The sequence below is a fragment of the Aegilops tauschii genome, chromosome 6 (assembly GCF_002575655.3).
Source record: "Aegilops tauschii subsp. strangulata cultivar AL8/78 chromosome 6, Aet v6.0, whole genome shotgun sequence".
Lineage (NCBI taxonomy): Eukaryota > Viridiplantae > Streptophyta > Magnoliopsida > Poales > Poaceae > Aegilops > Aegilops tauschii.
In genome coordinates this window covers 484598058-484662229 of record NC_053040.3, presented here as the reverse complement: position 1 = coordinate 484662229, position 64172 = coordinate 484598058, and the positions used below count along the sequence as shown (strand labels likewise).

The 64172-nt window shown below is 45.0% G+C and overlaps 2 protein-coding genes across 2 annotated transcripts; both read right to left on the bottom strand.

Annotated features, from left to right (window-relative positions):
* Nucleotides 1–5784: 5784 nt before the first annotated feature.
* Nucleotides 5785–10411, bottom strand: LOC109762414 (uncharacterized). Its single transcript, XM_020321267.4, has 5 exons — nt 9681–10411; nt 7296–7367; nt 7041–7207; nt 6833–6944; nt 5785–6343 (listed from the first exon to the last, which is right to left on the bottom strand). The coding sequence occupies exons 1-5, from the start codon at nt 9921–9923 to the stop codon at nt 6128–6130; spliced, it is 810 nt and encodes a 269-aa protein (XP_020176856.1). The 5' UTR covers nt 9924–10411; the 3' UTR covers nt 5785–6127.
* Nucleotides 10412–20896: 10485 nt separating this feature from the next.
* On the bottom strand, nt 20897–24418 carry LOC109779883 (3-ketoacyl-CoA thiolase 2, peroxisomal). Its single transcript, XM_020338494.4, has 14 exons — nt 24171–24418; nt 23978–24054; nt 23328–23412; nt 23099–23225; nt 22888–22986; nt 22725–22792; nt 22536–22643; nt 22371–22448; nt 22150–22282; nt 21969–22065; nt 21704–21827; nt 21514–21622; nt 21304–21387; nt 20897–21203 (listed from the first exon to the last, which is right to left on the bottom strand). The coding sequence occupies exons 1-14, from the start codon at nt 24246–24248 to the stop codon at nt 21091–21093; spliced, it is 1380 nt and encodes a 459-aa protein (XP_020194083.1). The 5' UTR covers nt 24249–24418; the 3' UTR covers nt 20897–21090.
* Nucleotides 24419–64172: the final 39754 nt, after the last annotated feature.

The following is a 64172-nucleotide window of genomic DNA, read 5'->3' as shown; positions in this document are numbered from 1 at the left end:
GCCATTTTGTCGGATGATATACTTGATGCAGTAGAAGAACAAGAAATTGCTTTGCAGGAAATGCACTTGTCTGTCAATGCCTTGTCTGGAGCTGATCACCCTAGAACCATTCGCTTGCGAGCTCTTATTGGCAATCAAGCAGTACTTATTCTCCTGGACTCAGGTAGTACTCACAGTTTCATGGATTCAGCGTTGCTGCCCAGAATTCAAGTGACACCACAACAACTGTCCAAAGAAATCTCTGTAACAATGGCAAATGGAGAGAAACTGTTGTGTAATTCTGAAGTGCCCCAGCTCAACTGGTGGATTCAGGGACACACATTTGAGTATGATTTTAAAGTTCTTGATTTGGGAGGTTATGATCTCATTTTGGGCATGGACTGGTTGGAAGCTCAAGGGGAAATGACATGTCACTGGAGAAACAAATGGATCCAGTTCAGTCACAAGGATAGTCTGGTTAAGCTGCAAGGAATTCTTCCACAGTCTACAGAGGACATCAAGGAGGTCACTCTAGAACAAACTATGAAATGGCACAAAGGCAATGATATTTGGGCAGTGGCACTGATACAACCAGTATGGGACAAAAAGCCTGACCCTGTTCCTGATCCAGTACAACCCTTGTTACAGGAGTTCGCAGATGTCTTCAAAGAACCTACGGAGCTACCACCCTCTCGAACTTTGAACCATGCAATACACTTGTTACCAGGGGCCGCTCCTGTCAACTCCAAACCTTACAGATACTCACCACTGCAAAAAGATGAGATTGAAAGGCAAGTTGCAGAAATGCTTAAAGCTGGTACTATCACTCCCAGTCTCAGCTCTTTTGCTTCTCCTGTCCTATTGGTAAAAAACAAAGATGGATCTTGGAGATTTTGTGTAGATTATAGGAAGCTAAATTCCATCACTGTGAAGAGCAAGTTCCCAATGCCAGTGGTAGATGAGCTTTTGGATGAGCTTAGTGGCACTAAGTGGTTCTCCAAGTTAGATCTCAGGTCAGGGTATCATCAAATCAGAATGTTACCGGAGGATGAACACAAAACAGCTTTCAAAACTCACAGTGGACAGTATCAATTTAGGGTGATGCCCTTTGGTCTTACTAATGCCCCCTCCACTTTTCAATGCATCATGAATTGGATTTTTGCTGCTTACAACAGAAAATTTGTTCTTGTCTTCATGGATGATATCTTAATCTTTAGTGAGACCCTGGAAGAACATTTGGAACATCTCAGAATAGTGTTTCAAACCTTAAGAGAGCATCAGTTCTTTGCTAAGAGTACCAAATGCACTTTTGCACAGCAACAATTGGAATATCTAGGACACATCATTTCTAACAAAGGGGTTCAGACAGATCCTGAGAAAACTTTGGCTATGGCCAGGTGGCCTACTCCTCAGAACGTGACTGAATTAAGAGGGGTTTTGGGGCTCACGGGATATTACAGGAAGTTTGTGCAAGGATATGGTATAATTGCTAAACCACTCACTCAACTACTGAAGAAACAAGCATTTGCTTGGTCCTCAGAGGCCCAGGAAGCCTTTGAGAAACTCAAGGCAGCGATGATGACTACTCCTGTATTAGTGTTGCCTGACTTTGACCAGCCGTTCTGCATTGAAACAAATGCATGTGCTACAGGAATTGGTGCTGTGCTCACTCAAGAAGGACACCCTGTTGCCTTTTATAGCAAAGCTTTGGGCATCAAAAATCAATCTCTGTCCATCTACGAAAAGGAGTTTTTGGCAATTATGATGGCTGTAGAAAAATGGAGAGCATATCTACAGCGAGGGCCTTTTATTATCAAAACGGATCATCAAAGTCTATGTCAGTTGGAAGACCAAGTCTTACAACTGATGTTCAGAAAAAAGCCATGACCAAGTTAGTGGGGCTGCAATTTCAGTTTCAATACAAAAAAGGCAGTGAGAACTTAGCAGCTGATGCCTTATCCAGAGTAGGGCACTTACTGGCAGTGACCACTACTTCCACCAGTAGACCTGTGTGGTTACAGGAAGTACTTAATTCATATGAGGTGGACCCAGATGCTCAAACACTGCTTCAGAAACTAGCTATTTCTGCTGCTGATACATCAGAGTACTCTCTGGAGAAAGGTGTGATCAAGCATCAAGGCAGAATATGGATTGGAGCAAATCAAGCATTGAGAACAAAACTCATTTCTGCCTTTCATGCAAGTGCTGTGGGGGGACACTCTGGCATCCAGGCTACATATCAAAGAGTTAGGAAACTGTTTGTGTGGACTGGGCTGAAACAAGATATCATTGATTTTGTTCATCAATGTGCTGTGTGTCAACAAGCAAAGCATGAACATGTGAAATCTCCCGGATTACTTCAACCACTTCCTGTACCTGACGGACCTTGGCAGGAGATCACCATGGACTTCATCGAAGCTCTACCAAAATCTGAGGGCTATACAGTGATCTTAGTGGTGGTTGATAGACTGACCAAGTATGCTCACTTTATCCCCTTGAAACATCCTTTCTCTGCTCTAGTGGTAGCGAAAGCATTCCTACATACTGTGGTCAAATTGCATGGACCACCCCATACTATAGTTTCAGATAGGGACAAGATCTTTACCAGTCACTTTTGGAAGGATTTGTTCAAGCTTTGGGATACTAAATTGCTCATGAGTACTGCCTATCATCCTCAAACAGATGGGCAGAGTGAAAGAGTGAATCAGTGTTTGGAGATGTTTCTCAGATGTGCAGTACATGATACTCCAACAAAATGGCATTCCTGGTTACCCTTAGCAGAATTCTGGTACAATACTATTTTTCATTCTGCTTTGGAGTGCTCCCCTTTCAAAGCTCTCTATGGATATGAACCTACTTATGGGGTGTTTCCCTCTTTGCTTACCTCTGATAATGTTGAAGTGGAACAGTGGCTTAAGGAACACCAGGCACATACACCTCTGCTGAAGGCGCACTTACTTAAAGCCCAGACGAAGATGAAACACTATGCAGATCAGAACAGATCACCCAGGATGTTTTCGGTGGGAGACTCGGTGTATTTGAAGCTCCAGCCATATGCTCAACACACTGTAGTCAACCGACCATGTGCAAAATTAGCATATAAGTTCTATGGGCCTTTTGAAGTTTTGGAACAGATCGGACCGGCTGCTTACAAACTTCAGCTACCTGCAGCAGCCCAAATCCACCCCGTGTTTCACGTCTCTCAACTCAAAGAATTTGTGCCAGATCATACACCAGTCTTCTCCACTGTGCCTGCCCCAGTTGATTTTTCCAGTATGGACGTGCAGCCAGGTATGATCTCGGACAGGAAATTAGTCAAAAAAGGTGACAGTGCATTGTTGCAGGTTTTGATACAGTGGACAGGACTTCCAGCCGAGGCAGCCACCTGGGAGGATTACGATACAATCAAGCTTCGCTACCCTACTGCTCCAGCCTGGGGTCAGGCTGAATCTCAAGAGGGCGGCACTGTCAGCACTAGAGCTCTGTTGCTGACGAACGGCGCATCAGGGAGCAGACAGGAGAAGAAGGGGACAAATACTGAGTGGCAGGCCGAAAGTTGACTCAAATGTATGGGCCGTTGGCCCATCTCGTAGGGCAAGAGGACCCATGTAATAGAGTGCGTAAATACCCAGTAGCTGAGCCGGAGAAGGCAAGGAATTGTAATTGGATCTCAATCCCCTCTCAGACTCTCCCTTCTTCCTTCTTCCCCAAGCTGTACCTTTCTTCTCCCAATCCCCATTCCAATCTCTACGAAAGTACTGTGTATCCTTGAATCCGTTCAATAGATCGTGAGCAGAGGGTTCTGTACATCACAATAAATAGATGGGAAGTTTTCTCGAGACAAAAGAAATCCTCATCCTCGCGCTGCCTGTGTAGGGAGCGTGTGTACGCGTAGGATGTGAGCGGGAGTGGTGGCGGTACGTGTGTACGCGTAGGATGATTGCTTAGCATTAGCAAGGACAAGTGCGAAATGTGTGGCGCGTTGTGTTGGTTGCGTGGGGGCGACAAGCCGACAAGGCCCGCAACCGCTCGTTTTCAGCCGTCCCCGTGCCATCCCCCCGCCGACACCACTCCCCATCGCCGGCCCCACCACCACCACCACCGCTAATCTTTTTGTTTTCTCTTTTTTTGCGAGGGAGGGCGCCACCACTAATCAATGCACACGGTCTCAGGCTTCTGTCACACGCACGCACACCTCTCTCACTCTCGATCCCTCTCTCTTGACTGTCTTTGAGCTCTGCGTGCGCCGTGTGGTGTGTACTTAGTACTACAGGAGTGAGTCAGGTTTGTGCACGTGCCGCGACGCGAGCAGCGGACGAAAACGGGGGTGCGAGGCGGGCCCAGCTGCGGGCGGGCGGGCTGGATGATGATGATTCGCCAGCCATCGTGACGGGGGCCCAATCAATATGCACACCTACGGTACGGCACGATGCTGCTGGCTAGGGCTGCAAACGAGTCGAGCTCGAGCGAGTTGGAGTTGGCTCAGCTCAACTCATATGGAAATTCGAGCGAGCTTAAACTGAGTGAAGCTCATGATCGAGCTGTGGAACATGACTCGTGCTCCGATTGTAACGATCTCGAGTCGATCTCGAGCTAGTTTCGAGCTAAATGAGATGGTAAAAAATATGAATCTATGAATGAAAAACTAAAAAATTTAGGTGAATATGCTGGGAACCTTTGCCAAAAATATAGGTTATTTAACACATAGTCGACCACGTGCCATAATTAGGCTTAAATCTTCTCTTCACTTAGTTAAGTTTCCGTGTTCGTTGGTAAATAAAATGGAGAGAAATTATGGACAACATAGATGGTAATAAATTATCGTATTCCCATTTAATATAAGGCATGATCATTTAACATAATGATATTCTATCGAGCTATCGAGCTAAAATCGAGCGAGCCAACATTGGCTCAAGATCGGCTTGTTTCTTGGTCGAGCTACATAAAGTGTTCAAACTCAGCTCGTTTATTTTCGAGTCGATCTCGAGTCGAGTCAAAAAACAAGTCGATCTCGAGCGGCTCACGAGCCTCGAGCTTTTCTTGCAGCCCTACTGCTGGCCAGCTAGTCGTCATTGCTGGCCGCGGATTTGAAGGCCTCTTGCTTCTCGGAATAGGCAACACATGTATCCTCCTTTGGCATGTCCTAAAAGAATGGATCATAAAAAATACATGGAAATTCTCTTGGTTCTACTTTTTTTTTGGAAGCTCTTGGTTCTACTACCAAGATCAAATATGCATCACCGCCGGTCCAGCGTTTGTATAATATAATAAATGCGATATTATTTTACCATCTAACAGCACACAGACAAGTATACAAAAGTGTCCTTCTCCCGAGCTCAAATGAGCTCGTTCAAACGATAAAATCGAAAACAATTCAAAAAATACCGATTTTTTTGTGACAAAACTTTTAAGTGTTTGGATAAATTAGTCATGGAATCACATTCCTGTAAGGCGTGGCATAAAACAAATCCAGTGCTCCAAAATGCTTTTGAAAATAGCATTTTCATAGTATTGTTTTTTCTTTTTTTTTCTGCCACACCTTCTAGGAATGTGACCTCATGACGAATTTTTGCAAGCACTTGAAACTTTTGTCAATGTTTGTCACAAAAATAATTCAGATTTTTTTTTGATTTTACTGTTCACCCGGGCTTAGAAACTGTGCGTCCCACAAGATGGTGTTTTTCATAACCTCACCAGAGAGCAAAAGAGGGCTTCGTAGGTGTAGCATTTTTTTAATTTTTTTTATCCTATGCATAGTACTTGTAACATATTTTGACAAAAAAAAGTTGAGTAAATAGCTCGACCTGATAAATCATCCGCTTCATTCAAGATATGAATGTGAACCTACATCGTTCTGCATAATGCATTGAGTTTTATTTGCAGTACAAAATTCCAGTTACAGGTTTAGGATCGAAAACGAAATTCGGAATGAGGAGTTGAGCGTTTCCAGGTTTAGTTCCTCTACTCAACTCAACTCAACAGGCTTCTCAGAAGATTCTAGTGCACCCTGTCTATGAAATTCAACACCAAAGACTACATGTCAAAGAGAAAAGAGACACAGGTCATCATTCAGAAAGTGCATTGGGTAGATCCGTAGTGGCACGAATCATCCATCGGTCTCCATGGTCCACACGCATCTGAAGGTGACTTATGCGGCGACCGCAGCTTTGCCATTCTTAGCTGCTTCTCCCTCGGCTTTCTTGGCTTCCCTGTCCTGGTCTTTCTTCTGTGCCCTTATCATCGCACGTCTTGCCCGGGGGCGCATCTCACGCACTTGGCGTGGCGGCATGATGAAAGGCTCGAGAGGCCGGTCGTGAAACGGATGCTCGCCTTCAGCAAATATCCTCAGCTTACGATCCCTGTCCTGGAGAATCAAGCAGGAGGTGTTAACTGAGTATACCATCATAAAACTAGTGCATGTTAAATGGTAATTTCAAAACTAACTTCAGAAATAATAATAAAAAATCTGATCATGCACCATGAACAGATTGGTTAACTTCATACATTGACCACGCAAACTTAAACAAGACGCGAGTAACATAGTGCACATGGACGAACTTCTCTCATGACTTTTGCTTTTATTATACAGACTGACATGTCATGGCTCAGCGTATAATAAGAACAATAGCATTATCACCAGTTCATGGCGCATGATAAAAGTGCACAGTCTATAACAGGGTAACTGTTATTCTAGTTAATAAATATGCAGAAGATTCAACACGAATATGCATACAGAAATCCAACTTCCAGAGTATTCTGGTAGCAATTAAAGCTAGCATATAATCTTGAACCAGAAAAAAAGATGAACCTATGACCAATCCTTATAAACAAATAGAAATGAAATTTCACTTACATCACGCAATTTATTGCGGGGAAGCATGCGCATGACAGCTTTACGGATCACTTCAGTTGGGTCTTTTGCCATCTGGTCCTTGAGCTTTCTTTCCTTCAGATGGCCAATATACCTATTGGGGAAATGGCAAAATGCACATGACAGAAGAAACTTAATAATGATACCAAATAAGGTATAAAAAAGTACTGTATTTGCTAGAATTACTAACCCTGTATGCCAGTAGTAAATTTTGTCAGTCATTTTTCTTCCTGTAACACAGATATCTTTTGCATTAAGAACAATACACATGTCTCCAGCTTCCACATGAGGTGCATAGGTTGGCTTGTCCTTGCCTTGAAGCACAACAGCTATTTGGGATGCCAACCGTCCAAGTACCTATCACATAGACAAAGCAACTTACTGCATAACCAAATATTTTGACCTGGGCAAATCCTCACACTGAAACAAACAGAAGAATTCTGACCTGGCCCTTTGCATCAAAAACACGCCACCGCAACCCTTCTAAATCAATTCTCCTCAACCCTGCGAGTGCTTTCTGTGCAGTTCAAAAAAGAAACATGTGTTAGTACCACTGTGCTAGTAATTCACATACTGCACCCTGGTTTGAATACTGCATTCATGATGTTCAAACTATAGGCTGGATGCAGGAAAGATTCTTACTGGGTAGTTATTTGAGGATTTCAATTGCAATGTTAGTTTCATATTTCAGTGAGAGCCAAGGAGTTGCAGCTTCTTTCACTCAAACTATAAGCTGGATGCAAGAAAGATTCATACTAATATGAAAATAACATTGCAATTTTTCAGGGAGGATCAAAGGGTTGCAGCTTCTTTCTCTCAGTCCAATATAATCTTTGACCAACGATAACATACTGTTCCAAAACAATATATGGAAGTTCATTGTCAGGGTAACATATTTTGCACGTTTCCATGAACAAGTTACTAAATATGTACAGCGAATTCAGTGGTGAAATGAGTGCACTAACAAACAATCAAAGAATGCACCTTTCCATGAACAAGTTACTAAATATGCATTGCGAATTCAGTGGTGAAATGAGTGCACTAACAAACTCATATCTCATTTTAACTTCAGAGTACTATGTATGAAATATCATTTCACAGAAGTCGGCAGAGGAGGAGGACAAGAATCTGGTGGTGGACGAGGGCAAGAAGTTGGAGGATGAGGAGGACAAGAATCCGGCAAGGGAGGAGGACAAGAAGCCGATCTTCAAGGTACAGGTCTGATCCTTGCTGAATCTTGATGATAACTTCTCAGCTAGAACCTATGAATGTTCTTACCAGTTTGAGGAACCCTTGTGTTTCCTGTAATAAGTGTTTTTAACGGATTTTTGAATTGGAGAGATTGCTGTGGTTGCTTCCAGTGCTTGCAATGAGCTTTAGGTAAATGTTAGAGCTGTTGAATTTGGTTTGCCACAAGCTAGCATAGACTGCAACTATAATACTAGTCTTTCGTCAGTGTAAAACTGTCATCTCCAAGAATTCAGTTACCATCTGTTCTGTTTCTTCTCAGAACAAAACACAAAGTACCAGCACTGCAAGACAATCACCAACAGATCACTTGGGAAAAATATTTACAACTCCTCGCTGTTCCTGATTCTCTTCTTGTGTGCGTATTATTATCATTTCCCTTTCTTTAACCAGAAGCATTTATAAGCTTAGCTCCGGAAAGGTAACCAGAAGCTTAGTATCCCAATGAAGCTGGTAGTATTTGTTGATATACTAATTGTGCGGAACGGAAGCTCTCATCAGAAGAACCACATTGGTTTCCTGTTGTGTTCACGGGAAGCCAAGTTGCTGTGTTAATGTTAGTGACTGTTTTTTATTGGTCATGTAGCAGGCATGAGAGAGAACTCTGTTAATGTTTCTACAGATTTTACCCCCTCCGCAGGAACATTTGATTTGGGGGGGGGGGGGGGGGGGGGGGGGTGATGCAGCAGCAGCTGGATGGTGTCGAGAGTACCCACCTCCCGGTTGAAGCAGAGGCGACGGTACATGAGGACTACGACGCCAACATCAACAAGGGACAGGTCTGGTTGTCTCGCGATTTTGCAGCTTAGTATTTGTTCTCTCATAGATTTAAGTTGTGAATTTGGCCAGTGTTTGTGTAAAGAAATTTCCTTTGTACAACTCAAGTTGAGCTGAAGAACAATATGATCTAAGTTGTGAATTTGGTCAGATCTGTCTAAAGAAAATTGCTTTGTACAGGTCAAGTCGAGCTGAAGAAAAATATGATATATAATTAAACATCGAGAGGGTTATTAATCTTACCACTAATTAGTGGTTAAAAGACTCGTGTTCAAATCCAGAATTACTGAGAGATGAGAATTGACCTAGTAAGTAGTAACACAATTAATTAGCATGATGCTATACGGCCAGTATCATGCTTAACCTTGTTCGCTGAGCTTTGATAGTTAGAGACAGACAGCCTGATTGTTCTGCCGCTCATGATAAAGATGCCGCTAGTGATAAGAAATGCACTGGCTGTTGTTGCATCCCATTTCCCCTGTACCTCCTTATCTTGTTGAGCCATTTTGTAATACGTACGTAATTATCTATCTAATCGTGACTTTGCTTGCAAAATGTAAACAACAACAGGATGGGATAAAAACAATCAAGAAAATTAAGTACTGTATCAGATTAGTCATGGATAGCAGTTGGCATGATTCGCCCTGGATTAATGCTAGCAACTGACAATAATGAGCAAGTCTTCTAATCGTTCACAGCAGCCAACAATGAATGTTTGATTTGATTTGCACGTACCCAGCAGGTCCCAATCAAGCTAATGATTAATTAGGAAGATCGGTGCCTCGAAAGAGAAGTAGTGACTCACCTTCAGGTTTCCGGTGTAGGCCGGCGGTGCAGCGGATCCGGGCGCGGCGGCGGGTGCGGAGGACGAGGGAGGGGAGGCAGCCGGCGGGGCCTTCTGGGAGGAGGAGGAGAGGAAGCGGGAGAGAAGGCCTGGTGGCGGGGGCGGGGCTCGGGCCAAGCTCCGAAGTGGATTTTGCTGCGGCGGTGCCGAACTGGGGGCGGACGAGCGGAGCAGGAGGAGAGCGCGAGCTCGCGAACGCCACATCGTCGTCGTCGTCCTCGGCGGCGGCGGCGAGGTGCTGTGGTGGTTCTCTTGTGTGGTGGGGACGCGGAGCACGGGAGAGAGGCAGTGAAAGGTTTCGCATTAGGGTTTAAGGCCTTAATGGGCTATTGTTGGGCCACCGGTACTATTTGTGCTAGTGTCTAAAAAAAAGTTGAATCTCAAATGTCTTCTCTACAAAAAAAAAGTTGAAAAGGGGCAACCGACCGGGGTCGCACCCAGGCCTGTCCCATAATGTAAGAGCATCTACAACGGATACCGCCGCCACATAGGACCGACCCGCTATATATGGCCCGTGCCGCCCCGCCAATTCCCAAAAAAAAAAAACCACCCGGTCCGACAAACCTTAGTCAAACCATCGGTCCTCTCGCCCTATCCCCTCCCCTCCCGTCTCCTCTCCTTCCTCTCCCAATCCCAATCACTCCCGTCCCCTCCTCCATGGCCAGGTCCGGCCACGAGACCGATCCCATGGACTGGGTGTTGGAAATATGCCCTAGAGGCAATAATAAATGGTTATTATTATATTTCTTTGTTCATGGTAATTGTCTATTATTCATGCTATAATTGTATTGTCCGGAAATCGTGATACATGTGTGAATACATAGACCTCAACCTGTCCCTAGTAAGCCTCTAGTTGACTAACTCGTTGATCAACAGATAGTCATGGTTTCCTGACTATGGACATTGGATGTCATTGATAACGGGATCACATCATTAGGAGAATGATGTGATGGACAAGACCCAATCCTAAGCATAGCATAAAAGATCGTGTAGTTTCGTTTGCTAGAGCTTTTCCAATGTCACGTATCTTTTCCTTGGACCATGAGATCGTGCAACTCCCGGATACCGTAGGAGTGCTTTGGGTGTGCCAAACGTCACAACGTAACTGGGTGACTATAAAGGTGCATTACGGGTATCTCCGAAAGTGTCTGTTGGGTTGGCACGGATCGAGACTGGGATTTGTCACTCCGTGTGACGGAGAGGTATCTCTGGGCCCACTCGGTAATGCATCATCATAATGAGCTCAATATGACTAAGGCGTTAGTCACGGGATCATGCATTGCGGTACGAGTAAAGAGACTTGCCGGTAACGAGATTGAACAAGGTATTGGGATACCGACGATCGAATCTCGGGCAAGTAACATACCGATTGACAAAGGGAATTGCATACGGATTGATTGAATCCTCGACACCGTGGTTCATCCGATGATATCATCGTGGAACATGTGGGAGCCAACATGGGTATCCAGATCCCGCTGTTGGTTATTGACCGGAGAGGCGTCTCGGTCATGTCTGCATGTCTCCCGAACCCGTAGGGTCTACACACTTAAGGTCCGGTGACGCTAGGGTTGTAGAGATATATGTATGCGGAAACCCGAAAGTTGTTCGGAGTCCCGGATGAGATCCCGGACGTCACGAGAGGTTCCGGAATGGTCCGGAGGTAAAGATTTATATATGGGAAGTCTTATTTTGGTCGCCGGAAAAGTTTCGCGCTTTATCGGTATTGTACCGGGAGTGCCGAAAGGGGTCCGGGGGTCCACCAAGGGGGTCCACCAGCCCCGGGGGGCCACATGGGCTGTAAGGGGTGCGCCTTGGCCTATATGGGCCAAGGGCACCAGCCCCAAGAGGCCCATGCGCAAGAGATAAGAAAGAAGGGAGAGTCCTAAAGGGGGAAGGCACCTCCGAGGTGCCTTGGGGGGGAAGGACTCCCCCCTGGCCGCACCCTTCCTTGAAGGAAGGGGCAAGGCTGCGCCCCCCCCCCTCTCCCTTGGCCCTATATATAGTGGGGGGAAGGGAGGGCAGCAACATCTAAGCCTTGGGCGCCTCCCTCCTCCCCTGCAACACCTCTCTCTCTCGCAGAAGCTCGGCGAAGCCCTGCCGGAGACCCGCTACATCCACCACCACGCCGTCGTGCTGTTGGATCTCCATCAACCTCTCCTTCCCCCTTGCTGGATCAAGAAGGAGGAGACGTCGCTGCACCGTACGTGTGTTGAACGCGGAGGTGCCGTCCGTTCGGCACTCGGTCATCGGTGATTTGGATCACGGCGAGTACGACTCCGTCATCCACGTTCATTGGAACGCTTCCGCTCGCGATCTACAAGGGTATGTAGATCCACTCCTTTCCCCTCGTTGCTAGTAGACTCCATAGATGCATCTTGGTGAGCGTAGGAAAATTTTAAATTATGCTACGATTCCCAACAGTGGCATCATGAGCCAGGCCTATGCGTAGTTACTATGCACGAGTAGAACACAAAGAAGTTGTGGGCGTTGATGTTGCCAATTCTTCTTGCCGCTACTAGTCGTTTCTTGTTTCGGCGGCATTGTAGGATGAAGCGGCCCGGACCGACCTTACACGTACGCTTACGTGAGACAGGTTCCACCGACTGACATGCACTAGTTGCATAAGGTGGCTAGCGGGTGTCTGTCTCTCCTACTTTAGTCGGAACGGATTCGATGAAAAGGGTCCTTATGAAGGGTAAATAGAAATTGGCAAATCACGTTGTGGTCATACGTAGGGAAGAAATCGTTCTTGCTAGAAACCTACAAACCACGTAAAAACTTGCAACAACAATTAGAGGACGTCTAACTTGTTTTTGCAGCAAGTGATATATGTGATATGATATGGCCAGAAGATGTGATGAATGATATATGTGATGTATGAGATTGATCATATTCTTGTAATAGGAATCACGACTTGCATGTCGATGAGTATCACAACCGGCAGGAGCCATAGGAGTTGTCTTTATTATTTTGCATGACCTGCGTGTCATTGAATAAACGCCATGTAATTTACTTTACTTTGTTGCTGAACGGTTAGCCATAGAAGTAGAAGTAATCGTTGGCGTGACAACTTCATGAAGACACAATGATGGAGATCATGATGATGGAGATCATGGTGTCATGCCGGTGACGAAGATGATCATGGTGCCCCGAAGATGGAGATCAAAGGAGCATGATGATATTGGCCATATCATGTCACTATTTGATTGCATGTGATGTTTATCATGTTTTTGCATCTTATTTGCTTAGAACGACGGTAGCAAGTAGGATGATCCCTTATAATAATTTCAAGAAAGTGTTCACCCTAACTGTGCACCGTTGCGAAGGTTCGTCGTTTCGAAGCACCACGTGATGATCGGGTGTGATAGATTCTTACGTTCGCATACAACGGGTGTTGACGAGCCTAGCATGTACAGACATGGCCTCGGAACACACGCAATACACTTAGGTTGACTTGACGAGCCTAGCATGTACAGACATGGCCTCGGAACACGGAGGACCGAAAGGTCGAGCATGAGTCGTATAGAAGATACGATCAACATGGAGATGTTCACCGATCTTGACTAGTCCGTCTCACGTGATGATCGGACACGGCCTAGTTGAACTCGGATCATGTTTCACTTAGATGACGAGAGGGATGTCTATCTGAGTGGGAGTTCATTAAATAATTTGATTATATGAACTTAATTATCATGAACTTAGTCTAAAATCTTTACACTATGTATTGTAGATCAAATGGCCCACATTGTCCTCAATTTCAACGCGTTCCTAGAGAAAACCAAGCTGAAAGATGATGGCAGCAACTATACGGACTGGGTCCGGAACCTGAGGCTCATCCTCATAGTTGCCAAGAAAGATTATGTCTTAGAAGCACCGCTAGGTGAAGCACCAATCCCTGAGAACCAAGACGTTATGAACGCTTGGCAGCAGCGTACTGATGATTACTCCCTCGTTCAGTGCGGCATGCTTTACAGCTTAGAACCGGGTCTCCAAAAGCGTTTTGAGAAACATGGAGCATACGAGATGTTCGAGGAGCTGAAACTGGTTTTTCAAGCTCATGCCCGGGTCGAGAGATATGATGTCTCCGACAAGTTCTTCAGCTGTAAAATGGAGGAGAACAGTTCTGTTAGTGAGCACATACTCAGAATGTCTGGGTTGCACAACCGCTTGTCTCAGCTGGGAGTTAATCTCCCGGATGACGCGGTCATTGACAGAATCCTCCAGTCGCTTCCACCAAGCTACAAGAGCTTTGTGATGAACTACAATATGCAGGGGATGGAAAAGACCATTCCCGAGGTATATTCAATGCTAAAATCAGCGGAAGGGGAGATCAGAAAAGAACATCAAGTGTTGATGGTGAATAAAACCACTAAGTTCAAGAAGGGCAAGGGTAAGAAGAACTTCAAGAAGGACGGCAAGGGAGTTGCCGCGCCCGGTAAGCCAGTTACCGGGAAGAAGTCAAAGAATGGACCCAAGCCCGAGACTGAGTGCTTTTACTGCAAGGGAAGTGGTCACTGGAAGCGGAACTGCCCCAAATATTTAGCGGACAAGAAGAAGGCCGGCAACACCCAAGGAACTACGGAATAAACGGAGACTGGCAAAGGACGAGGTGACGATGCGCGTCGGGAATGGTTCCAAGGTCGATGTGATCGCCGTCGGCACGCTACCTCTGCATCTACCCACGGGATTAGTTTTAAACCTCAATAATTGTTATTTAGTGCCAGCTTTGAGCATGAACATTGTATCTGGATCTCGTTTAATTCGAGATGGCTACTCATTTAAATCTGAGAATAATGGTTGTTCTATTTATTTGAGAGATATGTTTTATGGTCATGCCCCGCTGGTCAATGGTTTATTTTTGATAAATCTCGAACGTGATGTTACACATGTTCATAGTGTGAATACCAAAAGATGTAAAGTTGATAACGATAGTCCCACATACTTGTGGCACTGCCGCCTTGGTCACATTGGTGTCAAGCGCATGAAGAAGCTCCATGGAGATGGACTTTTGGAGTCTCTTGATTACGAATCATTTGACACGTGCGAACCATGCCTCATGGGTAAGATGACCAAGACTCCGTTCTCCGGAACAATGGAGCGAGCAACCAACTTATTGGAAATCATACATACCGATGTGTGTGGTCCAATGAGTGTTGAGGCTCGCGGAGGATATCGTTATGTTCTCACTCTCACTGATGATTTAAGTAGATATGGGTATGTCTACCTAATAAAACACAAGTCTGAAACCTTTGAAAAGTTCAAGGAATTTCAGAGTGAGGTTGAGAATCAACGTGACAGGAAAATAAAATTCTTACGATCAGATCGTGGTGGAGAATATTTAAGTCACGAATTTGGTACACACTTAAGGAAATGTGGAATAGTTTCACAACTCACGCCGCCTGGAACACCTCAGAGAAATGGTGTGTCCGAACGTCGTAATCGCACTCTATTGGATATGGTGCGATCTATGATGTCTCTTACCGATTTACCGCTCTCATTTTGGGGTTATGCTTTAGAGACTGCCGCATTCACTTTAAATAGGGCACCGTCTAAATCCGTTGAGACGACACCGTATGAATTATGGTTTGGGAAGAAACCTAAGCTGTCGTTTCTAAAAGTTTGGGGATGCGATGCTTATGTCAAGAAACTTCAACCTGAAAAGCTCGAACCCAAATCGGAAAAATGCGTCTTCATAGGATACCCTAAGGAAACTATTGGGTACACCTTCTACCTCAGATCCGAAGGCAAGATCTTCGTTGCCAAGAACGGGTCCTTTCTAGAGAAGGAGTTTCTCTCGAAAGAATTGAGTGGGAGGAAAGTGGAACTTGATGAGGTGATAGTCACCCCTTCCGAGTCGGAAAATAGCGCAGCGCGGGAAAATGTTCCTGTGGTGCCTACACCGACGGGGGAGGAAGTTAATGATGATGATCATGAAGCTTCGGATCAAGTTGCCACTGAACTTCGTAGGTCCACAAGGACACGTTCCGCACCAGAGTGGTACGGCAACCCTGTCCTTGAAATCATGTTGTTAGACAACGGTGAACCTTCGAACTATGAAGAAGCGATGGCGGGCCCGAATTCCGACAAATGGCTAGAAGCCATGAAATCCGAGAAAGAATCCATGTATGAAAACAAAGTATGGACTTTGACTGACTTGCCCGATGAGCGGCGAGCCATAGAAAACAAATGGATCTTTAAGAAGAAGACGGACGCAGATGGTAATGTGACCATCTACAAAGCTCGACTTGTCGCTAAGGGTTATCGACAAGTTCAAGGGGTTGACTACGATGAGACTTTCTCACCCGTAGCGAAGCTGAAGTCCGTCCGAATCATGTTAGCAATTGCCGCATACTATGATTATGAGATATGGCAGATGGACGTCAAAACGGCATTCCTTAACGGCTTCCTTAAGGAAGAGTTGTATATGATGCAGCCGGAAGGTTTTGTCGATCCTAAGAATGCTAACAAAGTATGCAAGCTCCAACGCTCAATCTATGGGCTGGTGCAAGCATCTCGGAGTTGGAACATTCGCTTTGATGAGATGATCAAAGCGTTTGGGTTTACACAGACTTATGGAGAAGCCTGTGTTTACAAGAAAGTGAGTGGGAGCTCTGTAGCATTTCTCATATTATATGTGGATGACATATTATTGATGGGAAATGATGTAGAATTATTGGAAAGTATAAAGGCCTATTTGAATAAGTGTTTTTTCAATGAAGGACCTTGGAGAAGCTGCTTATATATTAGGCATCAAAATCTATAGAGATAGATCAAGACGCCTCATTGGTCTTTCACAGAGTACATACCTTGACAAGATATTGAAGAAGTTCAGTATGGATCAGTCCAAGAAGGGGTTCTTGCCTGTATTGCAAGGTGTGCAATTGAGCACGGCTCAATGCCCGACCACGGCAGAAGATATAGAACAGATGAGTGTCATCCCCTATGCCTCGGCCATAGGGTCTATTATGTATGCCATGCTGTGTACCAGACCTGATGTAAACCTTGCCGTAAGTTTGGTAGGAAGGTACCAAAGTAATCCCGGCAAGGAACACTGGACAGCGGTCAAGAATATCCTGAAGTACCTGAAGAGGACTAAGGATATGTTTCTCGTTTATGGAGGTGACGAAGAGCTCGTCGTAAAGGGTTACATCGACGCTAGCTTCGACACAGATCTGGATGACTCGAAGTCACAGACCGGATACGTGTATATATTGAATAGAGGAGCAGTAAGCTGGTGCAGTTGCAAGCGAAGCGTCGTGGCGGGATCTACATGTGAAGCGGAGTACATGGCAGCCTCGGAGGCAGCACAGGAAGCAGTCTGGATGAAGGAGTTCATTACCGACCTAGGGGTGATTCCCAATGCGTCGGGCCCAATGACTCTCTTTTGTGACAACACTGGAGCTATTGCCCTTGCGAAGGAGCCCAGGTTTCACAGGAAGACCAGACATATCAAGCGTCGCTTCAACTCCATTCGTGAAAGTGTTCAAAATGGAGACATAGATATTTGTAAAGTGCACACGGACCTGAATGTAGCAGATCCGTTGACTAAACCTCTCCCTAGGGCAAAACATGATCAACACCAGGACGCAATGGGTGTTCGATTCATCACAATGTAACTAGATTATTGACTCTAGTGCAAGTGGGAGACTGTTGGAAATATGCCCTAGAGGCAATAATAAATGGTTATTATTATATTTCTTTGTTCATGGTAATTGTCTATTATTCATGCTATAATTGTATTGTCCGGAAATCGTGATACATGTGTGAATACATAGACCTCAACCTGTCCCTAGTAAGCCTCTAGTTGACTAGCTCGTTGATCAACAGATAGTCATGGTTTCCTGACTATGGACATTGGATGTCATTGATAACGGGATCACATCATTAGGAGAATGATGTGATGGACAAGACCCAATCCTAAGCATAGCATAAAAGATCGTGTAGTTTCGTTTGCTAGAGCTTTTCCAATGTCAAGTATCTTTTCCTTGGACCATGAGATCGTGCAACTCCCGGATACCGTAGGAGTGCTTTGGGTGTGCCAAACGTCACAACGTAACTGGGTGACTATAAAGGTGCATTACGGGTATCTCCGAAAGTGTCTGTTGGGTTGGCACGGATCGAGACTGGGATTTGTCACTCCGTGTGACGGAGAGGTATCTCTGGGCCCACTCGGTAATGCATCATCATAATGAGCTCAATATGACTAAGGCGTTAGTCACGGGATCATGCATTGCGGTACGAGTAAAGAGACTTGCCGGTAACGAGATTGAACAAGGTATTGGGATACCGACGATCGAATCTCGGGCAAGTAACATACCGATTGACAAAGGGAATTGCATACGGATTGATTGAATCCTCGACACCGTGGTTCATCCGATGATATCATCGTGGAACATGTGGGAGCCAACATGGGTATCCAGATCCCGCTGTTGGTTATTGACCGGAGAGGCGTCTCGGTCATGTCTGCATGTCTCCCGAACCCGTAGGGTCTACACACTTAAGGTCCGGTGACGCTAGGGTTGTAGAGATATATGTATGCGGAAACCCGAAAGTTGTTCGGAGTCCCGGATGAGATCCCGGACGTCACGAGAGGTTCCGGAATGGTCCGGAGGTAAAGATTTATATATGGGAAGTCTTATTTTGGTCGCCGGAAAAGTTTCGCGCTTTATCGGTATTGTACCGGGAGTGCCGAAAGGGGTCCGGGGGTCCACCAGCCCCGGGGGGCCACATGGGCTGTAAGGGGTGCGCCTTGGCCTATATGGGCCAAGGGCATCAGCCCCAAGAGGCCCATGCGCAAGAGATAAGAAAGAAGGGAGAGTCCTAAAGGGGGAAGGCACCTCCGAGGTGCCTTGGGGGGGAAGGACTCCCCCCTGGCCGCACCCTTCCTTGAAGGAAGGGGCAAGGCTGCCCCCCCCCTCTCCCTTGGCCCTATATATAGTGGGGGGAAGGGAGGGCAGCAACATCTAAGCCTTGGGCGCCTCCCTCCTCCCCTGCAACACCTCTCTCTCTCTCGCAGAAGCTCGGCGAAGCCCTGCCGGAGACCCGCTACATCCACCACCACGCCGTCGTGCTGTTGGATCTCCATCAACCTCTCCTTCCCCCTTGCTGGATCAAGAAGGAGGAGACGTCGCTGCACCGTACGTGTGTTGAACGCGGAGGTGCCGTCCGTTCGGCACTCGGTCATCGGTGATTTGGATCACGGCGAGTACGACTCCGTCATCCACGTTCATTGGAACGCTTCCGCTCGCGATCTACAAGGGTATGTAGATCCACTCCTTTCCCCTCGTTGCTAGTAGACTCCATAGATGCATCTTGGTGAGCGTAGGAAAATTTTAAATTATGCTACGATTCCCAACACTGGGATGGCCTCGTGGCGGAGGAGGTCTTCGGCTTTGGCAGCAACGCACTGTATGACTAGGAGCTTACGGGCATCGCCATCCAGTGGTCGTGACTGGACATCGGTGAAGGAAATACGCCCTAGAGGCAATAATAAAGTTGTTATTTTATATTTCCTTATATCATGATAAATGATTATTATTCATGCTAGAATTGTATTAACCGGAAACTTGATACATGTGTGGATATATAGACAAAACACCGTGTCCCTAGTAAGCCTCTACTAGACTAACTCGTTAATCAAAGATGGTTAAGTTTCCTAACCATAGACATGTGTTGTCATTTAATGAACGGGATCACATCATTAGAAGAATGATGTGATGGACAAGACCCATCCGTTAGCATAGCATATTGATCGTTCAGTTTTATTTCTATTGCTTTCTTCATGTCAAATACATATTCCTTCGACTATGAGATTATGCAACTCCCGGATACCGGAGGAATACCTTGTGTGCTATCAAACGTCACAACGTGACTGGGTGATTATAAAGATGCTCTACAGGTATCTCCAAAGGTGTTTGTTGGGTTGGCATAGATCGAGATTAGGATTTGTCACTCCGAGTATCGGAGAGGTATCTCTGGGCCCTCTCGGTAATACACATCATAAGAAGCCTTGCAAGCAAAGTGACTAATGAGTTAGTTGCAGGATGATGTATTACGGAACGAGTAAAGAGACTTGCCGGTAACGAGATTGAACTAGGTATGAAGATACCAACGATCGAGTCTCGGGCAAGTAACATACCGATAGACAAAGGGAATAACGTATGTTGTCATAATGGTTCGACCGATAAAGATCTTCGTAGAATATGTAGGAACCAATATGAGCATCCAGGTTCCGCTATTGGTTATTGGCCGGAGAAGTGTCTCGGTCATGTCTACATAGTTCTCGAACCCGTAGGGTCCGCACGCTTAACGTTGTATGACGATTTAGTGTTGCATGAGTTATATGATTTGGTGACCGAATGTTGTTCGGAGTCCCGGATGAGATCACGGACATGACGAGGAGTCTCGAAATGGTCGAGAGGTAAAGATTGATATATAGGATGATAGTATTTGGACACCGGAAGTGTTCCGGAATGTATCGGATATTTATCGGAGTACCGGGGGGTTACCGGAACCCCCGGGGGGAAGATATGGGCCATATGGGCCATAGGAGGGGGGTCCAGACTAGCCACAATGGGGAGTAACTTAGACTAGTAACATGCCCGCATCCATGGCGGAGCTGCCGCGACCTGAGGCGAGGAAGGGCGGGGACGTCGGGCGGCCGAGGGGGGGGGGGGGGGGGAGATGGCTGGAATCAGGAGTTGGGATGACGGCGGTGGACGTGAAACTTCATTCCCGTCATCCCTCACGGGAGAAAAATGCTAAAAAAAAGGAAAAAAATGGAGGTTTCATTTCCTCTAGTATTACGGTTCAGTCTTTCGGAGATGCTCATAGGGGTAGGGTGTGCGTGTGTATGTTCATAGGGGTGAGTGTATGAGCGCTTGCGTCTCTACTGATGTTCAAAAAAAAGTATTACGTTTTTTTTTTTTGCGTGTGTGTGGAAAATGAAGTACCATATGGTGTAGAAATCAACACTTTCCAGAAAGGCTCAGATTCGTGCCCTCCGTATACACAGCTTATTTCGATTTAATTTTGTGCTACTACTACATACGAGTAGTGTGGTCCGGTTTCTATCTACCCCCATATGACATCGGCCAGTACCGATAGAGGTGTACACTTACTAGTGGCGCGGTGGTACTACTGTAGAAAACAGAGCATTTCCACCTTCAGAGCAAGGCTTGTTACTGTAGAAAAATAATCATCTTTTATTCAGAGCAAGCGTACATGAAAGATTTATGTTACTGATAATACATCCTTTTTTATCCCCCACGAAATTACATTTCTTCAAACTTCTTCTTGCCTGTAAAAATTATTCTTCTGCTGTGGGTCTCTGCTGCTTGTGAGGATGATCGACTTCGTTTCACGCCCGCCTCTACTTTGCAGCATCCTTGGACAGGAAGTTGTGCGACTGGATATGGCGCACGTTGGAGAGCTCGTCCACCGAGTCCCCCCGCTCGAACACGGCCGCCGCGCCCATGCCGGACCCTGCGATCCACGGCAACACAGCGTGTTCAGTTACGAGCACAAGTGCGTTATTCTTAACTGCGTGTGTGAGCAGCGGGGTTCAGAGGGAGAGAGAACGAACCGATGCACATGGTCACCACGCCGAATCTGCAGTCCCTGCCCCGGCGCTTCATTTCGTTCAGAAGGGTCGAGATGCACCGGGCGCCTGAGGAAAACAAACAGGCTCAACAGTTTATAATTTGCAACAGCAGTGCTTCTGTTGGGACCGTCGCATTCCAAGGACTAGCTTATGAAATCTCGCATACAGGCGAGCAGATGCTCTGTTAATTACCTGTTGCTCCAAGAGGATGCCCCATAGCGATGGCTCCTCCATTCACGTTCACCTTTGACCGGTCGAGTCCCAGCTTGTTGCAGCAGTAGACAAATTGGGAGGCAAAGGCCTGAAAATGGATGAACAGGGTGTCAAACAATTGTTACATACTAGGTAAGAAAAAAGCTGGGGTTGTGACAACTGAAGTTACCTCGTTCAATTCAAAGAGATCAATGTCGTCAATCTCAAGGCCAGCAGACTTCACTGCAGCAGGTATGGCGACCGCAGGGCCGACACCCATAACAGCTGGATCCACTCCAACAGCAGCAAAACTCCTGAAATGATGATTGGAGGAAACACCAATAAAATCAGTAAAGCAGCAGATGTAGGTAAGGTATTTCTCAAATACCATTCATCAAACTTGTTAACAAATGTTATTTCTTCTATACATAAGGAGGGAGAGGCAGATACCGCACCTGAAAACGCCAAGTACAGGAAGCCCCTTGCTCACCGCTACAGATCTCTTCATGAGAAGAACAGCTCCAGCACCATCACTCACTTGGCTAGAATTACCTACATATGTTTAACAGAATCTTTCAGATACAGACAAACAGGCTTCTGTTTGGAACAGTAGTGCCAGCAAAGAGTTCTGAATACCTGCAGTTGTAGTCCCATCCTTCTTGAAAACTGTCTTAAGCTTGGCCAATCCAGATAGCGTGGTCCCTGGCCTAATCCCATCATCAACTGATATCACAACTTTCTTTTCCTCTCCAGTTTTGGGGTCAATAAGCTGCAGAATGAGATGATATTAGTGCTCATATCAAATACTTCTGATAGATAAAAATATATAGTGCAAAAAAAGGAGCAGTGCCATTTACCTTTGTATGCACTGGAATAATCTCATCCTTGAACTTTCCAGAAGCCGTGGCTGCAGCAGCTCTCGCATGAGACTCAACCTGTTAAAAGACAAACTTTAATCACATTTCCATGTATAGGGCGAAGCAATGGAATTAAAACATAGCGCATATGCATGAGGAACTCACAGCAGCCTTATCTTGCTCTTCTCTGGTTACACCGTATCGCTGAGCAACATTTTCAGATGTTATTCCCATGGGTAGAAGACAATCCTGTGCCTTCTGTAGTTCAATGACCTGCAAAGAAAAATGTGTTACCAAGGCACAAGCAGAGTAAGTTACATGGAGCAAAGTACATGGTGCTTATAGAATCCTTACTCTTGGGTTTACTTGGCCTTCCCAACCAACAGAGTTCACCGACATGGATTCAAGACCTGCACCAATCCCTGTTTCGGACCAAAAACTGTAGTTCAGCACCTCTAATCTAACTTAAAATAAAGCATCTATGCAGCAAAACTAGCATAAAGCACATAGTAATTACCTATTTCATAGAAACCAGCTTTTATAGCAGCAGCAACATCTGCTACTGCCTGTAGCCCCGATGAGCATTGGCGGTTCACAGTTCTCACAGGGACAGTCTCTGCATCAACGAAGAGGGAATATTTAAGGAAATAGAAATCGCTGTCCATAAGAAAGAAACCCCTTCCTTCATACGAGGGTGGCATATATGATTTTGATAGCACAGTATTTACCAGGAATTCCAGCTAACAGAGATGCAGTCCTGCACTCGATCGCACGCTGAGAACCTGGGCCTAGCACCGTCCCGACCACGACGTCACCGATTTCAGCTGGGTTGATTCCAGTTTTGTCCAGAACAGCCTATACATGGAGATGTGCAGTGAGCAAAAATCTGAGAATGCCGTCCTCGGTTTGAACGAGCCAGAGAACTGAACCACAAATAGGAACATGCCAAGTGCAAACCTTGAGAACAGGGGTAAGGAGGTCCTCTGGGTACGTGTCCTTGAAGCCTCCTCGCTTGGCCTTGCATATCGGTGTACGGTAGGCACTGAGGGTGACACAGCAAAGAAGAAGAAAGTAATAATCAGAACAAAGTCTACAAACATCATTCTGTTTGTATTGGCATGGTGCAGCCATAAAGAAGAGCGCATTTCCAGAACCTAGCTTTTAGTTATACACAACTTGGACAGCAACTGTGATAATGAGCTAGCCGCTGGCAGAGTACAAGATCTGAACTCTGAACTGTGTAGTGTCTGTGGATCAAGCGTTTGTTCTTGTAAAAATAATTTGCAAGATCATCTAGCATGCTTGGTGTGCTTGTAAAACAGTACTAGTATACAAGAAGGTTAATTACTAATTAGGCTGTGGGAAAAAAAATCAGATCCCTCCCCTGCATATTTGACCACCTGAACTGAACTCAACTACAGGTTGGGGAGTCGGCTGGCTGTCTACCAGCTGACAAACCAACTAGTAATTCCGTCCCTTGAACTAGAGGAGTAGAGGATACAAATCGGAACTAGCATCAATTCGCCTGGGGTAAGAAGAGAATGATCCATGATTGGATGGGCGGGTAGGTAGTGGGTAGGGAAGGAGGGGAGGGCAGGGATGCTTACGCGACGATGACGACATCGTCCCCGAAGCAGGAGCTCCGCTGGTAGGCGGCGCTGTCCCCGGCCGCGCACGGCGACGCCTGCACGCACAAATCAACCATTCAGCTCGTCAAGCACCCGCCTAAGTAAAAGAAAAAAAAAAGAGGATCGCGGGAGAACGAAGAGGGGATAAAATCACGGGAGGACGAGATCTCACGGATAGCTGGGTCTGGCTCGATGCGGAGGGGAGGAGGTGCGCGAGGAGCACGCGCTGCCGGTCGATCGCCTTCTCCATGGAAGAAGCAGGGAGAGATCTCTCGCGCTGACTGCGAGGAGTTCGGGGTCGGGGGAGGGAGGCGTGTTCTTGCTGGGCAGTGGGGATGGGGGGAGGTCCCTGGCTGGTTCGTTCTTATCGAAAAGGGAGAGAGTCGGAAGCGAAAGCGGCTGTTGCACGTAACGTCACGCAACCTTAATTACCGTAGACCGTAGAGGTTTTTTTTTTTGAGGGTGTAGCCCGTAGAGGTTGTGCAGCCTACCTACGTCGCCATGGACGTTCAGACCGGACCAGACGTGCGAGTGATAACAGATTTTGGCTGCATTCCACCCTCCGCGGAATTTTTTATATTTATTTAAAAACCAGATATATTATGTTCAAACCATAACACGTGAACATGGTGTCCGGAGCATATGCTCGGCCCACGCGTAGAAACAACGCGGCCAAACTCGCCGCCCTGGGAAAGCAGCCCAAACCAGACCGAGACGACCAGCGTTTTCGAGTCCACCGCTGAGGGGACACTGCGGGCAAACAAGGCAACACCTTCACCAAGGAGAACGACGTCGTCGCTGCCGCCGTCCGGTCGGATAATCAGACCTAGGGTTTCCCTTGGTGCTCGAAGAGGGTGCGGATGACGGCGCTTCCAAGAAGGGGACGACGCCCGCGGGTGTCACCGCTGACAGCGTCGAAAGGTCGGGCGAGGATTTCGCCCCGGCCAGAGTTTGAGCAATCCCAAGCCGTCGGAGCAAGATTTGGGGGAAGAGGAAGTCAAGTCGTCGGCCGGAAACCGCCACAACATAAAAGAACAAAATGAAACACTTCGGTTATATCATGGACTTCCAAATAGTATGCCTTTTGGCGTATATAACTTTCCGTGCTTCGCCGGTGAGCCCCTAGATCCACCTCACCTATGCATGCTGCTCAGGTCACCGATGGGAGGGAGGGGAGTCCCGGTGCCTCGGCTTTGGCCAGTAGTTATGTTGTTTTCTTGCAGGGCAAAGTTCGGCGGATGGCGGAGCTTCATCATCGAGTTGGTCTTCCAGGCATCAATACTTCTCAAGTTCGTTCACTCGGATGGAGTAGGCGGAGCTCTGGCGTAGATTTATGTCGTCCCTTGGGGTGGTGATGTTAGGGTTTTTCGTTGGACGTGTGTGATAATGAAATCCGATGTCAAGCGGTTTAGATTGATTCGAGGGTTCAACGACGTTGACTGCAACACTTGAGTGCTAGACCTTAGTGCACGTGTGGGAAGACTTCCTGTTGTCATTTACAAGGTCAAGCCGGCTCCATTTGGGCAACAATGACAGCGACGCATTGGCGGCTAGTTCTCACGAGAGGCAGTGGTGCAAGGTCCTCAATGTAATTTTTATCTATTTAAGGTGCTTTGTACTTTCTAGAGCATCTAGAGCGGACCCCCATACACACTTCTTCCCTAAACGTCTGGGCGGACTGCCCGGACAAAAAAATGTCCCCCAACCAGACACGCCACTCCCTCTCTAAACGTCCGGGCGGACAGCCCGGACCAAAAATGACACCCAACCAGACCCCCCCCTCCCACACCCACACACACTTCCTCCCTAAACGTCCGGGCGGACAACCACAGGGCCTGACAAAAAAATGCAACCCAACCGTATCCTCCCCCAACTTCCTCCCTAAACATTCAGGCGAACAACCAGGATAGGGCCCGGAAGAAAAATGCCACCCAACCGGACCCCCCCCCCCCACACACACTTCCTCCCTAAACGCTCGGGCGGACAGCCCACATGGCGTAACAAAAAGATGCAACCCAACCGTATCATCCCCCACTTCCTCCCTAAACATTCAGGCGGACAACCAGGATAGGGCCCGGACAAAAAATGCCACCCAACCGGACCCCCTCCCCCCCAGACACACTTCCTCCCTAAACGTTCGGACGGACAGCCCACATGGCGTAACAAAAAGATGCAACCCACCGTATCATCCCCCACTTCCTCCCTAAACATTCAGGCGGACAACCAGGACAGGGCCTGGACAAAAAATGCCACCCGACCGGACCCCCCCCCCCACACACACTTCCTCCCTAAACGTCCGGGTGGACATCCCACGGGGCCTGACAAAAAAATGCAACCCAACCGTATCCTCCCCCCCAACTTCCTCCCTAAACATTCAGGCGGACAACCAGGACAGGGTCCGGACAAAAAATGCCACCGGACCCCCCCCCACACACTTCATCCCTAAACGTCCGAGCGGACAACCCACATGGCCTATCAAAAAGATGCAAACCCAACCGTATCATCCCCCCACTTCCTCCCTAAACATTCACGCGGACAACCAGGACAGGTCCGGACAAAAAATGCCACCCGACCGGACCCCCCACCCACACACACTTCCTCCCTAAACGTCCAGGCGGACAGCCCACAGGGCAAAAAAATGCAACCCAACCGTATCCTCCCCCAACTCCCCCCCTTAACATTCAAAAGGACAACCAGGACAGGGCCCGGATAAAAAATGCTACCCAACCGGAGCCCCCCCCCCACACACTTCATCCCTAAACGTCCGGGCGGACAAGCCACATGGCCTAACAAAAAGATGCAACCCAACCATATCATCCCACTTCCGCCATAAACATTCAGGCGGACAACCAGGACAGGGCCCGGACAAAAAATGCCACCCAACCGGACCCCCCCCCAACCCACACACACTTCCTCCCTAAACGTCCGGACGGATAGCCCACAGGGCCTGACAAAAAATGCGACCCAACCGTATCCTCCCCCCCCCCACTTCCTCCCTAAACATTCAGGCGGACAACCAGGGAAGGGCACGGACAAAAAAGTGTAAGTGCATCTAGTGCCACCCCTAGTTGGTTTTGGAGTATTGACGACAAACTTGGTTGAGGGACTAATGTGTTTGTGAGAATTGCAGGATAACACAGGTAGTAGTCCCATATTGATTCGGTTTACCTACCAGAGATGACCCCTAAAAATGTGTGAAGACATTGAAGACAATGGTGGTATGTGAATATATTCACAACAAAGATTATGACTCGAGAAGACATTCACGTGAAGACTATGGAGTGCGAAGACATAGTTGTTTCGTAGTTTCCTTTTCTTCTTTGTTCAGTCATAGGAACCACCGCACTGTTAAGTGGGGTCCAAGTGAACAAAGTCAGAGTGACTGATGTGATGCTCAACCAAATCCTATGTCTTCGAGCGAAGACAATGAGAGCAAATGTTATCCAGAGCTAGATGAGTCAGCTTTACTTGTAGCCCAAGTCAAGCTGCCGCGTGTGTTTGAAATCTGACCGTTGGACACGTGTCAGTTCCTTAGTGACCCAGGGTCATTTCGGACAAATCAGGTCGGGTTGCCTCCTGGCTATAAACAGCCCACCCCCTACACCATAAATTGGTGGCTGCTCAGAGTTAGTGCACGGCTTTTGTCGTTTGAGAGCAACCCACCTCCGAAGCATTTGAGAGAGAGAGATCCTTGCGAGGACAAAGCCCAAAATACCCAGAGCCAAAGAGTGTTAGGCATCACTGAAGTCTCTGTCCGCGTGATCTGAAGACGTGTTACACTTGAGGACTGTGAATCCTCCAGCCGGTTAGGCGTCGCGTTCTGAGCATCCAAGAGTCATTGTGGATTGCCAGTGAACGAAGACTGTGAAGGTTTGGAAGTCTACCTTGAAGACTTACCAGAGTGATTGGGCGAGGACTAAGTGTCCTTAGCTCAAGGGGAATAAGGTGAAGACGCGGTCTTCCGAGTTAAATCTCAGCCTTCCTAACCAGACGTACAGTTGTCACAGCAACTGGAACTAGTCCAACAAATCCATGTCCTTCCCAAGCAACTGGTTCTATCTCTTCCCTCTTTTACTTACAGTTTGTCTTCGTGAAGTCTTTGCCTGCTTGCTTGATCTGTTTGACTTCACTGTGTGACGACTATTGTTGTCTGGCTTCATACTATCTTCCATCCTGATCTATACTACCTAGCTGCCAATAGTCTTCGTGCTTTCACTTCATTACTTACTTGACTATGGCTTGTCTAGTGTAGTCTACCTTCCGCTGCATATCAATAGGTTCATTTCTATTGTTTGTCTTCAAAGCCCCCGTGTTTTGAAGACTTTCATAAAAATCGCCTATTCACTCCCCCTCTAGTCGATAACTAGCACTTTCAATTGGTATCAGAGCCAGGTGCTCCCTTGTTCTGTGTGATTCAGTTTAACCACCTGGAGTTTTAGCTATGTCGACTGCAGGGATAATCAAAGTCTCTGCTGCGTGCCCTATCTTCGATGGCACTGATTACCCCTACTGGAAGAATAAGATGCGCATGCATCTTGAAGCCATTGATGTCGACCTCTGGTATGTCGTCAAGAACGGCGTTCCCAAGGTCGGTGAAGGTGTCACTGCTGCTGATGTCAAGAGGTTCATTCAACTGGACTCAACTGCCAAGAACATCATCTGTGGTCATCTGACCAAAGGACAGTATGGTTGCGTGAGTGCTCTGGAAACTGCGAAGCTAGTCTGGGACTGGCTCTCCAAGGTCAACGAAGGCGTCTCAACCCAGAGATACTCAAGGATCAGTGTTCTTCGCAACCTCTTCAACCGCTTCAAGAGAAATGACAATGAGAATGTCCAGCTCACATTTGATCGCCTCACTGATACCACAAATGAGCTTCATGCACTCGGCGCCACTGAGATCACCAAGCATGAAATCGTCAAGACACTCTTGAGATCACTTAACAGTTCATTCGACACCCTGGCCCTGATGATTCAAGAACGCCCTGACTTCAAGACTCTCGATCCGTCTGACATACTTGAGAGGCTCAACACACATGAGTTCCAGCTATCTGAGAAAAGCGATATCTATGGTCCCAACTATGACCGAACTCGCGCTTTGAAGGCAAAGGTTGTTTCCTCATCTGAAGAAGAATCTGACTGCAGTTCTGGGGATCTTGAAGACATTGGAAAGGAGCTTGATATGCTTGTGAAGAAGTTCCAAAAGTTCTCTAAGAAGAAAGGCTTCAGAAAGTCTTCAAGATCCAGCTCAAGAAATGATGAAGCTTCTGCTCATGACCACAAGAAGAGAACATGCCACAAGTGCAAGAAACTTGGTCACTAGATCTCTGAGTGTCCGCAGTGGGACAATGAGAACAACAAGAAGAAAAAGAGCAAGGAATATGATTCTGATGACAAGAAGAAGAAGAAGAAATCCTCAAAGTCTTCTTCCAAGTCTTCATCACACAAGAAGAGCTCATCGAGCAAGGCTCGTGCATTTGTTGGCAAGGAGATGGATTCAGAGGAGGAGTCTGCTTCTGAGGAGGCGGAGGTGGAGTCTGAGGAGGAGTCCGATTCAGGTGTGGCAAGCCTGGCTCTAGCCTCAGCATATGTCGCCAAGTCCATCTTCAACACCGAAGATAATGGCCTCGTCACCAACACTGATGCTAAGGATGAGGATGACTCTACACCCACCTACTGCTTCATGGCACGCGGTGCCAAGGTAAACTCACGCGATGCTTACTTTCAAACATCAAGTGAAGATGACTCTGATTGTGAATCCAAACCAAGCTACAAAACACTTGCTAAAATTGCAACTGAACAACAGAAAGCTATGGAACATATTCAAAAATTGCTAGACAAAAGCGATGATCTGTTGGACGCGAAAATGACCCGATCTCAGTCCTTAATTGAAGACATCAAAAATCTTCATGTTAAGTACGAGGAACTTGAAAGTCGTCATGAAACGCTCTCAACAACTCATGAAAAGCTTTCCTATGATTATCTTCAAAGGAAGCAAGAACTTCAGAAATTGAGAGCGGCTCATGAAGATCTTCAAAAGGAGAACGAGTCACTTTGCGCTCAACAGATCAGTCCCGCTTAGGAAGGATTTGAACCACCATGTCTAAAATGCCTTGAGCGTGATAACGCTACCTCTGTTGTTGAATGTTCTACTGCTGCTACTGTTGCAATATCTTCAACTGCTGATGTGGTAACTAACCCCTCTGCTGAGGATACCACTACTATTGCTGATGAGAATGCGAGGTTGAAGACATTGCTTGAGACAGGAATGTACAAAAGTCTCAAAGGGCATCAAACACTGTGCGATGTTCTCAAAAAGCAGATTCTGAACCGAAACCCTAGGAAAGAGGGTGTTGGGTTCGAAAGGAAAATGAATGTTGATGGTTCTTACTGGAAGCCTGAGCAGTACCCCAAAACCACATGGGTTGCTGCAAAGGGACCTTCAGTGTATCCGTCTACTTTATCTGGCTTCACTTGTGCTAACCCGATTATCACTGATGAATCCTTTGATGCAAACTATAAACTGTTTAAGAATCAGAATGGTGAAGTGTTTACCAGGTATATTGGTACTAACTGCAGGAATGGACCACCTATGAAGAAGATCTGGGTGCCCAAGAGTTGTCTTGATGATCTTCAGGTGAATGTCATCATGACACCACCAGTGAAGAAGACAAACCCCAGACCAAAGGCTTCATATGGTCCAAAGGCGTCATACAGACAGAGGACTCACTTGAGTCACCCTAACGCCAATGTTGTGCAGGGAAATCTTACTCAGACTTGTGAATATGAGCGTGTTTCTTCAAACCGCTATGTTCATAAGACTAAGAACTATTCTGCTTATTCATATGAGTATTATTCACCTCCTGCAAGGCTATTTGCTAGGGCTCCAAAGCCAAAGTTCTCAGATGCTGCACTTAGACTCATTACTTCTAAGCCACCCCTGAAGATGTGGGCGGCTAAGAAAAATTAACTCTCTTTTGCAGCGAAAGGTCTCCAGCCGGAAATCAAAGGCGTCCGATGCTAATGCTGGGGACCTAAAACATCTTGTGGGACGCAAGATCAAATGTCCAAATGGTCTTACTATGTATTTCGTTCCTGAGTTCCTTGATGATCACCCTGTTTATCCTAACCAAGATCTGAACTTTCATAATCCACTCGTTCATCAAATGTTTATGCTTCACAATACCCTTGGTGAAGCCTCTCCCCCTAACTGCACTGTAGGGTATGACACCAAAGGCTTCAGAATAGATTATGGACAGTGGATGCACTAACCACATGACTGGTGATAGAAGTCTTCTCATGGACTCAACCTTACGTCCATCTGACAAGAGTCACATCACATTTGCTGACACTGGTAAAAGCAAGATATTGGGTCTAGGTAGAGTTGCAATCTCAAAGGATCAGCATATGGATAACATGATGCTTGTTGAATCCCTTGGTATCAACTTGATGTCTGTCTCAATGCTTTGTGACTTAAACATGATTGTGATATTTGGAAAATATCGTTGCCTTGTGCTAATGGAATCTGACAAATCTCTAGTCTTTGAAGGGTATCGGAAAGATGATCTGTACATGGTAGATTTCTCAGCAGGACCACAGTTGGCCGTATGTCTTCTAGCAAAAGCTTCAGAGTGCTGGCTCTGGCATCGGAGGCTAGGACATGCTGGCATGAGGAACTTGTACACTCTCGCGAAGAAGAAACACGTCGTTGGCATCGAGGGCGTCAAGTTCAAGAAGGATCATCTGTGTGGTGCCTGCGAAGCTGGAAAGATGACTAGGGCCAAGCATCCCTCGAAGACAATCGTGACGACATCTCAACCCTTCGAGCTGCTTCACATGGACCTTTTTGGCCCTACTCACTACTCTACTCTCACTACCACTGCTTGCCTCTATGGCTTCATCATTGTTGATGATTACTCGAGATACACATGGGTGCATATAATCCTCTACAATAATGAAGTGCAGGATGTCTTCAGACGATTCGCCAATCGTGCCATGACGAACTATGGCATCAAGATCAAGCATATCAGAAGTGACAACGGCACAGAATTCAAGAACACCGGCCTCGACATTTACCTTGATACATTGGGCATCACTCATGAGTTTTCTGCTCCATACACACCCCAGCAGAATGGCATCGTGGAGCGCAAGAACAAAACCCTCATTGAGATGGCACGGACGATGCTTGATGAGTACAAGACTCCAAGGAAGTTCTGGCCTGAAGCCATTGATACTGCATGCCACGTCATCAACCGTGTTTATCTCCATAAGCTTCTAAAGAAGACATCCTATGAGCTCCTAACTGGTAAGAAGCCAAATGTCAGTTACTTCAGAGTATTTGGTGCTAGGTGCTGGATAAAGGATCCACATCACACTTCAAAATTTGCACCGAAAGCACATGAAGGTTTTATGCTTGTTACGGAAAGGATCCGCACTCCTACAGAGTCTTCAACCTCTTTCACTATAAAGTGGTTGAAACTGTGGATGTGCGGTTCGATGAGACTCACGACTCACAAAGGGAGCACCTGCCAAATGTGCTAGATGAAGTCCCACCAAGTGAATCCATCAAGCTGATGGGTACTGGAGAAATCATACCTTCAGAGGCACAGGCTGAAGAAGAAATCATCATTGCACCAAGTCAACCTGAAGACAATGCTCAGCCTGAAGCCAATACTGCAGATGAAGACAATGATCAGCAAGGGCAAAATCTTCGTCCAGTTCATCCTCGTGTTGCAAATGAAGTACAGATTGAGAAGATAATTGATAGCATCAATGCACCTGGTCCACTCACCCGTTCAAGAGCAACACAGCTAGCAAATTTCTATGGGCACTTTGCATTTGTCTCAATATCTGAACCCAAGAAAGTAGCTGAAGCCTTCATGGAACCTGAATGGATTCAAGCTATGCAAGAAGAGCTTCAACAGTTCGAGCTGAACAATGTGTGGGAATTGGTCAAGCGTCCTGATCCTCGCAAGCACAACATCATAGGCACCAAATGGATCTATCGCAACAAACCAGATGAGCATGGTCAGGTTGTTAGAAACAAGGCTCGTCTCGTTGCTCAAGGTTACTCCCAAGTTGAAGGGATTGACTTCGATGAAACATTTGCTCCCGTGGCAAGGCTTGAAGCCATTCGCATACTGCTAGCCTATGACAACCATCACAACATTCTTCTGTACCAAATGGATGTGAAGAGTGCCTTTCTCAATGGCAAGATTGAAGAAGAAGTGTATGTTGCACAGCCACCTGGCTTTGAAGATCCAAAACATCCTATATGGTATACAAGCTCAACAAGGCACTGTATGGACTCAAACAAGCTCCTCGCGCTTGGTATGACACGCTCAAGGACTTCCTGAAGAGCAAAGGCTTCAAACCTGGTTCTCTAGTTCCTACACTCTTCACGAAGACATATGATGGAGAACTGTTTGTGTGCCAAATCTATGTGGATGACATTATCTTTGGCTGCACTGACAAGAGATACAGTGATGAGTTTGGACACATGATGCAAGAGCAATATCAGATGTCCATGATGGGTGAACTGAAATTCTTCCTCGGTCTTCAAATTCGTCAGCATAGCAACGACATCTTCATATCACAAGAAAAATATCTCAAAGATTGCCTAAAGAAGTTCGGAATGCAAGATTGCAAAGGATACACGACGCCAATGCCAACCAAAAGTCATCTGAGTCCTGACGTCAATGGTAAAGAGTTCGATCAAAAGGTATACCGCTCCATGATTGGTTATTTACTCTATTTATGTGCATCTAGGCCAAATATAATGCTTAGTGTTTGCATGTGTGCCCAATTCCAAGCGGCACCAAAGGAATCACATCACTTAGCTGTGAAGCGAATTCTTCGATATTTGGCTTACACCCCAACACTAGGATTATGGTATCCAAAGGGCTCAGAGTTTGATCTAGTTGGATTCTCAGATGTTGATTATGCTGGTGACAAGGTTGATCGCAAGTCCACATCAGGCACATGTCACTTTTTGGGACGATCACTTGTCTGTTGGTCTTCAAAGAAGCAGAACTGTGTATCTCTCTCCACTGCTGAATCTGAATACATTGCTGCTGGATCTTGCTGTGCTCAGCTTCTGTGGATGAAGCAAACTCTCAAGGACTATGGTATCCACCTGAAGCACGTGCCACTCTACTGCGACAATGAAAGCGCCATCAAGATTGCCAACAACCCAGTTCAGCACTCGAAGACAAAGACAAAGCACATTGAAATTCGTCATCACTTTCTCAGAGATCATGTCATGAAGGAAGATATTGATATCATTCACGTCAACACTGAAGAGCAATTGGCAGATATCTTCACAAATCCCTTGGATGAGAAAAGGTTTTGCAAGTTGCGGTGTGAGCTAAATATCTTAGAATCCTCGAATGTCTTGTAATTGGACACACATCCTAACACTTATGCATGTTGATGACTTAGATGTGCAACACACGAAGTAACGTATATCTTCAATCAATGAAGACATACACTCTAAGTGTGAATACATTAACGCGGAATTTGACTTCGGAGCGCCACGATAATTGTGCGCCGTGTTTGGGTCTAATACTTCCTATTCGGTGGGTAACGCCACCACCAAACTTTTGTTTGAAGTGTTTCGTTTGGCATCACATTTGCAAAGTCTTCGCATTTGGTTTGTCTTTAACATTGATTTGATCTCTTGTTTATCTTCACAATGTTGATTTGGTCTTATTCTGATATATACATATATTTGTGTTATGTCCTCTACAACATTCACTTATAGCTATATCTTCGTGTTTGAATTTCTTGATCTAAGTGAATGTGATCGGACCCTAACCCCTTTTCTATGCTTCTACCTCATATTCTATCTATCTAAATCATATGCATTCTATTGAAACTGTCGAATGTCTTCTCTGCGTCCTTGTCAGCAGAAGATACAGAGACAAAAGTTGAATCTGTTGTAATGCTATATTCTTATTGCCTGAAACCCGGAGAAGCCGGAACGACCACCCGATAATCCAGGCGTGCGTGGGAACATGGAACAACTTTCAATGTGTTGCATGCATGCCACATGTCCTTCAGATGTGAACCGCCAGGGGCACCTGCGTAATTACGCTGTGCTGTCCCTTTCCTTATATATACACAACTCACCGCGGTCATAATCGCTTCTTCCACCTCGCCACCTCGCACAAATCCTAGTGCCTCCACTAGCTCGCGTTGACGCCGGAGACGAAGCGCTTAGCTGGCGCGATTCTTCGACGCCGTCCTCACGCCGGCCGCGGACCTCGTCCTCTCCGCCGCCGCTGTAGGTGTCTTCCGCCGCCAAGTTTGGGCGCGGGAGATTGAACTGCTCGGCCTCCCTCTCAACTTCGTCTAGCAGTTCCTCGTGCGGTAATTAAAACTTACTTTCTACTGCCTTTTCGATTCATCAGATCCATCCACTTCAACCAAAAGTGGTTTCTCACCTTCCAAAGCTGGATCTATCTTCTTCTGTATCTCATATCTTGCAAAGTATATTCACTTATGCTTCACAACTAGTTAGATTCCTCACTTGTACTTATTCTTGGATTCGTACAAATCTGGAACCGACTCTCACCAAATAAGTGAATGTCTTCGTGCTATGAGGTCAATGTCTTCAAACCGATTTATCTTCAAAATCTTCTGAGAATGCATATGACCTCTTCCCCTTCCCTCGCACCTCTAATGCTGTCATAGGTACATGTCCGTGGGAGAATCCCTTGGTTCTCATAGTCTGCATTCATTTGCAGAATTCTTACAGCAACACATCAATTCTCCTGAAGCCGGTTCCTGTCTGACCAGCAAAAGGAAGCCATTCACTGTATTGAAGCCTTTCAGTCTGAATATTATGGCAACTGAAAAATCTGCAAGGAAAGGCGGCAGGCAGAGCCATGGAAATACATCCAAGGATTTACCTCCTGATCTGTATGAGCTGTACAAGACAGATCCTGAAGAGAACTATGGTCAGCGCAAGACTCGAATCCAATGGATTCGAAGATATTGGGCGGAACAATGGTTCCTTTACAGATATGTGACTGCTGAGTATGATGAAAAGAACGCCATCAAGCGACCATGGGGAGATATTCTATACAGAAATCTTCAGCCCAAGTCCAAGTCCGAAGCCATTGCTCAAGGCTTCTATCCTTGCATGGTCCGAGGACCACAACCAGAGAATGCTGACCCATCTTCTCTGTTATGGTGTCGCGACGACAATCTGTTCAAGCGCAACTATAAGTTTGCCAAAGATTCTGCTGTGAAGAACAAGAAAGCATTTGGACTTGACTTCAACCCTGGTCCATCTGCTCCAAGGGCTGATGGCGCCCGTGATGCAAATCCAAACGTCGTCGGCCCCTTCTATAACCTCGAAGGCCTCATCACTCACATAGCAGTACAGGGGGCCGCTGTGGATCACTCAGCGGATGACGCAGATTCGGATGAAGCGCCAGCTCCACCTAAGCCGCAGAAGCAAAAGAAAACAAAGGCTTCAAAGCCCTCTACCGCACCAAGAGCTTCGCGTGTGAAGCCATTGGCCACTGCACCTCCTGAAGCCAGTGTGCAATCTGAAGATCTTTCTCGTATCTCCAAGAAGATAGAGAAATCCAAGGAGAAGAAGAAGCCCATCAAGAGTTCTGCTCAAGAACTGACCCCTGCTGTAGTTCTGCGCAATGAGGATGCCACCATTGATATGTCTAGCGATGAAGATCTTGGTGATGATGCCCTTGAGCTGCTGATCAAGAGCAAGCACGAGGCGGAGATCTTCAACGAACTGCCCCTCTTTGACGTGGATATTCTGAATAACTTCATTGACGAATGGTTTGACAACCCAAGCCTCAGCATTGATGATCTTCAGCTGCCTATTGATATCCGCGTCACCTTCCACGGAGCCATTGCTAATGAGTTGGCCTTGGCTCAGAAAATTGTCGAGCTGAAGAACAAAATTGATTATGAGAAGGCTCACTTCAAGAAGAATATGGCCAAGCTCAGCGTGGCTGATGTCCAAGGCTTCAAGCAAATGCTACATGACCTCAAGGAAGAGTTTCACAAGAAACGTGATGAAGCAAAAGGTTCAAGAGAGCGAATGAAATACTTCACAGAAAAATATGTTCAAGCACACAATGAGGCAGAAAGCGCAAGGCTCTTGGGCGTCCAGGCATTGACCCCAAGATGGCTGCCAAACAAAAGAAGAAGCCTGCTGTGGCCCAAGCTGAAGCATCAAGGCAGGAAGCACCTCGCATTATCTTCCCTGCCAGCATGACAGGCTCGAAGCCTAAGGTCCCCTCAGCAGCTTCATAACTGAAGAATACAAGGGCAGCTGAGGCCGAAGCCAAGAAGCGCAAGCACAAGAATGCCTCTGATGGTGCTCCATCAACAAAGAAGCCGAAGACAAAGTCTTCGCGGAAAGAGCGTGCTGCTGCCACAGAGCCACTTGTTGTCGAGCCCATCTCAGTTGCTCGTCCTGCCTCCACCAACCAAGAGCGTCAACTTGTAGTTCACGAGCCTGCTTCCACAGAGGCTCCTGAAGATGAAGAAATTCCAGCTGTCGACCCCATCAAACTGAAGACATTGGTCATGGCGACAATGTAGAAGATGATGAAGACCTTCTTTAGATCGAGCACCAACTGGTATCATCGCCTGTTCTTACGAACAGCGAACTCATCAGCACTGGTCGTCCATTGACGCCAATTACTCAGGATGCATCGTGGGCTGATCACCCTCAACAAGACACACCAAGTCAAGATGACACACCCAGTCCTCCACCACCTCAAGTCACCACTCCGGTGCTTGACGATGACAATTACATGGTGCAGACCACTCCCTCACCACAGGCGTCGCCGGCTTTCTGCAGGCTTCGCAAAGGCCCTAGGACATAGATCGCCATGTCGAGCATTCCAGAAGGGGAAGCGCATCAAAACTCAGTGGCACGTCAAGTGTTTCCTGACGCCACCCCTACCATGAATGTCTCTGAGTCTGAAGCCAAAGCTGCTGAAGACATTCCGACTGCATCAGCCGATGACAATCAAGAACCAAGAGAAGAAGAAATAGTTGCCACACCCCCTGTTACTCAAGGAGTTGTTCTCGAGGAGAACGTGTCTATGCCCAACCCTCCTGCCACAGAAACGGAGGTTGAAAACATTGAGGCGGCCACAAACAACTCTGCTGAAGCCAATGACGTTGTCATGGCTGAAGACACTGTGGCGCCTGAAGCTAATGTTACGCCTGAAGCTAGTGTGCAACCTGAAGCAACAGTCAATGCCGAAGCTGCTGTTCCACCGCCAAGGCCTCACACTATTGAGCAGGCATATGATCGCGGCCAACTTGTCACTGTTCGATGGCCTGTTCTGGTTCCTCCCACTACTCCCAGACCACAATTTGAATACCATGTGGAGCAAAGGCCTCAGGTCCAGAAGCCAAAGCCCCGACTGCCAAGATTTCCCGGTGCTGCAACATCGCTAGGATCGTTCAATGTAAACAGCTTCAGGGCACACAACACATTCTTTGACAGTGCCAAGAACCCGCACTCAAAGCCAAAGATCTCATCTGATCGCTTCTGGAGCTATCAACAGCGCAGTTATTACTCATGTATCTTTTACAATCAAGGGCGAATCTTTCCTCACATGCGTCTGGATTGTGAAGCCATTGCTGGTCTGCCGTGCTTGGAAAAAGCTCTAGACTGTTTCAGAGATGCTGGCCTTCTACAGCTCGTAACTGACAAAGAGCATTGGAATGAGGAGCTTCTGCTGCAATTCTATGCCATTCTTCACATTCATGGCTACAACAGGGATCCGAAGACTTGGGTCCTTGAGTGGATGACAGGTGATGTGCACCATGAAGCCAAAGCTCAAGATATCATTGAGCTTACTTCCCTGCCCACTCCAGGTGAGCTCTATGAACCTGGTTGTCAGCTACACAAGAATGCATTGGAGAGCATATTTCAGAAGCCTGAGCCCAACATGAGTCAGATGCTCAGCATGATGAAGCCACTGCCACAAGATGCTGAATATTGATACGTCTCCGTCGTATCTATAATTTTTGATTGTTCCATGTCAATATTATACAACTTTCATATACTTTTTGGCAACTTTTTATACTATTTTTGGGACTAAATTATTGATCCAGTGCCAGTTCCTGTTTGTTGCATGTTTTATGTTTCGCAGAAACCCCATATCAAACGGAATCCAAACGGGATAAAAACGGACGGAGAATACTTTTGGAATATTTGGAGAATATGGGAAGAAGAATCAACGCGAGACGGTGCCCGAGGTGGCCACGAGGCAGGGGCGCGCCTGCCCCCCTGGGTGCGCCTGCCCCCCTCGTGCCCCCCCGTAAGGTGGTTGATGCCCTTCTTCGGCCGCAAGAAAGCTAATTTTTAGTAAAAAATCACGGCGAAGATTTCAGTCCAATCGGAGTTACGGATCTCCATATATATATATATACGAAACGGTGAAAGGGCAGCGCAAGACAAGCAGAAACAGAGAGAGACAGAGAGACATATCCAATCTCGGAGGGACTCTTGCCCCTCCCATGCCATGGAGGCCAAGGACCAGAGGGGAAACCCTTCTCCCATCTAGGGAGAAGGTCAAGGAAGAAGAACAAGGAGGGGGGCTCTCTCCCCCTCGCTTCCGGTGGCGCCGGAACGCCGCCGGGGCCATCATCGTCACCGCAATCTTCACCAACACCTCCGCCATCTTCACCAACATCTCCATCACCTCCCCCCCTCTATCTATAGCGGTCCACTCTCGTTCTAGGTAAAGCGAACGTTAAGCATGCGTAGAGTTGTATCGGTGGTCGATAGAACTTGAGGGAATATTTATTCTACCTTTAGCTCCTCGTTGGGTTCGACACTCTTACTTATCGAAAACTGTTGCGATCCCCTATACTTGTGGGTTATCAAGACCTTTTTCTGGCGTCGTTGCCGGGGAGCAATAGGGTGGGGTGAATATTCTTGTGTGTGCTTGTTTGCTTTATCACTAAGTAATTTTTATTTGATGTTCTTAGTTGTTCTTTATCATTAGTTATGGATACGGAACACGAAATACCAAAAAAATTAGGTGTACTTGCTGCTCATGGAGATGGGTAATCTCCTAAAACCCTCGATGCTGGTTATGTGAAAGATATTATGTACTACTTTAATAATCCTGAGAAAACCCCATTCAATTATGTAATGGGAGTAACGTTGGATCAACGTGAATACTTTAGGGATTATCGCTTGACTCAAAAAGGGAAACTATTATGGGATCAAATTCATATATTGAAGTGGTATGCTAGGCAACTATGCTTGAGATATGATTATACTTGTTGCTCTAGGATGAAGGCTCCACACCTTCCCTTTTCATGCAAATTTAATGATAATAAAACCTTAGCCTCTTATGCTAATGGTATATATGATTACTATGATGTGGAACAAATAGAAGAATTTGTTGCTTCTATGGGTGCTTATGAAATTGAATCTATGTTCAAAGAGTTTGAAGATCTTTATGATGCTGTTTATAGACCTGAAAATTTAGCTATCCTTAAATATTGTTATGAGAATTATGAATACAATTCCGATATTAATGCACTTATTGAGAAAGTCTCCGCTGTCCAAGAAGAGACTAATATTTTGCAGGAATCTATGGAAGAAGAAGTTGATGAAACTGTGAGCTCATTGGATGAAAAAGATGAGGAGGAGAGCGAAGAACAAAGGAGGAAGAGCAGATTGATCACCCGTGCCCACCTTCTAATGAGAGTAACTCTTCGACCCATACATTGTTTAATTCCCCTTCGTGCTTACCGAAGGATGATTGCTATGATGACTGTTATGATCCCTTTGATTCTTTTGAAATATCCCTTTTTGATGATGCTTGCTATGCTTGTGGCCAAGATGCCGATATGAATTATGCTTATGGAGATGAACTTGCTATAGTTCCTTATGTTAAACATGAAATTGTTGCTATTGCACCCACGCATGATAGTCCTATTATCTTTTTGAATTCTCTCAACTACACTATATCAGAGAAGTTTGTGTTTATTAAGGATTATATTGATGGGTTGCGTTTTACTACCACACATGATGATTTTGATAGATATAATATGCATGTGCTTGCTGCACCTACTTGCAATTATTATGAGAGAGGAACTACATCTCCGCCTCTTTATGTTTCCAACACGATAAAATTGCAAAAAAACTGCTTATACTATGCATTGGCCTTTACTTGGCGTGCATGAATTGTTCTTTTATGACATGCCAATGCATAGGAAGAGAGTTAGACTTCGTTGTTGCATGATATATGTTACTTTGTGCTCACTACTAAATTACAAATCATTGTTAATTAAAATTGGCTTTGATATACCTTGGGATCCGGGTGGATCCATTACTTGAGCACTATATGCCTAGCTTAATGGCTTTAAAGAAAGCGCTGCCAGGGAGACAACCCGGAAGTTTTAGAGAGTCATTTATTTCTGTTGAGTGCTTTTATAATTTAAAAACAAAAAAATAAAGAGGGGAACCCAAAACTTTTCAAAAAGAAAAGTGAAAGTGAGAGAGACGAGCATTGTGAAAGTGGGGGACGTCCTTGAACTTTGTTCATGCCCATGGGAACTTTGTGAATCTTAATTACAGAAACTTTTCAACAAAAATAATTATCCCCTTGTACAATTCCATTGTATTATAAAAATAATGTGCCAAGGTTTGCCTTTAGGATGAGTTGGTGCAAACTTCGCCGGTGCATCCAAACCCCGTGATACGATACTCTCTATCACACATAAACCTCCTTATATCTTCCTCAAAACAGCCACCATACCTACCTATCATGGCATTTCCATAGCCATTCCGAGATATATTGCCATGCAACTTCCATCATCATCATATACATGACTTGAGCATTCATTGTCATATTGCTTTGCATGATCGTAAGATAGCTAGCATGATGTTTTCATGGCTTGTCGTTTTGATGTCATTGCTACGCTAGATCATTGCATATCCCGGTACACCGCCGGAGGCATTCATATAGAGTCATATCTTTGTTCTAGTATCGAGTTGTAATATTGAGTTGTAAGTAAATAAAAGTGTGATGAGCATCATTATTAGAACATTGTCCCCTACCTCGTGCCTTCCTCGTTCATTGCTTTGCGTGGACTCCAAGTCCTCTGGATCACATTCGTTCAGAAAATCACGTTCCCGAAGGTTTCATTCCGTTTGGACTCCGTTTGATATTCTTTTTCTACGAAACACTGAAACGGACAAAAAACAGCAATTCTGGGCTGGGCCTCCGGTTAATAGGTTAGTCCCAAAAATGATATAAAAGTGTATAATAAAGCCCAATAATGTCCAAAAAGAATATAATATAGCATGGAACAATCAAAAATTATAGATACGTTGGAGACGTATCAAGCATCCCCAAGCTTAATTCCTGCTCGTCCTCGAGTAGGTAAATGATAAAAACAGAATTTTTGATGTGGAATGCTACTTAGCATAATTTCAATGTAATTCTTCTTATTGTGGCACGAATGTTCAGATTTAATATGATTCAAGATAAAAATTTAATGTTGACATAAAAACAATAATACTTCAAGCATGCTAATCAAGCAATTATGTCTTATCAAAATAACATAGCCAAAGCAAGTTATCCCTACAAAATCATATAGTCTGGCTATGCTCCATCTTCCCCACACAAAATATTCATATCATGTACAACCCCGGTTTTAGCCACGCAATTGGTTCATACTTTTTAACGCGCTTCACCCTTTTCAACTCTTACGCAATATATGAGCGCAAGCCATGGATATAGCACTATGGTGGAATAAGGTGTAATGGTAGGGGTTATGTGGGAAGACAAAAAAGGAGAAAGTCTCACATCAACTAGGCGTATCAACGGGCTATGGAGATGTCCATTAATAGATATCAATGTGAGAAGTAGGGATTGCCATGCAACGGATGCACTAGAGCTATAAGTGTACGAAAGCTCAAACAAAAAGAAACTAAGTGGGTGTGCATCCAACTTGCTTGCTCACGAAGACCTCGGGCATTTTGAGGAAGCCCATCATTGGAATATACAAGCCAAATTCTATAATGAAATTTCCCACTAGTATATGAAAGTGACAAAATGAGAGACTCTCTATCATGAAGATCACGGTGCTACTTTGAAGCACAAGTGTGGTAAAAGGATAGTAACATTGTCCCTTCTCTCTTTTTCTCTCATTTCTTTTTTTATATTTGGGCTTTTTTTCTTTTTTTTATGGCCTCTTTTTTTTAGTCCGGAGTCTCATCCCGACTTGTGGGGGAATCATAGTCTCCATCATCCTTTCCTCACTTGGGACAATGCTCTAATAATGATGATCATCACACTTTTATTTACTTACAACTCAGGAGTTACAACTCAATACTTAGAACAAAAATATGACTCTATGTGAATGCCTCCGGCGGTGTACCGGGATATGCAATGAATCAAGAGCGACATGTATGAAAGAATTATGAATGGTGGCTTTGCCACAAATACAATGTCAACTACATGATCATGCAAAGTAATATGACAATGATGGAGCGTGTCATGATAAACAAAACGATGGAAAGTTGCATGGCAATATATCTCGGAATGGCTATGGAAATGCCATAATAGGTAGGTATGGTGGCTGTTTTGAGGAAGATATAAGGAGGTTTATGTGTGATATAGCGTATCATATCACGGGGTTAGGATGCACCGGCGAAGTTTGCGCCAACTCTCAAGGTGAGAAAGGGCAATGCGCGGTACCGAAGAGGCTAGAAAATTGCGGAAAGGTAAGTGTGCGTATAATCCATGGACTCACATTAGTCATAAAGAACTCATATACTTATTGCAAGAATTTATTAGGCCTCGAAGCAATGTACTACTACGCATGCTCCTAGGGGAAGGGTTGGTAGGAGTTAACCATCGCGCGATCCCGACCGCCACACAAAGGAGGACAATCAACAAATACCTCATGTTCCGACTTCCTTACATAACGGTTCACCATACGTGCATGCTACGGGAATAACAAACCCCAACACAAGTATTTTTCAATTCCACAATTACTCAACTAGCACAACTATGATATTACCACCTTTATATCTCAAAACCATTATCTAGTATCAAATTTTCTCATGATTTTATAATTAAAACAAATTGCCATGCTATTTCAAGACTCTCAAATTAATATAAGTGAAGCATGAGAGATCAATAGTTTCTATAAAACAAATCTACCACCATGCTCCAAAAGATATAAGTGAAGCACTAGAGCAAAACTATATAACTCAAAAGATATAAGTGAAGCACATAGAGTATTCTAATAAATTCCAAATCATGTGTGTCTCTCAAAAGGTGTGTACTGCAAGGATGATTGTGGTAAACTAAAAATCAAAGACTCAAATAATACAAGACGCTCCAAGCAAAACACATATCATGTGGTGAAAAAATATATATAGCTCCAAGTAAAGTTACCGATGGAAGTAGACGAAAGAGGGGATGCCTTCCGGGGCATCCCCAAACTTCGGCTTTTAGGTGTCCTTAGATTATCTTGGGGTGCCATGGGCATCCCCAAGCTTTGGCTCTTGCCACTCCTTGTTCCATAATCCATCAAATCTTTTACCCAAAACTTGAAAACTTCACAACACAAAACTCAACAGAAAATCTCATAAGCTCCGTTAGCGAAAGAAAACAAAACACCACTTCAAGGTACTGTAGTGAACTCATTCTTTATTTATATTGGTGTTAAACTTACTGTATTCCAACTTCCCTATGGTTTATAAACTATTTTACTAGCCATAGATTCATCAAAATAAGCAAACAACACACAAAAACAGAATCTGTCAAAAACAGAACAGTCTGTAGTAATCCGTAACTAACGCAAACTTCTGGAACGTGAAAAATTCAACCAAATTAGGAAGTTCTAGATAATTTGTTTATTGATCTACAGAAAAAAATAATCAACTGAAAAGCACGTTCCTGTGACTTATGAAAACTAATCTCGTGCACGCAAAGTTTCTGTTTTCTGCAGCAGAATCAAATAACTATTACCGTAGGTTATCCTAACCGTTTTACTTGGCACAAACACTAATTAAAACACAAAAACTAATCTAACCAGAGGCTAGACATATTATTTATTCCTAAACAGAAGCAAAAAGCAAAAAACTAAAATAAAATTGGGTTCCCTCCCAACAAGCGCTATCTTTTAACGCCCCTAGCTAGGCATAAAAGCAAGGAGAGATCTAGGTATTGCCATCTTTGGTAGGCAATTCTTCAATGAGACATCTATCATTCTTAGGAGTTTCTTTCTTTTTATTAATTATCAAACATCTAGGCACATAACCGAAAAATTCATTTGTAGCAAATGGTTCCTTAATGATAGCAAAAAGATTGGGATGAGTACTTATAGATTTGAGATCCGCAGCTTCCTTACTAGAGGATTCACCCTTATTTTTAGGAACATACATAAGCTTGGCAATTTTAGTTGGAGGACTTGGAGTGTTCTTTACGGAAGAAAAAGCGGTTCCCAAATTGGTAATGATACCTTCTAGTTTATCGATTCTAGTGGAATCCTGATTTATTCTTTCATTAACTATGGGTTCCTTCTCTTTAATATTTTTCACAGTGACTCCTACTTTAGATCCATATTGGGTGATTTGGTTGTGGATCTTTTTATCCAAACTTTCAATTAACTCTACGGTAGCAATAATTTCAAGTCTTTGCATTACATGCTCCAAAGTTAACATAGTTCTATTAACCAAAAGAGGTGGTGAGCCAAACAAATCTATCATAGCATTATAAGAATCAAAAGTATGGCTACCCAAGAAATTCCCTCCGGTAATGGTATCAAGGATATATCTGTACCAAGGAGTAGCACCTACATAAAAATTGCGAAGAAGAACAGAAGTAGATTGCTTCGTGGTAGATCTATTTTGAGCATTGCAAATTCTATACCAAGCCTCTTTTAGATTTTCTCCCTCCCTTTGCTTAAAATTAAGAACTTCATTCTCGGGGGACAACGGAGAAGATAAAGGACTAGCCATAACGACGAGCAAACAAAAAAAAGAGGCGAACGGAAAAGAGGGCGAATAAAATGGCAAGGGTGAAGTGGGGGAGAGGAAAACGAGAGGCAAATGGCAAATAATGTAATGCGAGGGAGATGAGTTTGTGATGGGTACTTGGTATGGCTTGACTTTTCCGTAGACTCCCCGGCAACGGCGCCAGAAATCCTTCTTGCTACCTCTTGAGCACTGCGTTGGTTTTCCCTTGAAGAGGAAAGGGTGATGCAGTAAAGCAGCGTAAGTATTTCCCTCAGTTTTTGAGAACCAAGGTATCAATCCAGTAGGAGGCCACGCACGAGTCCCTCGCACCTACACAAACAAACAAGAACCTCGCAACCAACGCGATAAAGGGGTTGTCAATCCCTTCACGGTCACTTACGAGAGTGAGATCTGATAGAGATGATAAGATAATATTTTTGGTATTTTTGTGATAAAGATGCAAAGTAAAATAAAAGGCAATAAAAATAGCAAAGTATTGGAAGATTAATATGATGGAAAATAGACCCCGGGGCCATAGGTTTCACTAGTGGCTTCTCTCAAGATAGCATAAGTATTTGCGATGGGTAAACAAATTATTGTCGAGCAATTGATAGAATTGAGCATAGTTATGAGAATATCTAGGTATGATCATGTATATAGGCATCACGTCCGCGACAAGTAGACCGACTCCTGCCTGCATCTACTACTATTACTCCCCATATCGACCACTATCCAGCATGCATCTAGAGTATTAAGTTCATGAAGAACAGAGTAACGCATTAAGACAGATGACATGATGTAGAGGGATAAACTCATGCAATATGATATAAACCCCATCTTTTTATCCTCGATGGCAACAATACAATATGTGCCTTGCTGCCCCTACTGTCACTGGGAAAGGACACCGCAAGATTGAACCCAAAGCTAAGCACTTCTCCCATTGCAAGAAAGATCAATCTAGTAGGCCAAACCAAACTGATAATTCGAAGAGACTTGCAAAGATAACCAATCATACATAAAAGAATTCAGAAGAGATTCAAATATTGTTCATAGATAATCTTGATCATAAACCAAAAATTCATCGGATCTCGACAAACACACCGCGAAAGAAGATTACATCGAATAGATCTCCACAAGAGAGAGGGAGAACATTGTATTGAGATCCAAAAAGAGAGAAGAAGCCATCTAGCTAATAACTACGGACCCGAAGGTCTGAGTTAAACTACTCACACTTCATCGGAGAGGCCTTGGAGATGATGTAGAGGCCCTCCGTGATCAATGCCCCCTCCGGCGGAGCTCCCGAAAAGGCCCCAAGATGGGATATCTCGGGTACAAAAAGTTGCGGCGGTGGAATTAGGTTTTTGGCTCCGTATCTGGTAGTTTGGGAGTACGTAGGTATATATAGGAGGAAGAAGTACGTCGGTGGAGCAACGAGGGGCCCACGAGGGTGGAGGGCGCGCCTGGGGGGGTAGGCGCGCCCCCTACCTCGTGCCTTCCTCGTTCGTTGCTTTGCGTGGACTCCAAGTCCTTTGGATCACGTTCGTTCAGAAAATCACGTTCCCGAAGGTTTCATTCCGTTTGGACTCCGTTTGATATTCTTTTTCTGCAAAACACTAAAACGGACAAAAAACAACAATTCTGGGCTGGGCCTCCAGTTAATAGGTTAGTCCCAAAAATGACATAAAAGTGTATAATAAAGCCCAATAATGTCCAAAACAGAATATAATATAGCATGGAACAATAAAAAATTATAGATACGTTGGAGACGTATCACCCTACTGTCACTGGGATCGAGCACCGCAAGATTGAACCCAAAGCTAAGCACTTCTCCCATTACAAGAAAGATCAATCTAGTAGGCCAAACCAAACTGATAATTCGAAGAGACTTGCAAAGATAACCAATCTACATAAAAGAATTCAGAGGAGATTCAAATATTGTTCATAGATAAACTTCATCATAAACCCACAATTCATCGGATCTCGACAAACACACCGCAAAAGAAGATTACATCGAATAGATCTCCAAGAAGATCGAGGAGAACTTTGTATTGAGATCCAAAGAGAGAAAAGAAGCCATCTAGCTAATAACTATGGACCTGAAGGTCTGAGGTAAACTACTCACACATCATCGGAGAGGCTATGGTGTTGATGTAGAAGCCCTCCGTGATCAATGCCCCCTCCGGCGGAGCACCGGAAAAGGCCCCGAGATGGGATCTCACGGGTACAGAAGGTTGCGGAGGTGGAAATAGGGTTTTTGCTCCGTCTATGATGTTTCCAGGGTATATGGGTATATATAGGAGGAAGAAGTACGTCGGTGGAGCAACGTGGGCCCCATGAGGGTGGAGGGCGCGCCAGGGGGGGTAGGCGCGCCCCCTGCCTTGTGCTCTCCTCGTTGATTGCTTTACGTAGACTCCAAGTCCTCTGGATCACGTTTGTTCCGAAAATCACGTCCCTGAAGGTTTCATTCCGTTTGGACTCCGTTTGATATTCTTTTTCTGCGAAACACTGAAATAGGCAAAAAAACAGCAATTTGGGCTGGGCCTCCGGTTAATAGGTTAGTCCCAAAAATAATATAAAAGTGTATAATAAAGCCCAATAAACATCCAAAACAGAATATAATATAGCATGGAACAATAAAAAATTATAGATACATTGGAGACGTATTAAGCATCCCCAAGCTTAATTCCTGCTCGTCCTCGAGTAGGTAAATGATAAAAACAAATTTTTTATGTGGAATGCTACTTAGCATAATTTTTAATGTAACCCTCTTAATTGTGGTATGAATATTCAGATTCAAAAGATTCAAGATAATGGTTTAATATTGACATAAAAGTAACAATACTTCAAGCATACTAACTAAGCAATTATGTCTTCTCAAAATAACATGGCCAAAGAAAGTTCATCCCTACAAAATCATATAGTTTGGTTATGCTCCATCTTCGTCACACAAAATACTCAAATCATGCACAACCCCGGTTTCAGCCAAGCAATTGTTTCATACTTTAGAATTTTCAAACTTTTTCAACTTTCACGCAATACATGAGCATGAGCCATGGACATAGCACTATGGGTGGAATAGAATATAATGATGGGGGTTATGTGGAGAAGACAAAAAAAGAAAGTCTCACATCAACGTGGCTAATCAATGGGCTATGGAGATGCCCATCAATTGATGTTAATGTGAGGAGTAGGGATTGCCATGCAACGGATGCACTAGAGCTATAAATGTATGAAAGCTCAACAAAATAAACTAAGTGGGTGTGCATCCAACTTGCTTGCTCATGAAGACCTAGGGCATTTGAGGAAGCCCATTGTTGGAATATACAGGCCAAGTTCTATAACAAAAAATTCCCACTAGTATATGAAAGTGACAAAACAAGAGACTATCTATCATAAGGATCATGGTGCTACTTTGAAGCACAAGTATGGAAAAGGATAGTAGCATTGCCCCTTTTTTCTATTTTTTTCGGGCCTTTTTTTTTTCTTTTGGCCTTTCTCTTTTTGGGGGGGGGGGGAGACAATGCTCTATGAATGATGATCATCACACTTCTATTTATTTACAACTCAATGATTACAACTCGATACTAGAACAAAGTATGACTCTATATGAATGCCTCCGGCGGTGTACCGGGAATGAATCAAGAGTGACATGTATGAAATAATATGCATGGTGGCTTTGCCACAAATACGATGTCAACTACATGATCATGCAAGGCAATATGACAATGATGAAACGTGTCATGATAAACGGAACGGTGGAAAGTTGCATGGCAATATATCTCGGAATGGCTATGGAAATGCCATAATAGGTAGGTATGGTGGCTGTTTTGGGGAAGATATAAGGAGGTTTAGGCCCCGTTTGGTAACAAAGTTTTTTCTAAGTATTCAGGGAATACTACAGTTTTTTAAAATACCACAGTTTTAATTCCTAAGAGCTGTTTGGCTATTAGAGAAAACGGTGGTATTAAAACTACAGTATATTCAAAACGACAGTTTTTTCTCTGTCTAAAAAAAAGAACCCTCGACCTCTTTTTTTAAACTGAGCACGCGAAAGAAACATTGCATCGCTTGTCTTCTTCCTGCCTTTAAGCAACGGCCAGTATGCAAAGGAGAGATCAACGCGAGTATGCTGATCTTCGTCCCCTTGCCTTCGCACGGCCGCATCGTTCCCGTTCCTGCTGCCCAGTGCCAGCCGAGAGGAACAAAAGGCCATTATAAACGGAGAGCAAAATTGTCTTGTTGCCCTGTCGTGAAGTTGGCCGGCACGCTGCCCTTGGTTAGCAGAAGGGCTCCAATCCAATACAACAGGGAAGGCTTGCAGCTGGTTATGGACAGGACAAATGACATCTTCAATTTAGTTGAGGACAAGCCTGAGTCCACGCGGAGCCGCTGGCAGCTCCGTGTCGTGTTCAACTGCCTCCTTCTAGCTTTGTGCATGGCAGTTCAGTGCATGCGACTGGTTGTTATGCATGGCCGTTCATTCATGCGGCTAGCTAGCTAGCACCGGCCGGGCACATTGCAGCTGCTCAATACAGCTAGCTAGCTAATTTACGTTGTTGCATATAATCGCTTGCCAAACAGGTCACTGTATTCTGAATACTTCAAAATACACTGGTATGTCAAAACTGCAGTATTATGTACCCACATGCTAAAATACTGTGGTTTTTCGTTACTTTGGTTTTTACAATACTTCGCTACCAAACATAGCCTTATGTGTGATAGAGCGTATCGTATCACGGGGTTTGGATGCACCGGCGAATTTTGCACCAACTCTCAAGGTGAGAAAAGGCAATGCACGGTACCGAAGATGCTAGCAATGATGGAAGGGTGAGAGTGCGTATAATCCATGGACTCAACATTAGTCATAAAGAACTCACATACTTATTGCAAAAATCTAGAAGTCATCAAAACCAAGCACTACACGCATGCTCCTAGGGGGGAGGTTGGTAGGAGTTAACCATCTCGTGCCCCCGACCTCCACACAAGGGATGACACTCAAATAACACCCCATGTTTCAAATTTGTTAGACAACGTTTACCATACGTGCAAGCTACGGGATTTGCAAACTTCAACACAAGTATTTCTCAATTTCACAACTACTCAACTAGCACAACTTTAATATCACTACCTCCATATCTCAAAACAATCATCAAGCATCAAACTTTTCTTAGTATTCAACGCACTCATAAGAGAGTTTTTACTAATCTTGAATACCTTGCATATTAGGATTAATTTCACAATTAAAGCAAATTACCATGCTGTTTTGTAGGACTCTCAAAATAATATAAGTGAAGCATGAGAGAACAATAATTTCTATAAAACAAATCCACTACCGTGCTCTAAAAGATATAAGTGAAGCACTAGAGCAAAAACTATATAGCTTAAAAGATATAAGTGAAGCACTAGAGCAAAAACTATATAGCTCAAAAGATATAAGTGAAGGACATAGAGTATTCTAATAAATTCTGAATCATGTGTGTCTCTCTCAAAAGGTGTGTACAGCAAGGATGATTGTGGTAAACTAAAAAACAAAGACTCAAATCATACAAGATGCTCCAAGCAAAACACATATCAAGTGGTGAATAAAAATATAGCTCCAAGTAAAGTTACCGATGGACGAAGACGAAAGAGGGGATGCCTTCCGGGGCATCCCCAATGGCTTTTTGGTGTCCTTAGATTACCTTGGGGTGCCATGGGCATCCCCAAGCTTAGGATCTTGCCACTCCTTATTCCATAATCCATCAAATCTTTACCCAAAACTTGAAAACTTCAGAACACAAAACTTAACAGAAAATCTCGTGAGCTCCGTTAGCGAAAGAAAACAAAACACCACTTCAAGGTACTGTATTGAACTCATTCTTTATTTATATTGGTGTTAAACTTACTGTATTCCAACTTCCCTATGGTTTATAAACTATTTTACTAGCCATAGATTCATCAAAATAAGCAAACAACACACGAAAAACAGAATCTGTCAAAAACAGAACAGTCTGTAGTAATCTGTAACTAACGCAAACTTCTGGAACGCAAACAATTCCACCAAATTAGGAAGTTCTAGATAATTTGTTTATTGATCTACTGCAAAAAGAATCAACTGAAAATCACATTCCTGTGATTTATGAAAACTAATCTCGTGCGCACAAAGTTTCTGTTTTTTACAGCAAGATCAAATAACTATCACCGTAGGTTATCCTAACGGTTTTACTGGGCACAAACACTAATTAAAACACAAAAACAAATCTAACCAGAGGCTAGATCAAATATTTATTCCTAAACAGAAGCAAAAAACAAAAAACTAAAATAAAATTGGGTTGCCTCCCAACAAGCGCTATCGTTTAACGCCCCTAGCTAGGCATAAAAGCAAGGATAGATCTAAGTATTGCCATCTTTGGTGGGCAATCCATAAGTGGCTCTCATAATAGATTCATAAGGTAATTTTATTTTTTTCTAGGAAAGTGTTCCATGCCTTTCCTTAACGGAAATTGGAATCTAATATTTCCTTCCTTCATATCAATAATTGCACCAATCGTTCTAAGGAAAGGTCTACCAAGAATAATAGGACATGATGGATTGCAATCTATATCAAGAACGATAAAATCTACGGGCACATAATTCCTATTTGCAACAATAAGAACATCATTAATTCTTCCCATAGGTTTCTTGATGGTGGAATCCGCAAGGTGCAAGTTTAAAGAGCAATCATCAAGTTCACGGAAACCTAGCAAATCACACAAAGTTTTTGGAATCGTGGAAACACTAGCACCCAAATCACACAAAGCATAACACTCATGATATTTAATTTTAATTTTAATTGTAGGTCCCCACTCATCATAAAGTTTTCTAGGGATAGAAACTTCCAACTCAAGTTTTTCTTCATAAGATTGCATCAAAGCATCAACGATATGTTTAGTAAAGGCTTTATTTTGACTATAAGCATGAGGAGAATTTAGCACAGATTGCAACAAGGAAATACAATCTATTAAAGAGCAGTTATCATAATTAAATTCCTTGAAATCCAAAATAGTGGGTTCAATGCAATCTAAAGTTTTGACCTCTTCAATCCCACTTTTACCAAATTTTGCATCAAGATCTAAAAACTCCGAATTATTGGGACGCCTTTTAACTAAAGTTGACTCATCTCCAGTCCCATCATTATCAAGATTCATATTGCAAAACAAAGATTTAATAGGAGACACATCAATAAATTTTAGATCTTCATCTTTATTCTCATAAAAAATTTCCGGTTTAGCGGCCATCTTATTAACTAAGGTGGCCTGCTTATCCGAAATTTCAGCTATTGATTTTTCAAGATGAGCAATCTGAGATTTCAAACCATAAAATTCTTTAGACATATCATCAAGCTCTTTATTCATGTATTCCATAAAGCCTTTTTGTTCCTTAAGCTCATTTCTAAAGAAATTATTATGCTCAAATTGTAAAGTCATAAAACTTCGGACATTGCTTTCAATCTCCTCCAACCTTTTAAGGTGAAGATCACCAAATCTAGGTAGGGACATAGGGGCAAAAAGCAACAAGAGGCAAACGAAAAAGAGGCGAACGGAAAAGAGAGGGCGAATAAAATGGCAAGGGTGAAGTGGGGGAGAGGAAAACGAGAGGCAAATGGCAAATAATGTAATGCGAGGGATAAGGGTTTGTGATGGGTACTTAGTATGTCTTGACTTGTGCGTGGACTCCCCGGCAACGGTGCCAGAAATCCTTCTTGCTACCTCTTGAGCACTGCGTTGGTTTTCCCTTGAAGAGGAAAGGGTGATGCAGCAAAGTAGCGTAAGTATTTCCCTCAGTTTTTGAGAACCAAGGTATCAATCCAGTAGGAGACCACGCTCGAGTCCCACGCACCTACACAAACAAATAAGAACCTCGCAACCAATGCGATAAAGGGGTTGTCAATCCCTTCACGGTCACTTACGAGAGTGAGATCTGATAGATATGATAAGATAATATTTTTGGTATTTTTATGATAAAGAGAAATAAAGATGCAAAGTAAAATAAATGGTAATAGAAATAGCTAAGTGTTGGAAGATTAATATGATGGAAAATAGACCCGGGGGCCATAGGTTTCACTAGCGGCTTCTCTCAAGATAGCATAAGTATTACGATGGGTAAACGAATTACTGTCGAGCAATTGATAGAATTGAAGATAGTTATGAGAATATCTAGGTATGATCATGTATATAGGCATCACGTCCGCGACAAAGACCGAAACGATTCTGCATCTACTACTATTACTCCACACATCGACCGCTATCCAGCATGCATCTAGAGTATTAAGTTCATAAGAACGGAGTAACGCATTAGGCAAGATGACATGATGTAGAGGGATAAACTCAAGCAATATGATATAAACCCTATCTTTTTATCCTCGATGGCAACAATACAATACGTGTCGTTTCCCCTACTATCACTGGGATCGAGCACCGCAAGATTGAACCCAAAGCTAAGCACTTCTCCCATTGCAAGAAAGATCAATCTAGTAGGCCAAACCATACTGATAATTCGAAGAGACTTGCAAAGATAACCAATCATACATAAAAGAATTCAGAGGAGATTCAAATATTGTTCATAGATAAACTTGATCATAAACCCACAATTCATCGGATCTCGACAAACACACCGCAAAAGAAGATTACATCGAATAGATCTCTAAGAAGATCGAGGAGAACTTTGTATTGAGATCCAAAGAGAGAAAAGAAGCCATCCAACTAATAACTATGGACCCGAAGGTCTGAGGTAAACTACTCACACATCATCGGAGAGGCTATGGTGTTGATGTAGAAGCCCTCCGTGATCAATGCCCCCTCCGGCGGAGCGCCGGAAAAGGCCCCGAGATGGGATCTCACGGGTACAGAAGGTTGCGACGGTGGAAATAGGGTTTTTGCTCCATCTATGATGTTTCCAGGGTATATGGGGATATATAGGAGGAAGAAGTACGTCGGTGGAGCAATGTGGGCCCCACGAGGGTGGAGGGCGCGCCAGGGGGGTAGGCGCGCCCCCCTTCCTCGTGCTCTCCTTGTTGATTGCTTTACGTAGACTCCAAGTCCTCTGGATCACGTTTGTTCTGAAAATCACGTTCCCGAAGGTTTCATTCCGTTTGGACTCCATTTGATATTCTTTTTCTGCGAAACACTGAGGCAAAAAACAGCAATTTGGGCTGGGCCTCCGGTTAATAGGTTAGTCCCAAAAATAATATAAAAGTGTATAATAAAGCCCAATAAACATCCAAAACAGAATATAATATAGCATGGAACAATAAAAAATTATAGATACGTTGGAGACGTATCACCTGCCATGTGCATTTGCATTCAAAAGCAAATTACTCATATGCACATCTTCAGGGGGAGCCTTTTGCCACTTATGAATAGAATGCCTTACCCTTAAACTTTCACATACTTTTATCCCCGTTGAAAACTTTAACCAGTTTGTCATCAATCACCAAAAAGGGGGAGATTGTAAGTGCATCTAGTGCCACCCCTAGTTGGTTTTGGAGTATTGACGACAAACTTGGTTGAGGGACTAATGTGTTTGTGAGAATTGCAGGATAACACAGTTAGTAGTCCCATATTGATTCGGTTTACCTACCAGAGATGACCCCTAAAAATGTGTGAAGACAATGGTGGTATGTGAAGATATTCACAACGAAGATTATGACTCGAGAAGACATTCACGTGAAGACTATGGAGTGCGAAGACATAGTTGTTTTGTAGTTTCCTTTTCTTCTTTGTTGAGTCATAGGAACCACCGCACTGTTAAGTGGGGTCCAAGTGAACAAAGTCAGAGTGACTGATGTGATGCTCAACCAAATCCTATGTCTTCGAGCGAAGACAATGAGAGCAAATCTTATCCAGAGCTGGATGAGTCAGCTTTACTTGTAGCCCAAGTCAAGCTGCCGCGTGTGTTTGAAATCTGACCGTTGGACACGTGTCAGTTCCTTAGTGACCCAGGGTCATTTCGGACAAATCAGGTCGGGTTGCCTCCTGGCTATAAATAGCCCACCCCCTACACCATAAATTGGTGGCTGCTCAGAGTTAGTGCACGGCTTTTGTCGTTTGAGAGCAACCCACCTCCGAAGCATTTGAGAGAGAGATCCTTGCGAGGACAAAGCCCAAAACACCCAGAGCCAAAAAGTGTTAGGCATCACTGAAGTCTTTCTGTCTGCGTGATCTGAAGACTTGTTACACTTGAGGACTGTGAATCCTCCAGCCGGTTAGGCGTCGCGCTTTGAGCATCCAAGAGTCATTGTGGATTTCCAGTGAACGAAGTCTGTGAAGCTTTGGAAGTCTACCTTGAAGACTTACCAGAGTGATTGGGCGAGAACTAAGTGTCCTTAGCTCAAGGGGAATAAGGTGAAGACGCGGTCTTCTGAGTTAAATCTCAGCCTCCCTAACCAGACGTACAGTTGTCACAACAACTGGAACTGGTCCAACAAATCCCTGTCCTCCCCAAGCAACTGGTTCTATCTCTTCCCTCTTTTACTTACAGTTTGTCTTCGTGAAGTCTTTGCCTGCTTGCTTGATCTGTTTGACTTCACTGTGTGACGACTATTGTTGTCTGGCTTCATAATATCTTCCATCCTGATCTATACTACCTAGCTGCCAATAGTCTTTGTGCTTTCACTTCATTACTTACTTGACTATGGCTTGTCTAGTGTAGTCTACCTTCCGCTGCATATCAATAGGTTCATTTCTATTGTTTGTCTTCAGAGCCCCCGTGTTTTGAAGACTTACATAAAAATCGCCTATTCACCCCTCTCTAGTCGATAACTAGCACTTTCAATTGGTATCAAAGCCAGGTGCTCCCTTGTTCTGTGCGATTCGGTTTAACCACCTGGAGTTTTAGCTATGTCGACTGCAGGGATAATCAAAGTCTCCGCTGTGTGCCCTGTCTTCGATGGCACTGATTACCCCTACTAGAAGAATAAGATGCGCATGCATCTTGAAACCATTGATGTCGACCTCTAGTATGTCGTCAAGAACGGCGTTCCCAAGGTCGGTGAAGGTGTCACTGCTGCTGATGTCAAGAGGTTCATTCAACTAGACTCAACTGCCAAGAACATCATTTGTGGTCATCTGACCAAAGCATAGTATGGTCGTGTGAGTGTTCTGGAAACTGCGAAGCTTGTCTGGGACTGGCTCTCCAGGGTGAACGAAGGCGTCTCAACCCAGAGATACTCAAGGATCAGTGTTCTTCGCGACCTCTTCAACCGCTTCAAGAGAAATGACAATGAGAATGTCCAGCTCACATTTGATCGCCTCACTTATATCATAAATGATCTTCATGCACTCGGCGCCACTGAGATCACCAAGCATGAAATCGTCAAGACACTCTGGAGATCACTTGACAGTTCATTCGACACCCTGGCCCTGATGATTCAAGAACGCCCCGACTTCAAGACTCTCGATCCGTCTGACATACTTGAGAGGCTCAACACACTTGAGTTCAAGCTATCTGAGAAAAGAGATATCTATGGTCCCTGTCGTGGAATTGTCACGGCAGATGTCCTAGTGTGAGGACTTAGTCGTGAGGCCAACGCATCTATGTGGTAGCTTGAGAGGGGTTGAGCGGAATCGAGAAAACGCAACACAAGACAAGGGTTTAGACAGCTTCGGGCCCCGGGAAACATCATCCGGTAACAACCCTACATGCTGTTTGAGGCTAGGTCTCATTATGATCATGAGGGAGTCGCCGTAAACCGGCTCTCCTAGTTATGTCTAGCCCTAAAGGTTATCTCCCCCACTCTTGGGGTGCCCTGCCCCTCCCATCCTTATATAAGTTGAAGGGGCGGGTTACATGTAGAGTCCAACTCGGATTAAGACTTAAACTATTTTGACTTCTCTTCATGGGCTTCTTAACATCTTGGGCTTCTTAACGTCTCGGGCTTGTTAACCCCAGGCGACTCTGTATGCCGGTTATAACTGTCTGCCGGGTTATGACTGTCTGCCGGGTTATGATCTGACTTAACACCTGCCGGGTTATCATCTGACTTAACACCTGCCGGGTTATCATCTGACTTAACATCTATCGGGTTATCATCTGACTTAACACTTGCCGGGTTATCATCTGACTTAACACCTGCCGGGTTATCATCTGACTTAACACCTGCCGGGTTATCATCTGACTTAACACCTGCTGGGTTATCATCTGACTTAACACCTGCCGGGTTATCATCTAACTTAACACCTGCCGGGTTATCAAGTCCTAGCCGGGTTATAACTCCGGCCGGGTCATACCGTGGGGTATATCCCCGACATTAGCCCCCAGTTTAATTTGGAGTTGTCCATGTTAAACTAATCCTGATCATCCTTAAGTCCTTGTCATTTCCTTCTTCTAGAAAATCCGGGTCAATAGACCAGCTTCATAATCAATTTGCTGACATTGGTTTGTCATAGAGAATTATTGTGAAGAATAATACATTTGATTCAGCTCCCAATGCTTAACAAAAATATTGATCCTTGAAATACTCATCTGATCTTCAGCCGGCTTAAGGACGTAGAACTTGCCGGTTTATCATTGCCAAAATTGCCGGTTTATAAATATTGATGGCACCGGGTTATAACTGTTTGTTAACATCAGCTTTGAAAATATACCTCTTATATGCCTATCACTTGTAGCCCCCAAGTCTTAAGAAGGTAACGTAGTAACAGCTTAAGAATTGCTTCAATATGAATGTCACAAGCTTGAAGAAATCCAGTTTGTTCATCTCAATCACTAGTCAAAACTGAGTATTCCACATATGTAGCCCCCAAGTGTCGGGTTGTCATGCTTGCAGTAACCTGGGACTTGAAATTGCTTTATGCTCATAAAAACTTCAACCAGTGTAGCCCCCAAGGGCCGGGTCATTAAGGTAATACTGAGCTGGGACTTGATATATACTTGAATGAAAATAACATCTTATAATGTAGCCTCCATCGTAGGGCTTGAACCCACGTCCACAAGGTTAAGAGCTTTGTGCTTTATCAACTGAGCAATGGACCCTTCAATATAATGGATTTAACTTGTGTACCTTGAATTGTTGACAGGAGCAATTGGTAGCCCCCAAGGGCCGGCTCATTATGATGTGATGAGTCGGGTCATCAATAAGACTAGTAAAAATGACTTTGCATTAGCCCCCAAGTGTCATGGTGCATGCTTGCAGCGACATGAGACTTGCATATTTGATGTAATCTCAACTTGAATAATGTAGCCCCCAAGTGCCGGGTCGTAAGCCTGCAGCGACTCGGGACTATTCTTTTGTAGAATAAATCATACCCATTGATAAAATAATATCCATTGCGCTGAAGCGACTTTGAAAACCTCAATCATAATATTGGTTATTGATAACCATAATAAAAATCCAGTCATGTTGGCTATTTGAATAACATAACCCAATGATTTATGAGCGCATGATTCCAATGGCGCAATCCAAATATATACTGGCGATTTAACGTCCAAAGCCAGACCGGGTTAATAAATACCGGATATTTTCTCATCATACACTGGCGACTTAAAGAAAACCAGGCTGGGTTAATAAACACCGGATATTATCTCATACTGGCAACTTATAATCAAAGCCAGGCCGGGTTAATAAACACCGGATATTATCTCATACTGGCAACTTATAATCAAAGCCAGGCCGGGTCAATAAACACCGGAGAATTATCTCATACTGGTGAATTATAGTCAAAGCTAGGCCGGGTCAATAAACACCAGAGAATTACTATGTCACCAAAGAAAAAACGCAAAAAGACGTTCAAAGCAAATTCAACAGAAAAAATCCAAGGCTTTCATAGGACGCCGAGCCAAAATATCTTCTTCAATGAAACTAGTATTAACCATTGGAAGGTACGCGCTTTCCGTGAGCCGGCCCTCACACTACCACTTCGACATTTTAACCCAGATAAGTTCAGTTCTTATTTAAAGATAGACTTATCAGGGCTACGCGGGGTCAGAGTGCATCAAGCATCACAGGCCGATTTATCCAAGTTTCAAGGAAGGCGGCTTTAACAACCTGAGCTTCTCCTTGCTATCCGTAAACCGTGCCCTCTCATGACAAACCGGCGTTTTAACCTTAACAAGTTCAGGGTCTTTGCTGAAAAAGATTGACTGTTAAGAGTTCGCCGGGTCAATCAGGATTACCTGATGGAGAAGCTTCCGGCATACAGGCAGGATAACCCGGGGTTTTAGGTGAATACACCTGGCTTCCAAGCCTGGCTTTTATAGCCTATCACAAGGTTATGAACTCTTTGTTCTTTAGAACAAAAGAGTCCCCAAGCAATATTTTGAGCTGTGCTCAAGGGGTACCTATGTTTGAGTTGTGCTTTTGCAACAGACTCTCTTTGGTCCCTTTAACTTTTTTTGAGAACTCGAACTTTTGCGAGAGATAATATTCTTCTTGAGCCGGAATTTTAAAACCGGATATTGAGAGCTTCAGAGCTTTGTGGGAGACAGATTTCCCTTGAACCGGATTGTAAACCGGATATTTGAGAGCTTCAGTGAGACTGACTTCCCTTGAGCCGGATTTTAAACCGGAATCCTTCTTTTTAAGTCGGAAATTTTCTGACGGCCTGATATGTTAAGCCAGAAATTATCCAACGCGGAGTTGATCATCATGGCCGAGGCGATCTCCAATGACAGTGCGCGTGGACCGGGTCATACTTTGGCCATGAGTTAATTGACCTGTGTACACAATAGTATACCATGGAAAAAGCTTTGGATGATATTTAATTATACCAAGTAAGAGTTTAGAAAAATAGCACCTGATTGTAAGCCGGCGCGGACGGACAAGTCAATCACAGGCGCGGTCCCGGTGAGTCAAAGTAGTTTGGGCCGCAGGGGCGGCGTCTTGCGCACGTCCATTGAGCAACAATCAAGCACGACCCCAGCAAGCTCATATAGACCGGGCGGCGAGGGCGGCGTCTTGCGCACGCCCATTGGGCATCATGGTGCAATATAATTTCACCTGTGTAGTGGGTAATTTAACCTGCACATATAGAAATAATACAGGGGCGAGTAATCATGCTCGGATGAATCAAATATGTTTGCATAAAAGAACTAGGACAGATATCACCTGATAATTTTTTGGGTAACCTGACGTGTGATAGATCCATCTGGCCTGTTGATGCAAACCGACAGCGTGTTTCGCCCATCTTCATTTTTGTTTTTGCTTGGGGAACCGGGCCAGTGCAGTTTCACGTGGATTTTTCCCTAGAACCCATCACACATTTGGCATCATCCAGCTTATGCGTCTCCATACTATCATCTTTTACACTGAAAATGTGCAAGGCCTGCTCCCATGGCCCGCGGCAGAAATGAACGAGCCACGGCGGCTGTTCGGAGGTGGCGGCGAGGCGATGACTCCCGGCAGAAGTAAATCAGGGCGGCGACTCATGCGGCGGAGATGAACTAGGCACAGCCGCGAGGGTGGAAACGACTCGGCAGGGGCTTGAAGTGCAAACCGGCCAGAGGACGTACAGGTACAGCGCGACAGTGGCACGGAGCCTCAAGGCGACAGCTCAGGGCCCGGCACGGCGGGTCGCTGCGCTAGCAGTTTAGTGAAGCGGGAGCAGCTTGGCGCTGGAGTAAACGGACGGGCGGAGGCGAAACCGGCGCCGGCCTCTGGCGGAAGTGACCCGACAGGAGGCGGAAACAACGACCGCGGAAGCCGACTTGGACCGGGCGCTCGGCGCTCGCAGGAGCAGTAACATCGGGGCGTGCAGGTGAGCAGCAGCTCAAAGCGGTCAGCTGGCGAGGCGATGCTAAACCGGTGGCGGGTTGAAGAGGCACGGCTGCGGGGCCCGCGGTCACTGCTCGGGGTGCGGCGGTTTGAGGCGCCGAGAGGCTGGCTTACAGGTTCGATCTGGCAGAGCGCGGCGGTTCAACGGAAACCGGATGGAGGGCCGACACGGCGGGGCCGCAGTAGGCCATATCGGACAGGCAAGCAGCAGCCCGAGGCGGCCGGCCGGTCAGGCACCGCTGATCCGGTGGCGGGTTGGAGAGGCGAAGCAAAGCGGGCCACAGCAGCGGCTCGGCGCGCCGGTGATGGCGGCTCAGCGGCGCAGGGGGTTGCCGTAAACCGTCGGCGATTTGACGAAGGCGAGGCAAGGTTGCGCGGGGACGACCCGGCGGCCGCTCAATCCAGTGGGTGAAGAAGGGCGTGACGGCTGACCGGTTCACGGGGCGCAGCGGTTCATGGCCAAGACGAGGGGAGCGTCGCTCTGAGGCCATAGCAAGGTGCAGCGGATCGACCACGGCGGGTCAACGATGGCGGGTTCAAGGCCTCAACAGCGGCTCAGCGGCGGCGACTTGGTCGTGGCTGTACTCCGGCGATTTGTTGTGGCGGCGGCTCGGCAGCAGAGGCCAACGGCTGCCCAGAAGCATCCGTGGTTGGCTTGGAGCAGGCCACGGTAGAGCAGTGTAGATGGCGGCTCGGGGAGGCTCTCGACCAGGCCGGGGCGACTCGAGGCGCGGCAGCCTAGAGGCGAGGCAGCAGGCGACGGCGGAGACGAGTCCGAGCGGAGTGGCGGCTCAAGGCGAGGTGAGGGGAGGCCGCGACTCGCGGCGGCTCACGCTAGTGGCGACTTCGAAGTAGGAACGGCGACTCAGCGCGGCAGCAACGCGGGTCAATGGGGACGGAGGCAGCGCACCGGCGGCTTAAGACCGGGCCCGGCAGAAGAGGAGCAAGGCCGCGGGCGTGGTCGGTAAGCCGACGCGAGCGGACGGCAGCAGCTGACTGCAGTGGTGAACCGGCGCGCGGGGAGCAGCAGTACTGAGTCAAGGCGGCGATGAAGGCCGGACTGGCTCGGGCGACTCAACCATGCAGCTATGGGGGCGCTTGCGGGCAGGGCCTCGGCGGCTCAGAACGGCAGCAGTGACCCAGCACCATCTGGAACGGGGCGAGACGGCTGGCGGGTCGGCCAGTACAGGCGTCGCAGCGGCGATGGTGACCCGGCAGAGGCCAGAGCACCCCGTCCGCGAAGACTGAGTTAATTGCACAATGGTACCACATTTCAGGCAATGGTGACGAATTGGTACCACTTTTCGTAATTTTTACATGTCAGTACTAAGTTTGGAGCTAGCCGTTACAAAAAGGTCTAAACCGCGTATAAACATGTATTGACGGTGTATCTGACAGGCGGGGCCCATCGGTCAGAAGCTGACGTGGCATGTTTTTTTACAAAAAAACCCCCTAACTTTGTACGTAATCACATAAATGGCCATTTAGTTTGCGGAAAAAAACGCTCCTGTGAGGGTTTTTTTTCGTTATCAATTTTCCACAACCGAATGGTCCCTTTTGAATGTTTCCGTCGAATTCGACAAATAAATAAAATAAACAAACTACCGCGCATCAGAAGGTTTCGAACCTGAGACCTGTCGTATAGGGCGTCGCGCGCTAGCCACCACACCACAACCACGTTCATGTCGGGTACAGGCGAGAAACTTTCTACTCCCTCTATTCCTAAATATAAGTCTTTGTAGACATTTCACTATGAACCACATACGAATGTATATAGATGCATTTTAAGTGTAGATTCATTCATTTTACTCCGTATATAGTCCATCTATTGGAATCACTAGAAAGACTTATATTTAGGAACGGAGGGAGTATATTGTATCGGACATGCTAGGCCGGCGGTTGGGCCCAGCAAGGCTGCGCGCGCTGAGTAACTCATTTTTTTCCTGCTCAATTTTTTTTAGTATTTTTTTAGGAAAACATATTAGTATTATTAAGTGTCTTCACTCAGGACTGCAAAGCGTGCACAATTATCATGTATCCTCAGTATATTATTCAAATACGCAACTATTAAGAAACTTATATGCCTGACACACAGTTTTTTTTTTAGTTACTCATATATTGATTGTATTTTTTTTAAACGCACACTTACTTAAAAAGTTGACAACATGTATTAAAAAAATTGTGTAATCATAATAAATTTTAGAAATGCATTAAAACTGTTAAACTTTTATTCAATTTTTTTTACATATTTCTTGAAATACAAGAATGATTTTACACAATAAGTTTTTAATACATGCTGCACATTTTTATGCACATTATGACAAAAAATCATTTTGTATTAAGAAATGTTGACCATAAATTACGAAATGCTCACCGCGGGTTATGTAAAATCTTCATCATATCTTAAGAAAACCATACAACATATATTACAGAAATGTTCAATTTGCATTTAAAGT

Coding starts and splice junctions, on each gene's coding strand:
- LOC109779883 (XM_020338494.4), bottom strand. CDS start 24,248: ATGGAGAAGGCGATCGACCGGCAGCGCGTGCTCCTCGCGCACCTCCTC. Junction 22,449..22,535: donor AAGAGCAAGATAAGGCTGCT/GTGAGTTCCTCA, acceptor GTCTTTTAACAG/GTTGAGTCTCATGCGAGAGC. Junction 21,623..21,703: donor ATCTCTTTGAATTGAACGAG/GTAACTTCAGTT, acceptor ATCCATTTTCAG/GCCTTTGCCTCCCAATTTGT.
- LOC109762414 (XM_020321267.4), bottom strand. CDS start 9,923: ATGTGGCGTTCGCGAGCTCGCGCTCTCCTCCTGCTCCGCTCGTCCGCC. Junction 7,368..9,680: donor CCTACACCGGAAACCTGAAG/GTGAGTCACTAC, acceptor TGAACTGCACAG/AAAGCACTCGCAGGGTTGAG. Junction 6,945..7,040: donor ATTTACTACTGGCATACAGG/GTTAGTAATTCT, acceptor TTTCCCCAATAG/GTATATTGGCCATCTGAAGG.